The 72,089-nt window shown below is 39.2% G+C and overlaps 1 long non-coding RNA gene across 1 annotated transcript; it reads left to right on the forward strand.

Moving 5' to 3' along the window:
• The first annotated feature begins 28,907 nt into the window (after positions 1 to 28,907).
• LOC147529414 (uncharacterized) lies at positions 28,908 to 35,987 on the forward strand. Its single transcript, XR_015222116.1, has 3 exons — positions 28,908 to 29,051; positions 30,007 to 30,122; positions 35,553 to 35,987. It is a non-coding gene; the product is annotated as an uncharacterized LOC147529414 (long non-coding RNA).
• The last annotated feature ends 36,102 nt before the right edge of the window (positions 35,988 to 72,089 follow it).

Below are 72,089 nucleotides of genomic sequence, written 5' to 3' on the forward strand. Positions count from 1 at the left end.
CTGGCCTGCCTAAATCTAGCTGAATTGGGAGTCAACTAACAGGACGGACTGAGCCACAAGTTCTATTCCTGAGGAACTTGGGATGCATGATACTAGGAAATGGTTGAACCTCTGCCTTGATTTAACTGTTCCATTGCGCTGACTGAAAGGACACAGTAAGTGGAACACAGTTATGGCATGTTGGCTGTATTCTTTCTAGCATATGTCTTTATTGCTGTCATAGAATTAGCAGAGATACTATGGCAGGATAGTGTATAGACACTAAGCTAACTGTAAAGGAGGTTGCTTCAGACAGTAGATGAATGGGATCTGCAGTTGTACAGATCCCAGCAAAGGCTACATTAGCTTGTTTAATTACTCCTGTTACTGAGGTGTATATCCTAGTACAGTCTAAACTTAAATGGTTTCCAGAACATAAAACAAGCAAGCAGGATTAAAGATTTTTTTTTTTTTTTTGTAGCATTGACCCTTCCAGAAAGTAGATTTGTATTTTCTAATCCGTTTTTTCTAGTATGTTGGAAGGCCATTTATGCCAAAGAATTTTTGTTCTATCAAGTAACTGAGACATAAATCCAGTTAATATCAGATCAAATTGGTTCAGACACAACAGAAAGAAACTCAATAAAATAAGCTAAGTCTTTTTTTTTATCTGTCATCATAACCACTTCTCTAACAATAAAATTCATCACCCAAGTAAGACTCTAGCTTCTTGAATCAGAAGTCTCTGATTCCCTGCTAGCGTAGTGGACACTAACAGAATCATCCCATTTGGTGCTCTATTTGGGGTCCAATTAACCCAATCAGCAGGAAAAAGCAGTTACAGAAAACCCATGGCTTCCTGCCACTGTAACAGGCAAGCACTATACAGAGGCATCTCTAGTTTGTCTGAGATGAAGATGAGGCATAGCAGATATCCACATTGCTGCAGCCTGTCTCTTCCAACTATTCCTCTGGAACATGACTGACAAACACCCTTCTCCCTTTTTATTGCTGGTTGCAGTGGCTGTTACCTGACTTAAAAGATGGTAGAACTGTGTTCAAAAGGGGGATGGCAGTGGGCTCCACTAGCTTTTCCACTTTCAAGTCACTATGCTGTGGTCATGAATAAGAAAGTAGACTAAATAGAGAAAACAGTTTAAACCCCAGTAATTATTATTCTCTATGTGTTTTAAATACCTCCCTAGAGGTATATAAAATACATGTAGGTGTGGCAATTAGGGACATGGTTTAGTGGTGGACTTGGCAGTGTTAGGTTAGCGGTTGGACTCAATGATCTTCAGGGTCTTTTCCAACCTGAATGATTCTATGATTCTATGACTATGTAACTGATACTCTCTCCAGTACTCATGTTTTCAAAGTTTTACTGAAGTCTGGAATATACCAATACTTTAGTTATGTTTGAGATTGCTTATTTACCCAAAGGCTTATTCTGGGCAGACAAACAGCAGGAGGGACATTTATGATCTCTACAACATTATGTTACCAAAAAGTCAGAAATCACTGAATATGGCTTCCAAAGTTAAATATAAACATAGGTATTTCTTCAAGCTCAGGATTCATAAATATAAATGGTCTGTATCATGTGCAGTTTTTCCATGGGAGTATTATTTGGCACAGCTTCATGCTGTGCCAAATTTGTGGTTTCTTAGGTTATTGCTTTTTAGAAAAATCTGATTTTGGCACACATATACAAACACACAAATTGAAAAGGGAAATATTTGTATTGTGAAATTAAACTTGTTCCCATCTTCAATGATGATTTATTAAAGAAAAATATATGGCAAGCCACAGACTGGTGAAACGTACCCTGTCTTTTGCATTCCCTGTATAAAACAACCACAAAACTCATTTGAAAACAAATAGTACTATAAAGACTTAAAGAAAGAAAATGAAGCATTTGCATGTATAAAATACCTCATACAACACATCTTCATTCTGAAAGATTAAAGAGAACTAAATGTTTCTCTAAATAGCTTTTCAAGGGCATTATTTTTTATGGCCAGGATGTTTCTGTTTCTGTAGGCACCTAGAAGATGCTGTTGGATTACTTCATTGAACTGCTGTTAGGTGAAGCACAATACATTCAGTGTTGCGGTAATCAGTGGACAATGAAAGCTCAAAAGCAGAAAAACACTAAATAACAGTTAAGTTATAGGCATTTTGTGGTAGGGTGGAAAAAGCAAAGCAGTGTAAAGGAATACACACTAGAATTACTGCTTTTATTTGTAAGTTTTGTTATGGATTCACTTGCATACAAAATTTATTTTTAAAGATCACATGATTCATCCTATATAGTTTATGTTCATTTTATGGTCAGATTCCAGTATAGATATAAACATTTGGAGTGTAAAAAAATATTTATACATTTCTGTTAGTTAAAATGAGCTCTTTTATAGCCAATGGAGACCTATGTGTATTTTTAAGGTGCAATTCTTTCGACTTTCTTAGAGGACTACATGAAGCACAAGCTAAAATGGACATCTATTTTCTCTAAGAAGAGCCTACTTTGAATAGTTCACATGTAGAGGTCTACATCTAGATACCTAAACAAAGAAGGATCCTACTACTGCTGTCTGCTACAATACACAAAGCAGAGAAGCTGTGAAGATAGATATGGAGGGAATAAGGCATTAAAAATATATATTGGAGATTAGTAGGAAAAGCAGAAAAGATTTGAGTGTTAGGAAAGGTTCTGACTACTGAAAAAGTAAAGCAGGTGTAAGTCAAATATTCCAGGATGTCTGGTGTTCTGTAAATCCAGTGTCTCTCAGCATCTCTGAACTGCACTGTAAGATCCCACTGTGAAATAATTACCAGTCTGGCTATAACACTCTGTTTGCTAGCCAAAATCTAAAGGAGGAGGACAATTATGAGGGGCCAGCTCTGGTTGTTGCCAAAAGAGACACCAACAGTATGGGTAGAAAACACTCACGAAAAGGATTAGCATCCAGGATGACAGCAAATAATAGTATATAGTGTTACTACTAAAGGGGGAAGGGAAGAAAAGTATGAAAGCTTTCTTAAAAATTGCTGATTTACCTTGATAAAACTGTCTTAACGGTGTGTGACAGTTATTTGATTAGTTTAGAAAACTAAAACATGAGAAACTTGCTTTTATAAAAAAGCACTGATAGTCTTTCAAGGTCAATGTAATTCCTCTTTTCTAAACATCTTTGTTGCACAAAGTGGAATAGAAATATCAGAGGTTTGCATTTCCATCTGTTTGCTTAAAACCAGGTCTGTGCTCCAGCATGAACAGGCGAAGCTCTGATGAGCTAGAAGTACTTTGGTTCACGATGCACCCCATAACACTGCCATAGTATGCTGATTTCCTTATGATAATTGTTAAGGGTTTTATAAGTTTTAATAGTCATCACATGGTCACAAGCTGATTTTATGAAACTTTGTTCATTAGTCTCAGCAAAACACTGCAGTGCATAGTTGCCAAGTAAGAATTTCTAATTGAGTTTAGTAATACGCTGAAAAGGTAGTTATCACACGAAGCAAATACAAAAGCAATGTGAAGAATTTTATTTTGTTTAGAATTGAAATCTGGCAGCAGTTTTATCCTGAGTCTTAAAGAAACGTATAGTAAGCATTTAAATCAGTATTCTCATGAACCACTGAGATCAAAAGTTAGCATTGGCATTATTTGTGAAATAAGAATGACCTTTGTGAATCTGTTTTTAGGCTCAGCTAGTCTGAAATTGATTGAGCTTGCTCCAAGCACTTATGGACAAGGCTGAATAAGGGCAACCGATGTCTGAGAATAGGACTTATCAGTGCCTAACTTGAAAACTGATTCTGACAACACTGTCTCAGCCAGCTGGTAACTAACCCCTGAGTTTCACAGATAGGATTCACCTTCAGCCTCAAAAATCTAGGTTAATTTACCTAAATGTAAGTGTCTATGAGTATGCTAATGTCTAACACCCTTTTACAGTAGAAGCCCAGAGTTCAGCTTGGATGTTCAACTGTAGGCATCTAATGGTGTTTAGGCATCCTAGAGTACCTAAGATATCTGCACAGGCTTGGCAGATAGTACTTGTGATCTATTGGACTAATAGTAATTGTCCAGGGAGGCTATCAGGGCATCTCAAATGCATATGTCTAGGCAAATAAATTGAACTGGTATTCAGCAGAGTTCAGTGCACTCAGTGTAAAGGAAACATCTCATTTGGTCAATCAAAGAACTCTCTAGACTCATCTGACCATGTTGACTAGATCCTGAATGACTGTAGTGGGAATTCAGTCTCCTACCTCACATGCAGAAAGATACTTAAGAAGACACTTAAATGCAGGTCTCCAAATGTGAAACTGAACCAGAGCTTTAAGGTTGATAAGATCAGACTTCTTAGCCTTAATGTTTTCCAAACAATATTTTTTTTTCTTTTTAAGGTTCTTAGAATCAGTTCAGTAAATTAGTAAGGCAGAAAAACCCATCTGTGCCAAAACTTGATCAAGACGAGATATTACAGAATCACAGAATCACAGAATGTTAGGGACTGGGAGGGACCTCAAAGGATCATCTAGTCCAATCCCCCTGCCGGAGAAGGACCACCTGGATTAGATCACACAAGATTGCGTCCAGGTGGGTTTTGAACATCTCCAGAGAAGGAAATTCCACAACCTCTCTGGGCAGCCTGTTCCAGTGTTCTGTTACCCTTACTGGGAAGCAGTTCTTCCTCATGTTTAAGCGGAACCTCCTGTGTTCCAGCTTATATCCATTTCCCCTTGTCCTATCATTGGATGCCACTGTGAAGAGCCTGGTTCCATCCTCATGACAGTCACCCTTTACATATTTATAAACATTAATGAGGTCCCCCCTCAGTCTCCTCTTCTCCAAGCTAAAGAGACCCAGCTCCCTCAGCCTTTCCTCATAAGGGAGATGCTCCACTCCCTTAATCATCTTTGTGGCCCCGCGCTGGACTCTCTCAAGCAGTTCCTTGTCCTTCTTGAACTGAGGGGCCCAGAACTGGACACAATATTCCAGATGCGGCCTCACCAGGGCAGAGTAGAGGGGGAGGAGAACCTCTCTTGACCTACTAACCACACCCCTTCTCATACAGCCCAGGATGCCATTGGCCTTCTTGGCCACAAGGGCACATTGCTGGCTCATGGTCATCCTGCTGTCCACCAGGACCGCCAGGTCCCTTTCCTCTGTGCTGCTCCCCAACAGTTCAGTCCCCAACTTGTACTGGTACATGGGGTTGTTCTTACCCAAATGCAAGACTCTACACTTGCCCTTCTTGTATTTCATTAAATTTCTCCCTGCCCAACTCTCCAGCCTGTCCATGTCTCTGTGAATGGCAGCACAGCCTTATTAAGTTATAAGGCTTACCTTATAAGTTACCTTATATTCCTTCAGCCTCCTCTGATGAGCTAACTCTCACAGGTCCTCTCAGGATGCCTCTGGAGTGGGACCCAATATTCAGTGAAAGCTGGATATTAGTTCAAAGAACAGTTGAACAAAAATTTGTGCTACTACTAATACTACTACTCCATTCTGTATGATGTTCAAGCATGGTTACAACATTCATCCAGGACATGGAAGGACTGGGATCAGCCTTCTTGTTTGACTCTAGCAGCTTAGGTCCTTTGCTGAGGACAATGAATTTTCATGTACACCTGGGACCCTGCTGACTAAACATGTCTAACAAATGGCTTTAGTTTTTCCTACTGCAAATGTCAGATCTGAGGCTTCACTTTTGATGCATAGCAGGGCACGCTCTGGGATTCTGGTACCCAAATCTTTGAGGCTAGCACCCCTGCAAGAGCGGACACTCACATCTTCATGCAGAAAACAGGGTTTGCCAGGGCTTGCACAAGTGTCCTACCTTGATACAGATGTTGCTAAAGGCTTTGACCTGGCCTGAGGAGTTGACATGGTCCTATGGCATCAATGCAGGTCCAAAACTGGGAAAAGTTACATCTATTTTCACTAGTTTACAAAGTCACCAGATCCACTATTTTTTCAAGGACATCTTCAGGCTTGCTTTCTTTAGATCGTATGATTCAGTTACCTTCCAAAAGCAATCAGGATAATGTTAAGGTTCCAATGACTAGTGCTGAAAATGATATTAACAGTAACACCCATAACTATTACCAGAGCTTTATATTCTGACTATAAACTAATGAGAATATCTGGTGAACTCTTTGCAACATTACTTGTGTTACTGTATCTGTCTTTTTAATAACGTAATTCAGAAAATGAAAAACAATGCCAGATTTCCATAAAAAATATACATACACACATTGATAATCTACAAGGGACTAATTAATTCAATATCTCTAGGGTATGCCATAATTTACAGCTCTAAAATTATGAGGAATTACCTTGTTAAAGTCCTTTGAATCTGACTACAGGTGTTCTAGCAGTGTTCCAGTAAGAGAGTTATTCAAATCCCATTCCCATTTCTGGTGAAATTTTTATCATTTGTGTGGCTATGTTTTGCCAACAAAAAATGAGAAAAGAGAAGACTCTGTTCACATTCATCTGTGGGGATTCAGCAATTAAATCAATTTGATTAACCAAAGACCCATTCTGCTGTGTATTTACATACTGTAATTACAAATTGGCAAATAGCGGGAAAAGTGGGAGCGTGGGATAGTGTGTTTTTATATCAGTTGTTCCAATACAACGCCTGTAATACTTCTAAATAAGCAGTCAGATCTATTCACTGTCTCAGCACTCCAAATGGGTAGGATGAAGCAGTGTTTTTAATGGGATTCGGACTGTCTGAGATTTCACCCTAACATTCAGAAAATGTGAAAACATTCCTTTATATTTAGCAAACCTTTAAAAGCCAGTAGTCTAACTCTTAAGAATTGTTTTGTCCTATCTTTTGTAGTCCGTATTTTCTTCTACTCTGCCACCAATGTAACAGTCAGTTTACTTTAGACTTGCCAAACATCCAGGTTTGATCAGATCAATTTGGTTTCCAGAGTATTTGGTCAAACTCAGATTGCAGCTTGGGCTACTGAAAATTAAGTAATGCCTATGTTGAAGAAGGCTGTGAGGAGACAAGCTGACAGGCTAAGTCAACAAGAACTGCAGCATGGAAGCTCAGCCGTCGAGCTCTGCCTAAGTGGCCTCCCATGTGCTTCCAGACCAAGCAGAGGAAGAAACGTTTAAGGGCGCCAAGGGAACGTAACTGCTCGATAGACTTAACAATCCTGGGGCATTTTAGGGACCTGCAGGGGTCAGACACAGATATCGTCACATTTGGGTACAAATGTATTGACCAAAACTATCTAAATTTCATCCCAGCTACTTGGTTAGTGATCTAGCGTAACTGCTGAGAGAGAAAGATAATCTGGAACTGCTGAAGCATCGTAATACACATCCATGTAAATGATCAATAGTGGTAAACCATACCAGAACACAAAAGTCTTGATTAACACTTTGCCCCTTGTATTTGAAATATCTCTGTCTTTACCATAGAAGGCAGTGCCTGTTTTCAGCTCTGAATCGAAATAAAAATGAACTCTTCTGAACTGATAGTACTAGTACTGATATTAACATATACCTTTTATATCACTCAAATGAAAACATAACACTTCCCAGTAATTTTTACATGTAGTCCATAGCTTCCTTTTCAATGTTAACACCTCATTTAAAATATCCGATGTTTGTACCTAAATATATGTAATTTAAATGATTTTGCTATTTCTTTACACTGTGAATCAAGATATGTGTCTTAAGATAGAAATCACAGCATCTATTTTGATTTAGAGAGTTCACAGAGAAACCACCTCATCCATTTCAATAGTTAATTTCATTTGCTCTTAAAAATCAGAGATTATTTTCAGTTTGTGTTTGTGTAGCTTCAGCTCCTCCATGTTATGCCTTTATCTACTAGATTAAAGACCTCATTACGAGAAATAATGCAGGTAATTTTAGACTGTTGTCATGTCATTTCTTAACCTTTTTATGTAAAAGAAACAGATTTACCCATTTACTGTAAGGTAGGTTTTCCAGGCCTCAGATAATCTCTTTTCTCAATCCTTGTCACTTGACAACAGCCTTTTCTGAAATAGAGGTGGAAGGGCTGGGCCCAAATGCATCTCAGAATCTTCAGTTCCCACTAGATGACTAATCTGGAAGTCCTTGCTCCAAGTGTGGAGCAGGCACCTTATTTCTGAAAGACTGGGCTTGTGCCAAACTGTGTTAAGTTACGGTGTTGTGTCGTTCAGATGGACCCTTCGCCTACCATGCTAATGTAAGTAACCACTTACTTTACCATATGCTTACCATGCAACATATAAAATTTGTGTCTTCTGTTAATTTTACAAGCCACAATTCCGGAAATTAATAAAAATATTGAATATCACTGAGCACAGAACTGATGTTTCTAAAATCTCCAAACTGAAAATTTCCCATTTTCTGTTACTTTAATATTATTATCTGATAGTATGTCTTGTGCTGCATATTTACTTTTTGCCTTAGTTTCCAAAGCAATCTAATGCGCACCTATGAGAGATCTGGTAGCCTACTGTAGGCTTATCTTTTTTGCCTCTATTTTTCCTTCATTGACATTTTTTTCTTTGTGAGTTCACAGGGGTATGCTTGTGATTGTACACAGCTATTACTGTTCTTCTACAAAATAATAGGCATAATTTTATCCATAGAACTACACAAAACTCTTGACAGAAAAGCTGCTATTTTTCTACAACAGAGAAGAGGAAAGGAAAATCACTACAGAAAGATGTCTTTCTGAAGTCTGATCTTTCTGTAGAGTTGATAAAGAAGCTCAGCTTTCTGTTTCTGAGATGTTGCAAGGTGATTCATTTTAGGAGCTGAAAGGAAAAGACATCCGCCAAAGATTCGAAGAGAACAATATTTCTCCAGTTTAAGGCAGAAAGATTGCTAGAAAGTGTATCTATACCACTAGGCAGTCTTACCTAAAATAAATTATGATCTCAGGCTTGTAGATGACATGCTTACTAACTCATCAGATTTGTGTTTATGCTCGGTATGTTAGGAAATGCTAAATCTGTTTGCATTGTTGCAGTCAGGTGTTGTGTTTTGACTGAGAAGTGGTTGAAGAATTTGACACTTCCCTACCTTGTATCACCCCATATGGACATTTCTTTCCCATCTGAGTGCATACTGTAGCAGGTGAATTCCGCTGGGTCAGCTTTACCTTCGAGCAGATTGAAAACTCTCCCACTGCCATTTATAAAATACGAGAGAGCTAGGAGAACTATTCCTTAAGATCTCAGCCCTAATTACTATCTCACAGTAAATACTTGGTAATTAACTCCATTCGAACTAGTTCTCCATCTCCATCTCTCAGACCCACTTTTTAGGGAAGCCTGCTGCGTCCCTGGGCCTAGGTTAAAGATGTGAAGAGAAAGCTTCCTACCCTGGTACAGACCTAAAATTATTATCCATTAATGATTTTTCAGGTAGACAGCAATGAAGTTGCAACAAGAAATCTGAGGGCAATCAAAAGAGACTTCGGGGCTTTAAGAAGTTAAAGTTAAGGGTTAAGGGATCAGGTGCACAAGCAGTGCTGCAGGGAATAATGACAGAAGAAACAGGAAGAGCCAGCAGTTCAATACCTGGATCAGACCCTGATGTTACTGTCAGAATTTCAGGGTTTTTAGACCATTGGTTTGTCTACATGACACCAGGCCTACTGGTGACAGATGGGGTACACCTGTCTAAAAGGGGGAAAAGAATCTTTACACAGGAGTTAACAGGGCTCATTGAATTGAAAGAGCTTTAAACTAGATTCGAAAGGGGAAAGAGATAAAATCAGTCTCGATAGAGATAAGCCTGAGGGCAGCACATCAACCTTTGAAAGACAGTGTGCTAGCGAGGTCCTTTGGTCTGCCATCTCGGTGGAGGTAAGGGATGGAGATCCATAGAGTCGCAAAGATGCAAGGCTTGTTGATGTGTTAGAAACCATGGAAGTGCCTGAAAATGGTCATGCAGGAATTAGGGCTTCTTCCGCCCAAAAATGGTAGGATCAATAGCCCAATTGAAGTGCATCTGCACCTATGCATGCAGCATGGGCAACAAACAGGAGAAGCTGGAAGTCATTGTGCAGCAGGAAAACTATGATATAGTTGCCATCATGGAAACATGGTGGGATGACTCACACAACTGGAGTGATGCATCTGATGGCTATAAACTCTTTGGAAGGGACAGCCAGGGATCAAGTGAGGAAGGCTAAAGCCCTGAAGGAATTGAATTTGGCAAGGGATATAAAAAGCAATAAGAAATGCTTCTATAGGTATGTAGGGGACAAAAGGAAGTCCAAGGAGAATATAGGACCCCTCCGGAAGGATACTGGTGCTCTGGTCACCCGGGACATAGAGAAGGCTGAGGTACTCAATGAATTTTTTGCCTCAGTCTTCACTGATAAAGCCTCTTGTCTTACCACCCAAGCTGTGGAAAGAACTAGCAGGGACTGTGAGGATGAACCACCGCCCACTGTACTTGAAGAGCAGGTTCGGGAACATCTGAGGAACTTGAAGGTGCACAAGTCCATGGGACCTGATGAGATCCATCCGCGGGTCCTGAAGGAACTGGCAGATGAAGTTGCCAAGCCACTGGCCATTGTATTTGAGAAGTCGTGGCGGTCTGGCGAGGTCCCCGATGACTGGAAGAGAGGGAACATAACCCCCATTTTTAAAAAGGGGAACAAGGAGGACCCGGGCAACTACAGGCCGGTCAGCCTCACCTCTGTGCCTGGCAAGGTCATGGAGCAGATTCTCCTGGGAACCATGCTAAGGCACATGGAGAGCAAGGAGGTGGTGGGTGACAGCCAACATGGCTTCACCAAAGGCAGATCGTGCCTGACCAACTTGGTGGCCTTTTACGATGGGGTGACAGCATCGGTGGACAAGGGTCGACCAACGGATGTCATCTACCTGGACTTGTGCAAAGCTTTTGACACTGTCCCGCACGACATTCTTCTCTCTAAACTCGAGAGGCATGGGTTTGATGGATGGACCACTCGGTGGATAAGGAATTGGCTCAATGGCCGCACTCAGAGAGTAGTGGTCAACGGCTCGATGTCCATGTGGAGACCGGTCATGAGTGGCGTCCCTCAGGGGTCCGTGTTGGGCCTGGCCCTCTTCAACATCTTTGTCGGTGACGTGGACAGTGGCATGGAGTGCACCCTCAGCAAGTTCGCCGATGACACCAAGCTGTGTGGTGCCGTCGACACGCTGGAAGGGAGGGATGCCATCCAGAGGGACCTCGACAAGCTGGAGAGGTGGGCCCATGCCAACCTCATGAAGTTTAACCAGGCCAAGTGCAACGTCCTACATCTGGGTCGTGGCAATCCCAGGCACAAATACAGACTGGTCGGAGAATGGATTGTGAGCAGCCCTGAGGAGAAGGACTTGGGAGTACTGGTGGACGAGAAGCTCAATATGAGCCGGCAATGTGCTCTTGCGGCCCAGAGGGCCAACCGCGTCCTGGGCTGCATCAAGAGGAGCGTGGCCAGCAGGTCGAGGGAGGTGATTCTCCCCCTCTACTCTGCCCTCGTGAGACCTCACTTGGAGTATTGCGTCCAGTTCTGGAGTCCCCAACATAAGAAGGACATGGACCAGTTGGAGAGGGTCCAGAGGAGGGCCACGAAGATGATAAGAGGGCTGGAGCACCTTTCCTATGAGGACAGGCTGAAAGAGTTGGGGCTGTTCAGCCTGGAGAAGAGGAGGCTCCGGGGTGACCTTATAGCGGTCTTCCAGTACCTCAAGGGGGCCTACAAGAAAGATGGGGAGAGGCTGTTCAGGAGGGCCAGTTGTGATAGGACAAGGGGTAATGGTTTTAAAATAGAGGGAGGTAGATTCAGGTTGGATATTAGGAAAAAATTTTTTACCATGAGAGTTGTAGAACACTGGAACAGGTTGCCCAGAGAGGTGGTGGATGCTCCATCCCTGGAGACGTTCAAGGCCCGGTTGGATGAGGCCCTGAGCAACCTGATCTAGTTGGAGATATCCCTGTTCCTTGCAGGAGGGTTGGACTAGATGACCTTTGAAGGTCCCTTCCAGCCCTAACGATTCTATGATTCTATGATTCTATGATAGGCAAGGAAGGAGAGGCAGTGGGGTAGCCCTGTATGTTAGGGAGTATTTTGATTGTCTAGAGCTTAATGATGGTGACGATAGGGTTGAGTTTTTATGGGTAAGAATCAGGGGGAAGGCCAATAAGGTAGATATCATGGTAGGAACCTGTTATAAACCACCGAATCAGGATGAAGAGGCAGATGAAATATTCTATAAGCAGTCGGGAGAATTTTCACAATTGCTAGCTCTTGTTCTTGTGGGGGACTTCAACTTACCAGAAATGGATGCTGGAAATACTATACAGCAGAGAGTCTAGGAGGTCCCTGGAGTGTGTAGAAGATAACTTCCTGACACAGCTGGTGAATAAGCCAATTAGGGTAGGAGACCCACTGGACGTGTTATTTGTGAACAGAAAAGGACTTGTGGGTGATGTGACGATTAAAGGCCATCTTGGGCATAGCAATCACAAAATGTTTGATGAATCTTGATTCTTGGACAAGTAAGGAGGGATGTCAGCAGAATGGCTACTTTGGACTTCTGGAGGGCAGAGTTTGGCTTATTTAGCAGACTGCTTGACACAGTTCCTTGGGAGGAAGAAGCTGAACTGGCTACTTCCATAAAAGACTATTAAAAATGTAATGCTTCTATAAATATATTAGCAATAAAAGGAGGACTAAGGAGAATCTCCATCCTTTATTGGATGGGGGGGGAACCATAGTGCCAAAGGATGAGGAAAAGGCTGAGGTACTTAATGCCTTCTTTGCCACAGTCTTTAACAGTAAGACCGGTTGGCCTCTGAGTACGCAGTCCCCTGAGCTGGAAGACAGGGATGGGAGCAGAACGAAGCCCCCATAATCCAAAGGAAAAGGGCTAGCAACATACCACATCACTTAGACAAACACAAGTCTATGGGGCCAGATGGGATCCACCCAAGGATCTGAGGGAGCTGACGGAAGTGCCCACCAAGCCACTGTTCATCATTTATCAGCAGTCCTGGCTAAACAGGGAGGTCTCAGCTGACTGGAAGTTAGCAAATGTGATGCCCATCTACAAGAAGTAATGAAGGGAGGATCTGGGAAACTACAAACTTGTCAGTCTGACCTTAGTGCCAAGAAAGGTTATGGAGCAGATCATCTTAAATGCCATCGTGTGACACATCCAGGACACCCTGTGATCAGGCCCAGTCAGCATGGGTTTAGGAAAGGCAGGTCCTGCTTGATTAACCTGGTCTCCTACGACGAGGTGACTCACTTAGTAAATGAGGGAAAGGCTGTGTGTGTTGTCTACGTAAAATTTAGTAAAGCCTTTGACACTGTTTCCCCCAGCATTCTCTTGGAGAAACTGTCTGACAATGGCTTGGATGGGCATCCACTTTGCTGGGTAAAAAACTGGCTGGATGACTTTGCTCAAAGTGTTGTAGTGAATGGAGTTAAGTCCAGTTGGTAATTGGTGAAGTCATGTTCCCCAAGGCTCAGTATTGGGGCCAGTTCTGTTTAATATCTTTATCAATGATCTGGACATGGGGATCGAGTGCACCCTTAGTATATTTGCAGATGACACCAAGTTGAGAGGGAGGGTTGATCAGCTTGAGGGTAGGAAGGCTCTACAGAGGGATCTGGACAGGATGGATAAATGGGTCGAGGCCAATTGTATGAAATTCAACAAGACCAAGTTTTGGGTCCTGCTCTTGGGTCACAACAACCCCATGCAATACTATAGACTTAGGGAAGAGTTGCTGGAAAGTTGGCTGGTAGAAAAGGACCTGGCAGTATTGGTTAAAAGTTGGCTGAATATGAGCCAGCACAGTGCCCAAGGGCCAACTAGACCAACAGCATCCTGGCTTGTACCAGAAATAGTGCGACCAGCAGGACTAGGAAAGTGATTGTCCTCCTGTACTCAGCACTGGTGAGGCTGCACCTCCAATACTGTGTTCAGTTTTGGGCCTCTGACTACAAGAAAGACATTGAGGTGCTGGAGCATGTCCAAAGACGTGCTGCAATGCTGGTGAAGGGTCTGGAGAGCATATGAGGAGTGGCTGAGGGAGATGAGGTTGTTTAGCCTGGAGAAAGGAAGTCTGAGGGGTGATCTTATTGCTCTCCAGAACTACCAGAGAGGAGGTTGTAGTGAGATGGGTGTCAGTCTCTTCTTCCAAGTAACAAGCAATAGGACAAAAGCAAATGGTCTTGAGTTGTGCCAGGAGACGTTTAGACAGGATATTAGGAAAAATTTCTTCACCAAAAGTGTTGTCAAGCATTGGAACAGGCTGCCCAGGGGAGTGGTGGAGTCACCATTCCTCAAGGTATTTAGAAGATGTGTAGATGTGGTGCTTAGAGACATGGTTTAGTGGTGGACTTGGCAGTGTTAGGTTAACGGTTGGACTCAGTATTCTTCAAGGTTTCTTCCTATCTAAATGAATCTATGACTCTATGATTTTATGGCTTTAGTGAAATATGTCAGGGCCATAACTTAAAACTATGTAGATATTTAATTCACAACAAAGGGAATTTGGAAAGGAATAAACAACCTTAATCTACTTATTTTTGTTTACTGAGAAGAAAGACACACAAGGAGTGGTAAATTAAGAGAGTAAGAGATGTGACTAATGCACTTATGTGATTTTTATTTTGAACATTTTTTCCCTAAAAATATTTTTTTCTAAAGCATACGAGAGTGAAAATCCAATTCATGGAGCTAGAAATACTATTTTTTTCTTCCTGTAGACTGTAGCATAAATGGACTTCTAGAATGACCTCAACTACTAGAATGAAGTGAGTGCAAAGATGCAAAAATGCACCGTGTGTAATAGGAGTAAAAATGTACTGGAGTTATTGAAAAAAACAAACAGGCAGGAGTCATGCCTCTTCCTTAGTTTTTCTGTTATGTGCAGTAATTTAAACAAAGCATATCGATTTTGAATAAATGAGGTATGTGACTAAAATGCCTTTTTTATTAGAAGATTATCTAGGTCACTACAGTAAAAAAATGTATCATCAAGAAGGAGCATTTGCTGTGTTGATAGTCCTCTGAGCATCCTCAATGAGTGCCTGACTGGGGAATGAGAAACTGTTCTGTTGCCAGTTTTCAGTAACCATATGCTATGTGTCTCCTGAATACTGACTGTAGAGAGGTGTTTTGGATCTTCTAGACACCAGTGAAGGAAAATATTTCTAGTTTCAGAAGAAAAAAAAAAGAGTAGACCTTTATGATCATATTTAATTACTTTCTTACTAGCAAAACATGTTGGTTTATGAATCTACTATCTTGTGACCTTGGTCAAAACTAATCTTTTTTCATTAACATCTTTTTCTTCTATAATAATCAAATAAGAGTTTTATTGCTGCTAGTGGCACTTCCGTGTGTCTTGAATGTCTTAAATAGATAGTTTGTTCTATATCACAGTCATATTCACATGTTTTTTATGTGATCTGCGGTGGTCACCTGGTCCAGCCAGTCGTGACATTCAGTGAATAGTCAATAAAGACAATCCAAACAGTTTTTTGGTTCCTCTGATCAGAGAGGTTCCAAACATTAATATATTTTAACATCACATTTTGTTGTTTTACACTGAACAAAACAAAAAAGTTCAAGTCCCTCCTGTCATGGGAAATAAAAAAGGACTCAAAGGTTGCAACAGATACTCTTTTTATTGCTATTGTTGACACCTGAGGAGCTAGCCTGATAGAATTTGATTATGTCTTAGGACAAATCTCATGACAAAATGTAGAGGTTAGAATTTTCTGTGCATGAAGCTCATTTTGTCACATTGACAATATCCTCAAATGTCAGTAATCCAGTGATGTGACGTAACTAAAACCCTGGCTGTAGCCTGTGGATCAGGAGATACAAAGCTAACCTCAAAAGATTCAACGTCTTCTGATAAAAACAGGACAAGCTAGTGCCTGTTGGTATTCAGCCCTGAACGCTGCTACCTCTCACTGGAGAAAAATGACATAGGTTTGTGCTCAGGTACCATTAGCTTTCACTTTTAAGAAAATAATTCTTTGAAAGGAATAATGTTTTCTCAACACATTTGTGGTTGTGAGTGCCTTCTAGGAGAAGTGTGTGAATAGAGGAATACCTATATACACACATAAACATGTGTATATAAAAATATATATTTACATTCTCTTCCTTCTAATTATCTTGGTTTTGAAACAAAGCAGAATGTATTTTCACTCTGTCCTCCTAGGAGAACTAGGAAAACTTTAAGGAATCTATAACATAGCCCAGGAGCAAAACAGTAGAGAGGTCTCTTGTCTTTCTGTTAAATTGTCTAGATGTCTCCTCTAAGGACTTGGATCCGTATTTTGGATTTTTAATGTTAAAGTTTTCATACACTCATTCTAAATACATAGTTCTAGAATATACAGTTCCCCCAGCCTATTTTAGTCTTCAGCTATATTTTATCTTTCTGAGAGGTTCATTATTTGTTATTAATAATTTCTCCCTCTAAGAATACCCAAATTGATCATATCTTCAAATATTCTGTATTGGCTTAAATCTACAAAGGTAAGAAACTTAGTCTTAACTCGTATTTTTACAATGTTAGAGATCTCTCAACAGATACTGTCTAAGAAAGTTTAGCACAGTGAGAGCTACCTCTAAGGCTTCTAGGGGCTACGGCTCTGAAAAAAACCTGCAGAAAAGAGTGTCTTACTATTCGTCTCAGAGAAACACAGGGTAGAAACTAATTTGTGAATATAAATTTTTTTGTTAGGTTTACTATTATCAGAACAATCTATTTCGTGTTCACTGAAATATGTTTAGTGTTCATGAGCAAGGAGTGCACAATAATCTAGGCACTCCGAGTATGGTAGAACATCTTAGTTGTAATCATTTAAAGCAAATATTTGGCTCTATTTCTTCAGGTGATGAATCTCACAATCTCACTGCCAAACATTAGCATAGCAAAACCAGAAACCAAAAGGCAGAACAAGAGACTTCTGGAAAAGAAACTCCTGCTTTGGGTTTTGACAGTCCAACATCGTTGTTGTTAAAGCATCAAGTGTTGACACTGGCAATGGCACTGCATCCACATGGCCCAAGTGCACTGAAAGTGCCTACCACACAGGACGACAAATGTCAGCTTTGCTGCTGAGTTGGTTAAAAAACATGAAAATCCAAGACAAAACAGACCACTGAGGAATCAAAAGTCACAAAATCTGATTCTAGCCTTGTGAAACTGAGCTTCTTAAATTCTCTCTGCAGCCAGAAAAGACAGGGTCCTCTAAGGTGCAGTTCAGAGATTGGATTCTCAAACTGGAGTTTAGGAAAGGCAAAGATGGGGTTAACTTGCCAAAGGTGTAGGCTTTGTGAGCACTTTCTTTCAACGCGTCTCTTAGGTGTGGAATCCCAATCCTCTGTGCTGCATGACAGTTTTAATTTGGGCTCCAATATGGAGCAGACAAAACAATTTCCATCTAGGAACACATGGGACTGAACTACAGCATCAGCATTTCACCTCTATGTAGAATCCAGATTTGAGCTGTGACTAACCTAGCTTACTTCACCCCCCTCAACCCTAAAAGGTATACTTTTCTGGTGTGTCCCAACAGGCCTGCTAGATTCAGATATCCTCCATAACTTCATATGCTACTATGAATACCTCACTCGGCTCTAGAGTACAAAAAGCATTGTCAAAAGGCTGGAAACAGTCCACTCCTTAGTATGCATGCAGATTATACAAGCTATGGCTCAGGTACAGGAAACTACAGCCATGGCCTTGGAAGAAGGTAGGGCTCCAGGCAACATCTCTATACCTATGGCTTTATCCTTGGGAAGGTCTCTCAGGCTCATGCCAAAATGACCAAATACATGCATTCAAAGAAAAGTAGTTATCTGAATCTGTATCTGTGTTTGTATCTAAGGCAGCCAGCATCCCCAGCACGTATAAACTTTATTTGGAGCTGTGTGGGAACACCACCTGCTCACACTGCTCCAAGAAATTCCACTTAGAACATTCAGAAGCAGCTGGGATGTGAATATTTGATTCATCTCATCAGAAGCTGAAATTAGGATTGAAAACATAGATCATATATTCTACTGACATTCCAAGAAAATATTTATTTCTTAATATTATATTTGTTGTTCAGTGAGATATCACAAACTGCTTATCATTTCTAGCTTGTTTATGATATGGGTTGATGCAGTTTACATTAAACTTTGCAAATTACTTTGAGGTGGCAAATTTACCATGATTCAAGCCTGCTGACCTGCGGCTAATGCACAAGGTGCAGCTGGAAGTAATTGTTTCCATTTCGACCAACAGTCATACAGCATGTAGTGCTATATGGCACTGTGGGCATGGGAAGCAAATGTCTGAGTTTTATGATTGTATTAGTCTTCTACTGTAATTTTAGAGAGCATCACAATTCAAAGAAAATTCCACCTGCCCCAGGAGGGAGTGGAGTTAGGAGTCTGCAACAGATAGGAGTAAGTCTACTGAGTACACTATTCAGTGGCCCAAGTAGCAGCACATTTTTCTTTATACAGACATAACAGGAAGCAAGATTCAACACACAGCAACTTTTCCTCAACTACAAAGAGCTAGTATGCCTGAGGCTTCTTTTGATATCTCTCAGTTCTTGAAAAATTGGGTTCTTGTGCTGTCCTAAATCCTTTTACCTTTCTCTAGTTCTGCTATATACCATGCACTATTACTCATTCTCTATTCATAAATTAAAAGATTGACTGTAACAACGATCTTAGGAACCATTTACCAAATATCTGATCAGGGTGGATTATCTTTCCTCCACTGTTGTAATGAATAGCTACTTAGTGGAATTTACTTTGTTCTTACTTGGATGCTCTCCTAAAAAACTACTCACACCTCCTACAACTACTAGCTGTATTTGGATGTACAGCTAGTTTTGGATCAAAAAGGCTTGTTAGTTTTTCCTGAAGTGTCAGATCACAAAAGTACAAAAACCTTTTCTTTGATAGCTCATCCGGACAGGTCAAACTACTGGTATGCAACCAGAATCTCTCTAGAAATACTCACTTACTAATTCCTGTGTGGATAGATATCATTGATTTGAGTACCTCATTAGAGTAAGTGCCTCAAAACTGTTGTTTCTCCTCACTGGTTGAAAAATGGAGAACAAGAGATGTTAAATTCATTTAAGATTTCCCCCTCTTCCTTTTTTTTTCCTTGCATTTCTTGCTCTATGTGCTCATGTATAAAAATTTCCACTCAGAGCCCCAAGGCCGAAGCTAATATGGTAATGTTTGGAGAAGACTTTTAGCCAAAATCAATTTTTTTGAGTAATCTGTTTTACAAAACAGCCAATGTTGGCAATACCAGCTTGTTTCTTTACCTTGCCATTAATTGAAACATTGATTCTTAAATAAATGTTTTCTATTTTGCATACTCAGATCAATTTTATACTACACAATCAACCTGGTCTAGGTACCTTATGGAATCCCCTTGATTGAGTACTTGACTACCATTTACTCTACAATGTACTTATCTTCATGTTTCTTTTGAGGCAAAGAAGTGTCATTATTCGCGTTTCATTTGTGGGACATTGAGGTACAGGCAAACAACAATTCCTGAAAAAAGTCAACAGTGGAACAGGGATTGGTTCTTGCTCTATGTACCCTAATCTTTTTAGTGCTTATGGAAAGGTAAAGATATGGGTATAGAGAACCTAAAGACTGTCCAAGCTTTTGCATAGATCAGAAAGAGCCTTTTATAAATATATTCCTGCTCTTTGCAATTACATCACTCGTTATTTTCCCTTGGGCATTCCCAGAGGGAAGGTGATGGGGATGGACTGTAATTTAAACCATAATCTAGAGGCCTGAACCACTGGAGAAATTCGTTCCTACCTTCTGAAATTTCCCTTGTGTCAGTGCAGCTCCAGTAACTAATGCCACAGGTTGACCTTCAGTAGGTAAAATTAAAATCACTTGCAAAGGCTCTGAGTGCTTACAGTGTTTAAGAACTCTTTGGCGTTGGATACTTCTGAAAACACTTGAATATCTTAGAAACCCAACAACAACAATAAAAAAAAAACCAACACAGTAACTTTCCTCCTTGATAATTATCAGTAAATTGCAACTATTATTAGAACAGCATAAATCCATCAAGAGCTGGAAGTTGCCAGATCTCCTCCAGTCTGAATTTGAATGTGGATTCCAGGCCTCCTATATGGAAAGCCTGCATGTGTAGCGTGTGAGTGTGTACTTCTCGATCTCTTTTAATCAAGAGAAAAATGGATAATGTAATAGCAGAGTTTTGAGAAAGAATGCAAATTGCTATGCATTGCAATGAAATGTTTCCCCTTAGGATTAGAGTGCCTCGTGAGACTCCTCTGCATGAGCTGGAGCTGATATATGAAGCTTTTGCTTGCATAAAGGCAGATAGGAGAGAGCTCAGCTGGGCCAACCTTAGGGCCTGATTCTTCAGTACTTAATCAGGCAAAGCACCTGCAGAAGTCGGAGAGATTTGCCCCTTAATGAGAATTACCTGACTAAATCTCCCTCTGCAGGGCTGGCTGTGTAATCCTGCTGCAGTAAAATGATACATAAGGGTCCCTTAATAAAAGTCTTAATTTGCTTTGACCACTGCTAGCATTTTAGGTCCACAATGGCCTTGGAAGTTATCGGTTGTGCTTTGTTGGCCAGCACATTACGTTCAGAGATAATTCCTCTTCAGTGCTCTCAGTGCTCTCTGCTGAAATCCACTCACCACTTCCTGCTGCATTCGCGTTCAGCCTTTATTCCACCTCTGTCACTCCTGTGGGATAAGAGGGTCTGGGACTGCCTGCCTCTTCCTTCTGTCTTCCTATGGAAATGTCAGTAAACAAAAATATGTCATATTATAAATTTTCTAAGAAAGATTAAATCATACTACAAATTAAAGAGAAATATTTATTACAAAAATGTGATTAAGGGCTCAGACAGTCGATCTAGGTTACTACATGGCAAAAAGAGTTGCCATGTGTCAGCTCAACTATAGCAGCTTCATGAGCGCTCTCAGCCTTCAGCAAAGGAGAGGAAATGTATCCTAGATCAGCCCCAAGTGAAAAAAAGTGTTAAGTTTCATTATTTGGTATTCTTCTTAAGTTTCAAAGATGATGATGTTACCATGGCTCAGCTGATAGTTGGTTAAAAAACTGTAACCAGTGCTATTTACCATCTTTGTTGGAGACATGGACAGTGGGATTGAGTGCACCCTCAGCAAGTTTGCAGATGACACCAAGTTGTGTGGTGTTGTGGACACGCTGGAGGGAAGGGATGCCATCCAGAGGGACCTTGACAGGCTGGAGAGGTGGGCCTGTGAGACCCTCATGAAGTTCAACAAGGCCAAGTGCAAGGCCCTGCACATGGGTCGGGGCAATCCCAAGCACAAGTACAGGCTGGGCGGAGAATGGATTGAGAGCAGCCCTGAGGAAAAGGACTTGGGAGTGCTGGTGGATGAGAAGCTCAACATGAGCTGGCAATGTGCACTAGCAGCCCAGAAAGCCAACCGTATCCTGGGCTGTATCAAAAGGAGCGTGGCCAGCAGGTCGAGGGAAGTGATTCTGCCCCTCTACTCAACTCTCGTGAGACCCCACCTGGAATACTGTGTTCAGCTCTGGAGTCCCCAACACAAGAAGGACGTGGAGCTACTGGAACGAGTCCAGAGGAGGGCCACGAAGATGATCAGAGGGCTGGAGCACCTCTGCTATGAAGATAGGCTGAGAGAGTTGGGGCTGTTCAGCCTGGAGAAGAGAAGGCTCCGGGGTGATCTTATAGCAGCTTTCCAGTACCTAAAGGGGGCCTACAGGAAAGCTGGAGAGGGACTTTTTACAAGAGTGTGTAGTGACAGGACAAGGGGCAACGGATTTAAACAGAAAGAGGGTAGATTTAGGTTAGATATAAGAAAGAAATTCTTTACATTGAGGGTGGTGAGGTACTGGAACAGGTTGCCCAGAGAAGTTGTGGATGCCCCATCCCTGGAGGTGTTCAAGGCCAGGTTGGATGAGGCTTTGGGCAACCTGGTGTAGTGGAGTTTTTCCCTGCCCATGGTAGGGGAGTTGGAACTAGATGATCTTTGAGGTCCCTTCCAACCCTAACCATTCTGTGATTCTATGATTCTAACTTGACCACAAGTCTGAATCTTGTGTTTGGGTAACGCGACATATAGATCGGGACAGTGTGAGGAACACCGCTGAGAGCACTTCGTATGATTTGAAAGTGGGAATACATTAGCACAGATCTCCCAAATTTATTTCTTCTGCTTTCATTTCTGTTTTGTTAAGCCTTTTTTGATCAGCGAGATATCTTACTGGTTCAGAAAAAAAGCAGTAAGATAGACAGTGTGTTAAAGCAAAGACTGCATTTTTAATAGCTATAACAACAGAACTAGGGGAAGCAATAACTAAGTAGTTTATCTCTTCACAAATCTGTCAGGACACACTCTTTACAGCTGCCAAAACAATAGCCATAAAGCAGAGCAATGCTTAATATTATGAAGTCTGAAATACACATACAACAAACAATTAATTATCAATATTACTACATAATCATACCTATCCAAGCTTCCTGGAAAATCTGCTTAAAGCAAATTTTCACCACTGACACCACTAATACCAGCCGATATTGTGGAGAAACTCTTTTCCAGCCCACTAAGAGTGAACTAGCCAAAATGCAACGCAAGCCGAGGACTCCAGCAGGAAGAAACAAACTCGATGCCAATGAGCAAACTGAGGTGAAGACTGAGTGGAGCAAAGAAAACAGCACTGACTGATCTGTGAAAACTAGTAAGACCTCCAAGAACAGCCTGAGCTCCACCCAAATGTGAGGTTGCTCATGATAAGGAAGAAATGTTTCTCCATTCCTTGCCTTGCCCACCATATGCCAGGTCGTCCAGCCCGCATGCTGTCTGGCGTAGGATACCATCTCATCTCAAGTAAGTGACAACAGTCTTCACAGTAACATTAGCACTTCTTTGGACAATTATTTTATACAAGAGTTATTTAAATGTGGCAAATAGACCTAACCACAAATGTCGATTAAGTAGCTGATGCACTTGGCATACTCTAATACCTTTGCTATGAAGTGGGTGACATAGCAGTCTTTCACCTAGTTTCCAAAGTGGAAGCAAAGTTGGAATTGTAATTCATGAGTGTAATGATTCAGAAAGAAGTGCAATTACCTGCATATACTTTAAAATAATTATTCAGAAGAGCAAGACTTCTTTTGTTTGTGGGGAAGAGCTGTTGTGAGGGCTGTGAGCTTAGGGATCATTCCTCGCATCTATTGCTCTACTGCAAAAACTGGGATGTATTTTGTAAGTACAGACTATATCAGCAAATAAAGATGCTAAGCTCAGATCTGATTAATTTCTGCCCCTCTGTTTCCTTCTACCCTCTTCCATCAAAATTAATACCCTGACTTGCTAAAGTTCATCTGCAGGTTCCTAAACATTGGAAATGCAAAGGAAGCTGCAAAAAAGATGGAAAAGAAAAAAGGAGTTATTTTATATAAAAATATATTTTTTGTCTATATATAATTATAATTTCCCGAGTTTTTTCTGGAAGGTACTGTATTGCCTGCAGGGGTCACTGTGACTTCCTCAAGTCTCTTCAATACTTCTGTATCCCGAACAACCAACACTTAAAATCATCTAAATATAAGCTATCCCACCCTTAATGCTTCTTATCAAGACTTTGACAAATGGAAATATTTTTTTTTTCTCTTATGTTTTGGGATATGGGGAAACTACATGATTTACCAGTATAACTAAAATTTGGCCCTCTCCACTTGTCCCCCCTTTGCCTGCGGTTCAGTGGAAAAGTCTTAAGCGTATTTCAGGGTAAATATAGAGAGAAGATAGCTGAGTAATCTAGATGATACCCAAAACTTCTGCCTCCCTCCCCCCCACTCTGGAGTTTCTGCCTGTCAGTCTCTTGCAGATTGATTGCTTGTGCTACTATCCCATATTCTGTCCCTTCTTTCACTACTTTTGTGCAGTAATAGTACAATAACTTTCCTGTATAGTGACTCTCTGTATCCATAAAAGAAGGGGCTGGGTTTTCCTTGGAAAATCACATCCCAAAGTCTTTGCTCAGTCTTTACCCTTGCAAAATCTCATTCAAATCAATGGATATTTGCATGAGAAAGGACTCACTTAAAATTAGACCTGAGTGAAATAAGGTTTGGTGAGGAAAAGGGGGAGGTAGCGGTGGTGGGTAATAGATACTTTCGTAGATTAGCAGTGCAACATTTGATGTGGTTTGCTATGATTCATTGAATCATGTTGTTTAGGATTTTAGATTCTTTAGGCGTTGAAGTAAATTGAACTCTTAAGAATTTTGCTATACATGCTTCCTAGTGCCTCAAGACTCTGCAAGTTCATTATTTCTTTTAACAAAATAGAAATAAAATTGAGATAAATGTAATCAGACATGATAGATCATTCAGTCAGGAAACAAACAAATGCAACTCAACTGCCCACTCCCAGGCCAATATGGTTCTCTGTTATCAAAGGTGCTGGACACATGTTTTGACGATGACCTAGTTGATGACAACATAGCAGCGAGGACAATCAAAAATGGTGAAGGGGAAAAAGGGAGAAAAAGAAAAAAAAAAAGCCTAAAAAAGTTTAGGTCAAGACCCCCCCTACTACCACATAAATATCTATTTGTTGTTCAAAAGAGCAAGTACTCAATATTTACAACTGACACTTAACAGGAGGTAAAAACTTGATGCTGTCCCCCCCACACTCTGCAAGTGACAAGGGATGATAGTGGAGACAATGTACATAGGGACCAAAGAAGTCTGTGCTGTAGCCCTTTTTCTGGTTGAAGATCATGGGTTTTACTCCTTATCCACATAAAGCTCTCCTGTTTATGTTTTATGCTGATGGAGTGAATTTTACCCTACATAATTTCACCTACCCTAGCTCAAGTCACTTAGGAAGCTTTTATGTAGATTTTACACTTAATTAACATAACCTCATCAGACTTGGTATTTTCTGGAATTTACACGAACTGGGTGTCTTAAGAAACCCCGATGAAGACGAAGACGAAGGATTGCTTTATTGAGAGTGGGGAAGAAAAATACTGTATACAGCAGTAAGGCGAATAAAAACTTGGATTAGAAGATGGATTTAGTGGGTTAAGAAGTCACAGAACTTTGACAAAGCACAACTTTACTAATACAAATAAGAACCCTGAGCTGCATTTGAATTCACATCACACCACACCTGGTAAGAATTAGTCTAGCACAGCATCATCAATCATAGTGTGGTTGTCAGTTTTGACATCCTTTAAGTCTACGTTGTGTGCTTAATGACTACATTACAGAAAATGTAAACAGACACCAAACATACAGGTATGCCCTATATTTTTTCAAAAGATGCCGTATATTTAAAAATAATAATAAAGGAGCACCAACAGTGTTTTGTATAGAGAGTGAATAAGTGAACTGTAAAACAAGCTGTTATAAAATAATCAGAAAAAAAGTTTCTAAAAACAGGAAATAAAAAAAAGAAAAAAGCTTGTAATATTTAGGAACTTTGATTGACCCAAACTGGGAAAACGTCAATTAATATTTAGAGGAAACAGAGAATCCCTTATATTTTGCTATCATATATTTTCTCTCTGAAAAAAAACATCCTGCAGAGATTAAATATTATCTTTACTATACATCCTGTGAATTTTTCAGTTTGATATTGTGACCGTGATTTACTAATAAGGACTCTGGAGTCACTTGTGAGCCCATTACAAGCCCTATATTAATAATTCATAAGGGAAAAACATGCTGAAGAAGTGCTTGGGATCATGACCTAAGTGAAATGCCTGAGTTCAAACTAAAAATCTCCCAAATTCCATTTTTATTATTAGCAGATTTCTAGAATTACAACACTTACAAGAAAGCCCTCAGTTCAGCAGCTCTGAAGGTTGCCCAGGTATTACGAATATAAGGCCCCTTGTCTCATTCGCTTGTGTGATCTGTGATTAAAACTTCTGCAGACTTCAGCGAGTGCAGGATCAGGTCCCTCAGCAATTCATTCAGGGAGGAATCTTAATTTGAGATTTTAGTGAGTGTTTATTTTCTGGCTCAACAGCAGCATATTTTGGAGGTGGGAAAAATGTATGCAAAGAAGGGTCAAAATCCAGATGTAAGAATGAATAGCAAGAATACATTCAAAGGGTGCAGGAGGAGTGAGAACGGTAAATACATGTCTGATTTGGTCTGTGAAAGGTAATGTTATCTCTTTTCTGAAACTGCATTGTGCTTTCTCGTGGCATATATGTAACTGTGTCTGCAGAGATATGAGAAAGGTTTTAGAATAAAAAGATCTCACTTTGTCTCTGTAAATTAGTTCAGTTAAGTTTCCAAAGTAAAAAGAAGAACCAGAAAACAATGTTTTATTTTAGCTCATTTGAATAATCTTCCTCATTTCTGCGATCTATCACTCACAGATAAGAAGCACCTTACGAATTTTATTATTTCTACAAAATATATCTTATTCAATTAGCAACTGTCAAGGAAAAAAATAGACAATAAACCTCCAAGTCTGATTAAAATGGAAAGAAATGTTGAGTGAAATGCATGATATTGAAAGCTGTTATATTTCTTTGAAAATGAGCATTCTTACAGAAATTACTTTCGAAGTTTTTTACTGAACGTAAATCAAAGTCCCAAACTTGGTTTGATTTTAGTCATTGGGAACAAGATTTGAATTGGGAACTGCCTCAGATATCTGTGGTTTTAATTTAGCTATTTGTTTTCAGCAATAAAAATATTTCAGTGCTTTGAGGGAGGTCATACGTCTTTTTGGAATTCTGATTTATTCCTTTAGGATCTCCTGTTCCACATCTCCAGAACAAGGAAAAATAAGAAAAAGAGAAGCACTTATTATCCCAACTTTATTAAAACACAACAGACCAAAGAAAGAAACTTCACAATTCCATTTATCCCAATTTGTAAATGAGAATTTTATTACAACATGTATTAGACAAAGTAATACAATTAAAAAGCTTTTACGTATTTGCTTATCATAGGTCTGGATTATTGTTTGAAAGCTGAGATGCTTTCACGAATATATGTGGGTAGCACACTAACAAAGTATTGAATATTAATTACAATTTTTATAAAGCAATTCTCATAAGTCTTTGGTCTAAGCCAACAGTCCTTACTCAAGCAAAACAACTTGAATGCTGTGGGAGTTTTACCTAGCTCAGTACTTTAATCTCCTTAGAGATCAATAAATAATTAAAAATTTTATCATATGAGCTACTGTGTTTTAAAATTGACTTCTTTTAAATTAATCTTTGCTTAACTTGTTGGACAAATAGTGAAGAATGTCTCCCCTGCCTTTGTGCCTGCACCTCTTAGAAAAAACGGTGCAGGCAGCATTCTGCAATGTTACACACAGCCCTAGTTTGGTTCTGAAATATTCCCATTTTTGGATTGTTTTTCCTTTAACAGCCTGATAACATCGCACGATTTCCTTCCACAGTTCCAGTACTCCTCATTACTAATTCCAATAGCAAAAACTTGCCAGAACCCCTGAGAAGCAAACCTTCAAATCTAGAATTAAATAACAGAATATATTACGCATTGGACATTTGCAGGGAAACTTTACTTGAGGGAAAATAAATACAAACATCTTGTTCTGTGATCTGTAAGTAAACTACTTTAACCACTGTTCTGCTCCTAGAAAGGCTTCTGACAATTATGTCTGTCGAGCCAAAGTTTTAACAGTGTGTATCTGAGGCTGGCATATATACTTCATACAGTATTAATAAAGGGCTTCCCGAATTGATGAAAATGTACCGTCTTCACGTATAATGAATAAGCACCTAATTAAAAGCACAGTAAAGCCAGGAGCACAGATATTGTTTTTTTATATATTAATATCCATTGTATTGCTTCAGTCTTTAATGTGAGCCTCTTCAGCTGACTGATGCCCAAAGGGGAGCTAACAAATCGCTCAGCTGGTGGCTGACACTGGTCCTGAAGAAAGCTAGTAAGGAACACTTTGCAGTCTTTCAGAGGCTCTACACCAGCTGTCACCCAGCTATGGGTGCTGAAAAGCTCCTGTCACTTCATCCAAAGGGATTTACTTGGTCAGAAGGAAAATTTAAATACAAAGCATGCAGCTAAGAAGCTAGTGAAAAGGATTATGAGTGCACAAGAGCACATGTGTATAAGACACTAATACATCTTTAGGAAATTTCAGATCCCCAAAGCCAGGATTACTGCCAGAGGCAGGGTGGTATACGTATGCTGGGACCTTTACCGTTAGTTATTATCTCCCAACTATTCAACTTTATAGGTCTTTCATCATGTGAGGGGGGTGGGTTGGTGGTGATGGTGGTGGGGAGGAGGAGGAGGTTGTTTTAAAAACTGCTCCCCTTATCTTCAATAAGGGAGTAAGAAAAGACATTCCTGATCTATTAGTCCGCAGAATTCACCTGCACGCGAAACGCTCTATAGCTTTAGTTATCGTCTGACGTTTAATTTGTGTGTGTGTATGTGCGCACGCAGCGTTGTCCAAACGGACCCGAATGTCCAGCTTAATTGTTTAATCACGACTAAAGCAAACAAAGCACGGCGTCTCGCGCTCGCCATCAGAGCTGCCGAGCGGAGGAGAGACGAGCAGACAGAAGAGGTGCGTGACAGGAGCAACCTGCCCAGCCAGGGGAAGGTTTCTGACTCTGATCTGGCCATCTTTGCAAATTGGCACTCAAGAAAATGACACACGAGACCCGCTAGCTGAGCTTGGAGGGGAACGACACTGGGAAAAACGCTGTGCTACAGAGAGTTGGAAACGCTGTGCCGGGAAGAGTTGAGGGAGGGCAGTTGAATCTCGACTCTAGCCTTTTTTTTTCTCTTGTTCTTTTTTTTTTCTTTCTTTCTTTTCTTTCATAAGCGTCATTTTAGAATCACCGAAGGGAGAAAGAAAGGAAAAGAAAACGTGAAACAGAAGAGTAACGTCTATAAAAACTTACATTTTCAGCCAGCTTAACCCTGCAGTCAAACTCGACTCGGAGCAGCACCCGTGCTGGCTGGCCTGTGGCGAGGTACTCTTATTCTATGTCAGTAAAGCCCCTGGCCTGGCCTGCTGGGTGCAGGAAAGTTGATGATAACGCCAAGTTGTTTAGAGGAGGAACGAGAAGCGGGACCACGGCACGAGACACTGGCTACCACCGCCCAGCCCCACGGGAGGGTCATGCGAGTTGTGACTACTCTTAGCCTGGGTGCCCAGCCCTGCCTTGGCCCCCTGCGCAGGCAGGCGGCGGGACAAATCCCGGGAGGCGGTGGGGGAGAGGAAGGCAGAGGGGTGAGGGGGAGGAGGGAGTGCAGGCAGGAGGGCTGAGAGCAGAAGCTCACCTACAGCAGCTCGGGATAATGGGGAGAAGGTGGGAATGTGGCAATGAAATGTGGAAGGTTCAGTGGAAAAATCGTATTTTGGGGAAAATTCCCCATGTAAAGCCTGTAGGAGCGTTAGCATTATGTGTCGTACAAAGCGGGAGGTTTAACAAAAAGTGCTACACAGCGCGAACCAGCTGCCTTTAGAGGTCACTAGAACATCGCTGCAGTATTTACAAATTTTCCATGAAGGATTAGAAGTTAGTCTAAAGCCCTATATACACTATATACAGTTCCAGTGGATGCTGTATACTATTATCTAAATTTCTTCACATAGACTATCATGTATCTGCCCCAGCAAAGCTGATTAGTGAAGCAGCTTGACTCTGACATATCCTTTATGCCAGCCACAAGCTGCCTTGCACAGCCACCTTATTCACTGTGGAGACAGGCCTGAAGCAAGATTGTAACACAACAAATGCAAATGAGATGAGCCTTACACCACTTAAACCGAGATGGCTATAATATGTAACAGCTTAATGTGCCCACAGAAGTGATTGATGCCCCTTCCATATCTCTAAAGAGCTTCAGTTTTGATGCACTCTGTTTTTAACTAATATTTCTTTTTACTCCTCTTCCTGGCGGTGTCTTTCTCTTTATCCTCAGCGTGGGGAAGGGAGGAAGAAAACAAAATGCCAAGCAACCTATCAAAGCTGGTTGTCTCTCCCAAGATCCCGACTCGATGAAAACAAAAAATTGGAGGACCTCGTAATCAGCTCCAGGTAGTTTATTTAGATTATTCCAGCAGAAATTCGGCCTCTTGTAAATTAGTTATTGCTGATAATAAGCAACATTACTTCCTATGGAAAGAAGCAACGTTTGTAATCTGACAAACTACTTGTCATAGGGCAACACAGTCTAAGGGCCTCAAGGAACCACCACTATTAATCCCAACAGACCACAGCCCCACTGTCACTCTGCCTGAGTAGCAGATAGCCAGGAATTTGGGGAAAATTTTAGACAAACCTAACATCCTTTACTAACCTAACCAAATGCTGCACTAACCTAACTGGCTATACATTTCTAATCAGTATTCGTTCCCTGTCCTTAAAATAAACAGAAAACAGATTTCTCTGTTTCCCCTAAAATCAATCTTTCCCTGTATCTGTCAGTTGCTTTCTCCCAATTAGTATTCTAAATTCATTTATTTTTGTCATAAATTAATTTTTTTTGCGTACCTTGGCACGAGTTTTTCATTCAATACTTGTGAGTAATGTGACAGACTTAACGTTGTGTTGCTTAGCAGTAATGAAAAAAAAGTAACTTTGTTAATGAATTGAGATGAATCAAAAATGCCTTATTAATTATTGCTTGCCTAGTAGGCTAAGCTTTGGCTCTTCACCTCACTGGCCCAGAGAACATTTCTTGCCTTTGGCCATGTCGGAGGGGCTCATTAAAACATCTCTTGGGAGCAGACAGGAATTGTTAGTGAAAAGCAATGGTCAGTGCCTCAGCTAGAACCCAGCAGGGGAGGGAATCCCTCGTCACTGAGAGCTAACAAGGCTGTATGTATTACACCTGTAATCAAACTGCTCCGAAAATGCCAGGAGACCACTGGGCTCTCTTTGTGATTGGTGAAGTTATCTGAAAATGCTGAATCCAATCCATAATTGATGTGCACACATACAATTACAAGCCTCCAGATATCAGTTAAAATGTTGCAGTTGCAAGCCTTAAGGAGTGGTAAACCTTAACATGCATGGCATAAAATCAGGTGTTTGACATAATAAAAGTGAACCTGTTTTGCTTCCATGCACTGTCAGTTAAATTTTAATTGAATTTGCTACATTTGTTAACAGATGTAATTATAGAGAACCTCACTGAAAAACAATGATGTATGGATGGGCTTGGGTATCTTAGACATTTTGTGAATTAATTTGTATGTTTAAATAAAGATCTACATCACTGTTTTGCCTAAGGTAAGTAAAATTTGCTATGACATGTAACGTGACCTTGGGATATTGAGGTCTGAGAATTTTACATGTCCTAATCTGCAAGTTAGGATAAGGTGAAAAACTAATGCCTCTTGAAGACTTAGGTTTGTGTCTGACCTCCTCATGGTCTCCTAGAAAAGTCAGAATGGCAAACTGCTTTCAAGACTTGGCTTCCAAGTAACTCACCCTCTAGTAGACGAAAAGCTGAACTGCGAGATGAAAGATGGCCTCAATGAGCTGAGCAGAGAAATTTAGAAGTCAGTGGCATAATGCTCTCCAGAAGAATATATATATTTACTATAGTTCATCCAGTCATCCTCCGGATTAGTGTTTTCCTTTAATTTTTGTATTTGCTTGCTTCTTGGTTATAGTATGAGAAAGAAACCCTCTTCTGGTGTGATGCATAAACAGATAAACTTCTAGAGATGATGAAGATTGCAATCACTCCTTTCTTGCTCCAAGGAGCGGACAGCAGGCCAATGGGGAGGCTGTGTAACAGCAGAACATGAAAAAAGAGCACGTGGAGAAAGAGAGCTTGCAGAATCAGCAAACTACCCACTATAAATATTTTTGGGGTGCACCCATGAGTTTAAGATGGAACAATTATTATTGCTGTTCAAGAAGGCTTCCCTATTTTCTGAACTACTTTGATTTAAAAACATGATTGATAGATCTGAGGGCAGATATGAACCTGTATCAATAGCATTGAAAACTGATTCATGAGACTACAACATGAAGAACATGCTCTACTGCACTCTATCTGGTAAAATTGTTTATGCTATATCTGACTCTAGGGCATTCTGAACAATTACAAGAATGAGCTAAAATTTATATCAGCCACTAATGAAATGGAATTGCAGAATGCCCCTTTGCAGTGCATCTGGCAGTTTTGGGACTCCTCTCTCTTAACCTTGCTAGGAGAAGTGTTCCTCTCTTCATCCTTAACTGCTCCAAAATGTGCTGCCCTAGTTAGGAGGTCAGACTCCCTCTGTAGACACTGGAAAGGGACAGCCATGCCCCAAAGGACAAGTTATTACATCTGTCTTAGAGTGGCGGATTTGTGCTTCAGGGGCGGAGGGAGACTCCAGTAGAGGCTGTAGAAGGAAAAGAGCTTAGATAAGATGAATCCTGTCTAAAGTGGCTTAACTTTTTTTTTAAAAAAAGTTTTCATTTGTAATCTCACTAAAGCTCTCACTACTAAAATGTTTTTCTACACGGATTATTGTTTTCGTAAGGCTTTATTTCATATTATCTTTTTAGTTGTATCTTTTTAAGAAATAAACTGGAAAGGGGGAGGACAAAAATTGCTGATCAAATACAATCTCAAAGGGTCAGACTGGGAGGTGTAGGAAGAGTTCAAATAGCTATTGACATGTATTTGAAGGCATACTTTGTTGTCACTTTTATTTTTATGCATGAGATTGAAGAGGGGAAAATATACAAAACCACATACCCTGACAATTCCTGAAACAGAAAAAACACCTTCTTTCTTCTCATTCCTAAACTGTAAGGCAGGTAGCTGAGATCTAAACGATTTTCAGACTGTTGTCACTCTGAAATGTCATCCTGCCACCCAAATTAGCAGCATAACAACCTGTTTGTTGTAAGGATTGCATGTTTGACTAGAAGCACCATTTACAGAGGTAGAAGTCCTTTCTATTGGGTGCTGTAGAAACAGAGAACAAAGAAGATAGTCATCATTCTCTAAGAGCAAATGGTTTAAAAGCACATCATCAAGTTTGTGACAAGACATCATTGGTTTAATTTGTAGTGCTCTCTTGGCACTAAGAGGGTATAGGTACCAAACCAAATTCATCTGGAAATCACTGGCTACGTTGGAAATCACTGGCTACATTCACATGAGATGTGAATTTGACTCATTGACTTTGGTGGTGTAAATGGCAGATGCCGAGGAAGTGCGCAAAAGCGGATTTCCCCCACCTTTGACCTCCTCAAGTTTCAGGGCTGACAGTGGCTCACCTGTATAATTCAGAACACCTCAAGGCTGCTCTAAGCTCCACTGGCTTGTAACAGCCTCCAAGGTGCTTTTGTGCCGCCGAGAGATTTCTAGCACACATGCTGCGGCCGTGAGCCCTGCAGTGGGGTGTGGAGCAGAACCAGGTCCCTTGCTTTGTAGGGCATGGAGATCCCCCAGCTCCTGGTAATCTCCCAGCCTCCATTAGGGCAGTTTTCCAGGATCTTTGTGCTGCTGGGCTCAGAGTTGTGCTCTGTTTGTAAAGCTGCATCCTTGCCATTAAGTGTTAAAAAGATGAAGGGATGTTAATTTGTCACACAGGTTGCGTTGTCAGCAAAGGTTTCTGCCATGCCTGGTTATGGCCTAGGCATTTGCAAAGAACTTGTGACCATTTCCTCTAGGTGAAATTTTGCCTGAAGATGCCCTTAGCTTTTGAGTTATTGCCAAATATATATATGTATATAATATTTGGAATCATTTAGAAAAACCTGCGTCTAATAAGCCTTTAATCAAATGTGAGATCGATAATATCAGTAAGCAGTGAATACTAGTATATCAGTGCACAAGTAATTAACAAAGTAGCAACAATTGGTATGTAGTAGGAAGAAAAATGACAGATGTCAATTATTATATTGAACTCGGTGATTGTGTGTACCTGTACATGTAATGCATGTGCATGTGCCTAGGTATACGCAGCTTTCGTATGTTCAGGTGTAACAACCCTTATAGACATACTGACATACACGGTACAGTTTCCAATCAGAACAAATAGAGCCACAAACTGATCATTTAAACTGCAAGCAAATGATGCTTCCAGCCTGTGGTCCCTGCTGTGAATGCAAGCAGGTGAGGAATGGTGCTAAATGCTTTTGATGTTGCCAGCTCCCATTTGCCACCCAACTTTTTTCTCCTCCAAAACCTCTTAACAAACTTCAAAGGCCTCCTTGCTTCTTGCCTTAATCCAGTGCACTGAGACCTCTAGTTCAAAGAACTTTCCTTAAACCCTCTTCTTAAACTGCAACCAAAACTTTTTCTTTCCTTTCCACAAAGTAGCAATTACAGCTCTGTTGCGTGGCAATTGGGCTTGGGCCGATCAGCTCCTGCTATTAATTAATCTCACAAAGGGGGCTCATTTCCTGGCATTCAAATTGACAAGAGAGCAGAGAACAGAAAGCCCTTTCAAAGCAGTTCCAGTTAACTGAGAGAAGAGGTATCAGAAAAAAGAGCCCCACAGTATTTGAGGTGGAGGGCACATTTGATACTGCCTGTGCTTGCTACTGATTGAATGATTTTGTTAAGGAGAGCTCTTTGCTAATCTTTTACCTGCAAAAAGCTCACGAGCAAGTAAATGCAGCACAAATATTGCTATATTGTGGCAGAGAGGCTTCACAGGCCAGGCTTTCGATTTCACTCTCCCAGTGCATCTTCTCAAGCATTATACTTACTTTAAACAGAAAGTGTTCACTTTACTAGCATAGAAAAGCTCTTGGAAGAAGGAGGGGGAGATGAAGAGGCAAGAAAGAAGAATAGCAGACAAGAGATTAAAGCTTTTTATTCAGTATCTCTTTCGTATTCAAATTGTGCTAAGGGCTCTGTGAAAGTTAGAAGCAAGCTTGTTCAGGAGGGCTTCTAAAGTGTGTACATGGATTTCATGGGAATAGAAAAGAAGCCACGGACTGGGTAATGAAAGAAAGATAAGATGTCCTATATAAAACAACTCAAGAGTGGTTCAATTACTTCAGCAAACCATCAAGTAAGCTTTGAAGATTTGAGGAAACACTGTTAAAATGTAACAAAAAACTCATGTTGCAGGTTTTGTACCACTATATGTTTGTATACTACTCTGTGAATTACTTAAGCTGTATTCCCTCTGTGAATGTTGTTTACTTCTTTGGGGTTTTTATTATTTTTCTGGAAGAGTTATGGAAAATGAAACGTTCACATTTGATCTTTGTATCTCCATGAAAGGGAGTGTGCCATAAAAAAAAATGGCATCATTGTTTACAAAAATAAGCCTGGGAATTAAAGGTCTGTGGCTGACAGTTTCACATATTTCTCTTTGCAGTTCAAATAGCCCTCCTGACAAAGGCTAAATGGTATAAGAAATAATCAACCACTTTCACCCAGGGAAAGGTCTGAACTGAGGAATATACCAGCTATAAAAAGAAAAGTCTGCGGTTTAGAAAATACCTATTTTTAATTGCACCTATCTCTTTGTCTCTCTGTCTCCTTCCCCTCCCCAGTTCTTTATGTCTGCGACTTGACAAGTAACATCAAACATGGCCCAAGAACAAAGCTAACCAGCCATGGCCCGCAGCATCCTTCAACCAGAAGTCACCTTTAGTCAAGCTTTGCCACCTAATTTGCAGTGTTTCTGTTTATACTCTTCAAACACAAGTCCTAAAACTCTTGTTGTATAAAGCTTTCCTGGTTTCTGTTCGGTAAGATTACAATGGGAATGTTGGAATGATTTAACACTTTTAGCGATCGTCAGCTGCAGCAGCCCTGGTGCTCCGAGTTCAGAAACACAGAGCTGAGACCACAACTTTATTCCTCCTAAGTTTATTTTGTGGTTTTTTTTAATGCATGCTGAATAATACATCTGTAAGGCTGCCAATTTAAAGTGTAACGCAATCCTCTTCTGTGCCAACTGTGCTGAAACAGTGATAAATTATCTTCATAGATTATTGGGTTTTTAATTTAGTTGGATCGAATAGGTGGCAATCATGGAACACAGAATTGTTTAAGTTGGAAGAGACCCTGAAGATCATCAAGTCCAACCATTAACCTAGCACTGCCAAGTTCACCACTAAATCATTTCTCTAAGCACTGCATCTATACATCTTTTAAATACCTCCAGGAATGGTGACTCCACCACTCCCCTGGGCAGCCTGTTCCAATGCTTGACAACACTTTTGGTGAAGAAATTTTTTCCTGATATCCTATCTAAACCTCTCCTGGCACAACTCAAGGCCATTTCCTCTTGTCCCATTGCTTGTTATTCACCTTGATACAACCTCCTTTCATGTAGTTGTAGAAAGCAATAAGGTGTCCCCTCAGACTCCCTTTCTCCAAACTAAATAACCCTGGTTCCCTCAGCCACTCCTCATAAGACTTGTTCTCCAGACCTTTCACCAGCATTGTAGCATGTCTTTGGACATGCTCCAGCACCTCAATGTCTTTCTTGTAGTCAGAGGCCCAAAACTGAACACAGTATTGGAGGTGCAGCCTCACCAGTGCTAAGTACAGGAGGACAATCACTTCCCTGGTCCTGCTGGCCACACTATTTGTGATACAAGCCAGGATGCCTTTGGCCTTCTTGATACCTGGGCACTGTGCTGGCTAATATTCAACCAACTTTTGAGCAATACCGCCAAGTCCTTTTCTGCCAGCCAGCTTTCCAGCAACTCTTCCCTAAGCCTTACCTAAGCATTGGGTTGTTGTGACGCAAGTGCAAGACCCAACACTTGGTCTTGTTGAATTTCGTACAATTGGCCTTGATCCATTGATCCATCCTGTCCAGATCCCTCTGTAGAGCCTTCCTACCCTCAAGCTGATCAGCCCTCCCTCTCAACTTGATGTCATCTGCAAATTTACTAAGGGTGCACTCGATCCCCTCGTCCAGATCATTGATAAAGATATTAAACAGAACTGGCCCCAATACTGAGCCCTGGGGAACATGACTTGAACAATCACCAACTGGACTTAACTCCATTCACCACAACACTTTGAGCAAAGTCATCCAGCCAGTTTTTTACCCAGCAAAGCGGATGCCCATCCAAGCCATTGTCAGACAGTTTCTCCAAGAGAATGCTGGGGGAAACAGTGTCAAAGGCTTTACTAAATTTTACGTAGACAACACACACAGCCTTTCCCTCATCTACTAAATGGGTCACCTTGCCGTAGAAGGAGACCAGGTTAATCAAGCAGGACCTGCCTGGCTGGGTCTGATCACCGAGTTGTCCACACGACATGTGCCACACGATGGCATTTAAGATGATCTGCTCCATAACCTTTCTTGGCACTAAGGTCAGACTGACAAATTTGTAGTTTCCCAGATCCTCCCTCCATTGCTTCTTGTAGATGGGCATCACATTTGCTAACTTCCAGTCAGCTGAGACCTCCCTGTTTAGCCCAGACTGCTGGTAAATGATGAACAGTGGCTTGGTGAGCACTTCTGTCAGCTCCCTCAGATCCTTGGGTGGATTCCATCTGGCCCCATAGACTTGTGTTTGTCTAAGTGATGTGGTATGTTGCTAGCCCTTTTCCTTTGGATTATGGGGGCTTCGTTCTGCTCCCATCCCTGTCTTCCAGCTCAGGGGACTGCGTACCCAGAGGCCAACCGGTCTTACTGTTAAAGATTGTGGCAAAGAAGGCATTAAGTACCTCAGCCTTTTCCTCATCCTTTGGCACTATGGTTCCCCCCACATCCAATAAAGGATGGAGATTCTCCTTAGTCCTCCTTTTATTGCTAATATATTTATAGAAGCATTACATTTTTAATAGTCTTTTATGGAAGTAGCCAGTTCAGCTTCTAGTTGGGCTTTGGACCTTCTAATTTTCTCTGCATAACCTTACGACATCCTTGTAGTCCTCCTGAGTGGCCTGCCCCTTCTTCCAAAGATCGTAAACTCTCTTTGTTTTCCTGAGTTCCAGCCAAAGCTCCCTGTTCAGCCAGCCCGGTCTTCTTCCCCACCAGCTCATCTTTTGGCACATGGGGACGGTCTGCTTCTGCACCTTTAGAATTTTCTTCTTGAAGAATGTTGAGCCTTCCTGGACTCCTTTGCCCTTCAGGACTGCCTCCCAAGGAACTGTGTCAAGCAGTCTGCTAAATAGGCCAAAGTCTGCCCTCCAGAAGTCCAAAGTAGCCATTCTGCTGACCTGCCTCTTACTTCTCCAAGAATAAAATGCTATTTGCGATCAAGTGAAACACAGCAATTACTAGTTTCCTTGAATAAAAGTAAAAAAATTCAGTTTACAGGTCATTTTCTCACAGGAGAAAAAAAGAATGTCACCAGAAAAATTCATCAACTCATGCAGACAATGAAAAACAAGGAAAAAAATGAAACTTAAACCCAAACTAAATCTCCATTTTTCTGCCCCGTGATTAAGGATAGTCATATAACCTCATTAAGTATAGCATCAACATTCAAGGGGTTAGCAACCAAGATTTTTCAGTGCACTTTCAAAGATCTCATAGTTCTCTAAAAACTCAGAGCATTAACCTGAGACCTCAGATGGTCATTATCATACGGTACTGCTGACTTTACTCAGTATTTAACAGCCCTTTTGGCTTCACAGACACCCAAAGAAAGGTTGTATAAATTGTGTTTTTCCCAGTAGTGATTTAAACTTTTAATGCCACATGAACCAATCACCTATAGTAAGCAATGCTATTCTGCCTCTGGTTCTCTCAGTGTCTGCTATGCCTGGGATGCAATGGTGTCAGTGTTCCAATGGTTGGATCCTGGGTTTTCCCTCTAAAAAATGGCTGCTGAAAGGGACTGTGATGAGAACTGACATATTGGGTAATCCAGTAAACCAATGTGGATACCACAAAGGCAAGTACCAGTCATGGTTGGAATATACTTTTAAAGCAGCTTTAAAAAAAAAAGTATTAATACAGAGATAAAAATCATATCCAAACTTTTCCAAAATTTTTGAATGAACCATATGATTTTTTTGAAATTGTTTTCAATTAAAAAAACCCACCAAAGAGCACAAAAGCCTATATAATATAAACATCTTGGATTCTCTCACTGTAGATGTGCCAGAAAGGAACACATATTTTGAATGAACCATAGTTCAAGTGTTCGGACTCACAAATTCAGGGCCAACTACTCTTCTCTATCCCTACAGGGATTCTTGTCAGCCACAGCAGGACAATGAAGAAACTAAAGGAAAGGACAATTTTGATGTTGTAAATGAGCTTTCTTTATGCCTTAATTTTTATGATGGCTATTACAATATACTGGGAAAATGCAGTTGCAATTAGGACTGTTCCTCCAAGTCCTTCACTCAGGTGAGTCATTCTTCACTCAGGTGCTCCCAGTCCCAAAGAATTCTGTTTTTTTTCTCCTTCTTTTGTGTACCACTATTTTTGCCTCTGCAATTTATTCTCCAGTAATTTAGGTCCTGGTGGAATTATATCAGCTCATCCTCTCTATTATATCCTATGTATTATATCAGCTCATCCTCTCAGAGGATCTGTATATGTCTTTCAAATAGTGACATTAAAATCCACCAAATTCTTGGATTTCATATAAATACGTGAGTCTGCCAATTTCTTCCTGGTGTGTTTGGAGTTCTGCCCCATATATTACCTTTTTCTACTAAGCAACATCTTGAGTGTACTTTGAACCTTGCAGCAAATAAGATACCTACAAGAAACTTGCCAAACTAAGACTTCACATACAGTTACATACCATTTGTTTTGAATATCTTAGTAATATCTGTCAGTATCTCTATCACGTTCACTGAAACAGTGAGAGATAATCTTTAATTACATTTATAAGAGAATATAACGTTCCCCTGGTTTCTATTGTCTTTCTCTGTGCTCTCTTCTTCACATCTTACTCCTTCTCTCTTTGTTCTGTTCCTTTACCTGACTAATTTTGATTGCATGCTTTTTGAAGCATCATTCTTGTCATTTTATGGATTCTGCTTAGCACACAGAGATGAAGTCCCATCAACTTGGGTTTCTATGTATATACATACAGATGGCATGTAATTCCAGAATTTACCCAGTCTATTTGTAAAGACTGTGACTATGGAAGTCTTCAGAAATCAAAGTTATTTGAAAGCCCTTACCAGGAATGTCGCTTTCCTTGTGTTTCATTGAAGTTAATAGCAAGTTTTCCATTGTCATTGATGGGAATCATTAAGTACTAAACATAATAGGAAAACATTTTTTTTTTTTACATAAAATACAAAAGCCTATACGGAAGAAACTCCTTAGATTCTCTCATTTTAGACACGCCAGAAAAAAAAACAGCTCTAAGACTGTCTGAAATTCTTTCCGATTTCTGAAGACAATTTCACAAGAAATACATAAAAGGCCTCTGATTAACTGACCAACAAAGCCAAGGTCCCTCTCTCTTCCTCAAATGAGCAGTTCCCTTCTCTATCAGCTTAATAAAATTGTCCGGGGCAATTTTGCTAGTTCTGAACTTGATATAAAGACAAATACTATTCTTAGGAGACTACAAAGCATACCTTTAGATCAATAGAGCATAGGAAATCCTACAGAGATACAGTCTTGTTTATGGTCAGGGAAGCCTTTTTGGGGGTGGAAAAGGAGCGTTTCACAGTATTCAGGTTCATTAGAGTAAGTATCAGCCTAGAGGAGCCCTAATTTCTTTGAGACTGCAAAAGAGATTCAATTGAAACTTAAGCCCTTTTTCAATTGTGGTACTGGAATAATAGATTCTATGGCAAGTATCTTGGAGACGGTGGAAACGGCTGCTCGCTTTTTTATGCATAGTTCACTGATTAACATCTGCCTGATTGAACCCTTATAAACTTGGAACGGACTGAAATTTTATTGAGTGGGCTTGCTGAAAGGTCTCTGAAATACATGTAGACAATGCCTGTGGGCATATAGATGGGTAAATAGATGGGGCTTTAACAGGCACTATTCCTGTTACCTGAGGACTATACACAGGATTGACCATAAAAGCTGCTCAGAGTCATGGTAGCAGGTGGTAGGTATCTCTCAGTTCTCTTTCACTCTGCTAAATGTTTATGACTGGGCTTGGACAGCAAAACAGACTTCAGTGGCTTGTCCTGTTTTCAGCTGGGACAGAGTTAGCTCTTCTTTTTAGCAGCCAGAAAAGCTCTGTGTTTTGGTCTTAGTCTGGGACTTGCTTTGAGAAGAACGCTGACAGCGCACTGGTGTTTATAGTTGGCACTGAGGTCTCAAGGACTTTTCAGCTTGCCATGTTCTTGCCAGTGTGCAGGAGCACAACAGGATAGGGGGGAGCATAGCCAGGATGGGGGGTTGACGACTGTCCTTACGATTTGTACTTAGATTTAGGATTGAGGGACAAACTGGCCAGTTAGTATTCCACATCATGCAGCATCATGCCCAGTATAAAAGTGAGGGTCAGCCGGAAAGAAGGGTATTTGCTCTTCTGGGACTCTCACTTTTGGACTCTCAGAGTGCTCTCTCTGTCTTGCTCTCTATTTTCGGGCCTTTCACTCGTCCGGGATTGCGATATCGGGATTTACCTGTTTCAGGATTGTTAGTTCGGAATGAGACGGGCCTCGGTCAAAGGGTGGTGAGAAATTACACTGTACATCACTTGTTTTTATATATTTATCATTGTACATATCTGTATATATTTATATATTAGTAGCCGTAGTAGTAAATTGTTCTTATCTCAACCCACAGGTCTCTTTTCCTTTTCTCCTTGAATTCTCTTCCTCATCCCTGGGAGGTGATAGAGGGTGAGTGAGCGGCTGTGAGGAGTTTAGTTGCTGGAGCGGCATAAACCATGACAGGTCACAGGAACAATACACATGTGATAGTTATCGCTGAAGCTTTTCTGAGCTTTTACATAGGACAAATAGAGTTTTTAACTTGGAAGGTCTCTGTAAGTTCTTGCTGTGATAAGAAAGAGGGAGGAAATGGATATATGAGTGAAAGTTTTTACAACAATACATTAAAAAATGTTCCAGCAATTCCATTGTAGTTAAAGGTGAGTTGCTCTGTTAAATGGTGTAACTAGTTGTCATGTTTTGTGTGAGCCTTGAAAGCAGGCTCACTAGTAGCACAATATTGGATTCCAATGGCCTACTTCAAACTGAGTGGTGTCTTACCGATTTCCAGAGGATGAACATAAACGAAGGGAGCAACCATTTAGCATGGACGAAGAGTTAGACTCTGCCCCTCTCTGCTGCCAAGGTTGCTGTGGTTCATCATGTGAACCACTCAAGAAAGCCAGGAGCAGGGAGCACCAGGACTTTACTCAGCAGGATACTGAGTACTCAGTGGGATGTTCAGCAAGGTAATAAGTGGGTGCATTTTAATGCTTGGCTGATTCAAATTCCTCAGTTTTGACTAAATAAAATACTTCAGGTTTGGATCAAATTAACCTCAGATGATATATTTAATGAAGATAGAATATGCCCACAGAGGTCATCTGGCTCAGGAGGGATATCCAGATCATGGGAGAGAATACAAAGATGATGCATTCTGAGAGAAGACAATGTAGCTCAGTGAATGGGATGGAAAATGGAAGGTAACTATGAGTGTCTCAGAACAGAAGTTCTGTCCTGGCTTGGCTTCCTGTTGTCACCCATGTATAAACACTATAAATACTTCTCATCACAACTGAAGAGGAATATTGACTATGATCACTGAGTACTGAGAATTTTATCAGTGTGTGATAATTAGAAAAACACCTGTGCAGGATATAAATATGCTGGCATATGGAGAAAATTTTTGATGTTTGATAGCCCTTAAAATTTCTTATTTTTCATGGTGATGGAGAGAACTAGGTTATTGTTGTACAGTGAAGTATACTGCAGAAACAGAGGTACAAAATCTATGCTTTTGTTTACTCATGTAACAACATCTAACACATTGTTTAACGGCACACAATGGCTTTTGTCTCTGTACTACTATTTCAATAGTTTGTATACTTATTTTTATAAACTAAAAAACTTACTTTTATAATTATAATTTCACATGAATAGATGTTGAACATGGCAAAAAAAAAAAAAAGTAGGAAGGTGGTAGTGGCTTTCTCTCAAGGTATAGTCAATATACCCTTCTGAGAAGTATTTGTACTGTGACTGTAGAGTTAGAGCTATAGTACTTTTTGGGTAATATACCTAATTGATTCTGAAAAAGGAAGTTCATAATTTACAGCTGAAACACTACTCACATCTGATATCTGGGGGGGATTCTTCAAAGATCTGGACTATACTGATTTTCTAGGGAAAAAAGATAAAACAGGTAGAAGAGATATATCTATGTTACAATTATTTACCAAATCAAGGAGAAAAATGTACTGAAACCCATAAAACTTCTAAGTTACCTAGGCAAAAATGTTTTATTGTGCCTAGTGTAGGCAACTTCTGCAGACAGCTAAGACTGCAGAGAGTGAAAACACTCAATGTTTATAAGGGCACATTTATTGACTAAATACTAGAAGGGTAGTAAATAAATCAAAGGAGGAACTTAAAAGACCCTGAAAATAGGGAAAGGCAAATGCTCTAACCCAAAGATTAAAGACCTTGCATTACATAATTATTGTTCTGATGTTGTGGGGTTTTTTTGGTTGTGGGTTTGTTTGGTAGTGGTTGGTTTTTTTGGTGTTTTTGTTTGTTTGTTTATTTGTTTTTCCACAGTGCTTATGTATTTCTGGGATTTGCTGCTAGGATTTTGTCCAGCTCTAAGGTGTCAGCTACAGACTGTGGTCATGGGTCCTTGCCTTGCACACCTTGGCTTTTCTGGTCTCCCTGACCTGAAATAAGAAAATAAGCTGAGTGGAAGTGATGACACCACTTATCTATCTAACTCAATTAAGGAAGGAGCATAAGGAATATGGGAGAACTTGGTAAGAAGGTCTGTGACGTTTAATTCAACAGCAACACTGTTTAAATACGTACAATATTAAGAGCTCACCCTGGAAAAGCAAATTGCCCACATAGCTGTTTATCTCTAGCCTACTCTGTGGAGAATCTTTATGAGTTCAGGGACGCAGTGATAGAGTGGATTTACTTGGTTTAGACCAGTGAAGATGGTAAAGCTGCAGCACACAACAAATATTCAGATTGTAGATGCAATAGTTCTCTTAGCTGGGAAAAATCTGTACTGGAAATATCTGCATAAGCTTCATGAGTTATTTTTCCAGTCTCATAAGTATTGTTGTCACACAGTGCTCAAGAGATTGAAGAGGAAAATATGCACTTTGCACCGAACTGAGTATGTTTCTAGTGATGCTGAGGAGCCTTCAACAATGTCGAGGGCCAGGCTTTATGAGGTTTTATCAGTCTGTCATCTCCAGAACAGTGTTTTTCTCCCCTGAAATGAGTGGCTGTTGGCTTGTGGATGTCCCAGGAATGTGGCAATCTTTGTTATTCTAGGAGATGGGACCTTTTGTCAAACAGCATCAAAGTATGCAACCTTGCAAACTTAGAATTATCAGTGAAGAGACACGGGCTTCTCCAAAAGCCCATTCAGAGAATGTAGGTAAGGATCCTGCTCTTAATCTTCTACTGGAGAAGACAGCCTCGCTTCTATGGCTATGTATATGGAAACTAAGGACACATAAGTCTCCTGAACCCTGCCTTTAGCCTTCTGAACATCAGTTGCATCCTCAGAGTTAATCACCTGGGGCCTGTCTGCACATGAACACAGACAAAGGGAGACAGGAGTCCTCCAAATGCAGTTTATCCTGCCCATCTCAAGTTATCTTGTGATGGGCTAAATTCTCCTGTGATCCTATGTCTCTCTCTCTTTCAGAAATCTTGACACCTAGTTAAGATTATATGCTTAAGTACTAGATGCAAAGTAGCAGTGAGATGAATACTTTATTATTTTTTTAACATTAGTTACGCACTATTGTCAAGACAAGTCGGGGGGTGAATGCTATCTCGCAGAAGTTGTGGCTTGGCAGGCTCTTACGTCCATTTCCTTCAGAAAGAGGTTTCCCTACACATATCCTGTCTCCTACAAGGACCTCAAGTTATATGACTTCCATGGTGTTCCTCCCCAGCTTCTCCCATATCATCTCGTGGAGGATATAGTCTTCTAGAAAGCGGTAGGAAAGGATTGAAGCCTTATTGAAAAGTGCTGTGAGGCAGTGGATTTCATTTTAAACTTATTCACAAAGTAAAATTATGATGTAGAACAGTTTAGATTCAGATTTTAAATAGTTGTGGGTTTTTTTGAGAACTGGTTTCTCAGATTTTGATAGCCTGTTGAGGATCTGAAAATATTTGAAATACATAGTGGTTAAGAAATTAAAAGTAAGCAACTATTCTGTTAAAATTATGTAACACAGGACACTCAAAGGTAAATACATCTAACACTTGGTATGCTGTTCTACCTCAATGCTAGTTTTTCTAAAAATTCTACATAACCACTCAACTGTTTATTATATTTACAATGGTGAAAAGAAATATAGTTGTCTTCAATATACACATTTCTAAGGTACAGGAAGACATCCTCCACAGCAAGGGGTTACAACATAATATAAATCAACTTCAAACTCATAAAAGCAATAACTTACATGTATTTTATTACCATAGGCACATTTATTAGGATTAAAATTTTACAATATCATAATACCCCTACTGGCTCACCTTAAAGTATTAATGTAATAGAAACACTATTAATAAATATATATCATGCAGTAGATATTTTCTGGAAAAGTGTGGCTTTGAACCCCAAGTATTGTACTACTCATCAAGAATTTTTAGCTGCTGTTCAATATTCATTCTCAAGTCATAAAAAAAAATAAAGAAAATAGGTAATGCTTACACACATAACTTAAGTGTGGCCCAAGCTGACTAAATATTTCTACAAGTTTTCTCCCAGAAACACATCCTTCAACAAACCAGAAAATCTGTATGCCTTTAGTGTTATCTTTGCAAATGGTTATTCCAAAGCATATTCTTGCACGTCCTGAAAAAATAGTTTTGGTCATGTATTCTTTTCAGTATGTTATTTTAAGTGTATATTCAAACTAAAACTTTTATCAGAATCATTTCAAGGAATTGGATCTTCAATATTGCTAATCATTAAGCCTATTGTCACAGAAATGTCAGATGATGTTGCAGCTTTAACAAAAGGTAACGAAGTTTTCAAAGTTTCTTAATTACTGAATAAATAGAGAGTCTGGAATTTGGTAGCTTTCTTTTACTTTCTCTTTTTTTCCTCTCTCTTTTTTATTTTGCTGTTAGCAATTCTAGCTGGCTGAATTACATTCAACTCTATCAAACCTCTATTGAAACCTCTGTAGAACACTCCAGATGTTCTTCACCTTTATGTAACGTGCATTTTTCCAGCTGTTCATTATTGGTCTTCATGACTTCATTTTGACAATAACACATAAAGTAAAGGGCACTTCAGGGGGATGTTTGATATAAAACTAAAGCAGTCATCAACCTGATGTGTTTTGGGACATTTTGAGAGCATTTGTTTATCTAATACATCACTGTGGGTGGGCTTCATCTCACCTAACTTCAGACATCTACAATCTCAACTAGTCGTGCCATGGTCTTCTGAAGACTGATAGGCACATTTAGGGCATCAATCATTTGACAAAATTCTGCTTTGGGAGGAGATGAACCATGCCCAAAAAATTCCTATCCTACCCACTCGCTGATTATAAAGGCTAAGGTGATTAACTCAAATACAGATGTCAGATTTGAAAACATCTACATTTCATCTTTGTGTCTTGTGGAGATATAAGAAATTCTTAAGCTCCTGTGTAGATATTTTAGGATTAGTGTGTCTGGAGTGTGAAGTAATGCTGTCACAGGGAAGAAAAAGAGCTGAACAATCTGAGCAGCGATACTGCTCAAAAGTTTTGGGGGCACATATTTGGCTAAAGTAATTCCCAAGGGTTTCTGAAAAGCTGATATTTGTCCTTAGGGATGTGAAGACCGTCTGTTACATTTGCATGACGCAGTTAAAATGCACTGATGATTTACTGGAATATGCCATTCTGAGTGTAAGAGAGGAGCAAGCAGGCAGAGATACAGGAACCTACCTCTTCCTGACAAGGTAAGAGCCACTTTTGTGAACATAGGCACAGAGGCTTAAAGAGTGGGGAAGTCCATTCTTCACTGGTCTCTTGAACAGCCTTAAGTCATAGGAGATCAGACTTCAAGGTCTTCTTGCAAACCTGTTTACTCTGCAAATCTGTCTTTCCAGAGGACCTGCTGGAATAGCGTCATTTCATACTACCGGTCACATCTTAGCACCTCTTAAGTTCTTTTGCCACCATCTCTCTCTTTGCTGTAGAAGACACCTGCCTATTGGAATGAAAATGACCGCGAGGCAACTTCTGAGTGAAAATAAAATGCAAATATATGATACTGTGAGCATTATCTAGTGAGTATACAAATAAGCATTGCCATCTGTGACAGTTTTTTCAAATGTGATTTTCAAGATCTGTTTTATTTTCTGTTTTCAGTGAAGCATAAAAACTAGAAAGTTGTAGGGAAATCTGGCCTGAAGTATTTGCCATTGGAATATGCATTTCTTCTTTGCAAACAGCATTCACTTATATATCATTTGAGCACTTTCCTCTTCCTATTCCCTTTGTCAAAGAAAATCAGTTGATTGGAGAGAAAGGATGCTTACTGTGAGAACAAATTGGCATGATAGTTTGCAGATCAATATTGATTTTTCCTATTCAATGCATATTTTATTGTTAATTGGATGTTGTGCTATTCCTGTTTGGATATATGCAAATATTTCTGAACTTTTTCCTTAGAAAAAATAATAAAACATAATTTTAAAAAATGCATTTTGATATATGTAGAAAAACAAACCTAGTTTAGACTTTGGACAGATGGTCCAATTTGGTGCAGCTGAAAAATAGCACAATTAAAACCTAAATATTATATGTTTCCACACTGCATGAGTCAGAGGTCAAATGTAGGCATTTATTTTTAATTTTGTGAGAAGATTTTGTCTAGTGTACCATATAGAGCAAAACTAAGCAAGATTAATTCATATTCCTGACTAAGTATGATTGGAACTTTCTGCTGGCATTTATACATAAGTTTAAATTCATTAAAATATAACTATCTAATATTTGGTTTATATGACTGAATTAATTACATTTGTAAATGTTAACACTCAATGACAGGTCTACACAAATCACCTCATTAAAATACAAGTACAGTGTGTGCCTGAACTCTTAATTTTAACTCATTTTTAGCTAATATCAACATGACTGTTGACGTTAAAAATGTTAACCTATTGAGAAATTTGCGTACAATTTCTTATATATTTTTTGTCACCAATAAAGGAATTGTTAAAGAAACAAAGAAACTGAGACAACAAACTGGCTGGACTTTGAATGGCAGCTATCATCAACAGAAGAATGCAAAGATGTAGTTTGGTAGATGATTTCCCTTGTCTAGTTGAGAAAAGAGTGAATGCACTGTGCAGAAATATAAATGCTTTCAAGCTTATAAAAGTTATAATGGAAAAAATGATGTCTTTCTCTCTGTTCACTGTTTTATGATCTCTTTTAAACCAAAGAAAGATAAATTCAAGAGGGATTTAGTTACTACAACGTTCTGGTGCTAGCACTTGATATGAGAAAGAGATGCCCTCTCATGCTTGCATGTGATTCCCATTTTTCCTCTTAAATGCCTTCCTAAACTGTGCTTCTGTTACACAGTCTGGCATGGATAAACTACTCTCAATTTGTTTGTTTGTTTGCTTTTCCCCTCCTTTTTCCATAAAAGTAATTTGAAAGTCCCACCTCCCCTTAAGTCTCACTGACGTTTCTCTCTTTATCTGTTTCTGATTATCCTAGAAGATTTTCAGATGAGAAACTGTGTGTTTTCTCCAAGTCTATTAGTCTTTTGTCTAGAAAAAATATACAGTCAATTCTAACAATATCTTCTGTGTCTCCTGAGGCAGTTTAGGTAAAAGCATGAACAAGCCCTCTTCTCCATGTGAGTAGTATCAGTTAGGCAGATGATCACAAGCCAGTGCATATCACGTGCTCTGACTAAATACATATGCCGCAGAAGAAAAGGTGAGTATTCAGGTTAGCAAAGGGAGAATGGTAAGACTCAGCTTCAAAATTATTAGCCAAGCCCACCTTCTTAAAGAAAATGCCTCAGGAATTGTAATGCCCATGAGGTACATGCAAACAGATTTTCAATTGCTAATGCCTGCTCCAAAGACAACCACTTTTTGATGGCTTGACACTCAAAATATCTAGCTTGAAACTTTGAAAATGCTGAGAGTCTTTGAGGCTTCAGACTTTATGGTATTGTTATTTCAAACCCTATACTTAGATTTTTACAAGGCAGATACTTCGCATCATGTCTTCTGTCAATGCTAAACATTGTAAATGTTATGTGTGAAGTGTGATGTGGAGAAAGCAGTTATAGTTCATTATTACTCTTTCAGCTCTGCTTTAAAGCTAATTAGGTCAATGTAGACTACCCTAGACAATGTGCTAATTCAGATTCTACCTACATATGTACCAAACTACTTAAAATTTGCGGTATGCTTGCTTGTTTTATTTATAAAATTTTCCTGTCTAAGGAAATCTCTTTGATCAGCTGAAAAATGGAATAAAAGATTCAAAAAAATGATTTGTGGACACAAAATTTTCAAAGAATCACTGTCATTAATTTACATAAAATTTCAGATTCATTTAGAAAAAAATGACAAATCATTGCTGAAAGCACGTTTGGTTAAACTATACAGAAATCTACTGAGATAGATGCAAAGATCAAAACTGATGTGCTGCAATTAAAAAAATTCCAGACATGCTCTTAATAGGGTAAAAATGCTAAGTTGCGTTGATATACCATTTACTTGAAACTGTAATGCTTGGCATTATTATTTATATAATTCTTCAACACTCAAAGAAATACTTGTTTAGATGGAGTTCTCTTTTGTTTCTGAAGCCAAAAAGGAGAACTGGCATTTTGCAATGGTTCATGGAAAACAGACAAACACCTTTGATGCATATGATTCTGCAAAACTTCAAACTGTATGGTACACATCCTTTTAATGAAAGAGTGTGAGTGATCAGTTTTGAAGTCCTATTGTTCCACACCAATATTGGAAACTACAGAAACACTAAATAAGTTGCTATTGCTTAGGATCTCCTCTGAATGTTTACAAAGATTATGTAGAATCCTGAACGATAAGTCTGATCAGAAACATTTGAGGAGGCAGATAAAAAAACCCCTAACAAACAAGTCCAGAGATAAAAGTTGTCAAATGTATATTTACAGTGAAAAAAATCCATGCCCTTTGCCTATTGTATTGTAAGCAGCATATACCTACTTCCTGATGACCTCAACAGAAAAATAATTTGCTTAGTTTTCCTTTGCTGGCATGTGTTAGTTAATGCACACTGTTGCTTTCAGACCAAACTCTTTATATTAGATTATTGGTTTTCCCAGATTACAGCCAAGAGGATATACATGATTATAAAAACCTTTCATGCAGTATTGTGGCATTTTCAGTTAATATTAAATCAAGAAATTTTAAAAAGTATACGAATTTAAAGATATTTTTCTATTTATGCAGTATTATTTTGATCCAGTTTGAAGCAGAAATACTTTCTAGTTTATCTCAGTCAGTTAATTCATGCCTATTATGCTAATTTCCCCTTCTGAGTACTTATTTGCATGTGGACTGTTAGGGCACATAAACCAGATTTGTGATTGTTTTCCTTTTAGATATTGTTTCTTACAGCTTTACTGCACATGGTTTCATACTGAAGCGGCTGGAAGAAATCACAGAAATCTGAGGAGTCTGGCTTGTTCATAAGAAGTAAAGAGTTGTTGACTGCTGTCCTAATAAAATCTTCATTTTTGGGGGGCTTTTTTGTAATCAACTGTGTAATAGAGCAGTGGCTTAAAACGATGACATTAGATATTTCTCTAGGTTCATGCAATTATCTAATATCAAGGATACCTCAGTTTACGTTCTAAAACACTGTAGAAATATTAAGGAATTAATTAATATCCTCATTGCCTTGTAAGAATACTCTGTATTTTGTTCCCTGTTTTCCTGGAATGAAAACTGAGGCATCAATGTTGACAAGACTGATTTTCAAAGTTCCAGAGTTATCACAGAGGAAATGTTCACCCATTCTCAGCTATTTACAAAACATATAACAAAAACCTCACACCATTGACTGTTAACAGTAGAAGAAGGTGATCACTGTTATGACACAGGCATGTAGGTATCTGATTGCTGAGACTCAGAGCTAAAACCTGAATATACAATTCAAAACAAGTTTTTTACTTATTCTCTCTGTTCTTTAAATGGGTTACCTGCATGCTGGTCATAATGTAGATGGTCCTCTGGGCATACTTTCTGACTGACAGCAGACCTAACGTGTTTCCAGAATGTCAATAGGGCCATACTGGGTGAATTATAAGAACAGAGAAAGCATATATTGTGTCTTCCCAAGAATGTTTACCATTGAAACGGAAGACCTCATATTTTTTTGAGGTCTTTTTTCTTTCCGTTTGAGGGTTTTGAGCTTCCAGTTGTGCTTACGACTTTCAAGCTCAAGATACAAGATCAAGAACTCTAAAGCCGTGCTGAAATGTCATCTTTTATATAGATCTCATAAAAATGTTCAGAAATCTTGTGATCTCTAATGGTAGCATTTGGCTTATGTGGCCTGGTTTTGGTAGCAGGAGGGCTGCAGGGATGGCTTCTGTGAGAAGACAGCAGGAGCTGCCCCGTGTCAGACAAAGCCAGTTCCAGCCAGCTTCAAGATGGACCCACCACTAGCTAAAGCTGAACCAACCAGTGACCTTGATAACACCTCTTAAGAAAGAGTAAGAAATGCTACCCAACACCAGCTGAGAGAGAGGAGTGTGAGTATGTGAAAGAAAAAACTATGACACCAAGGTCAGTGAAGGAGTGGGAGGAGGCTCTCCATGCACAGGAAGAGAGATTCCCCTGCAGCACATGGTGAAGACCATGGTGATGCAGGCTGTCTTCCTGCAGCCCATGGAGCAGATACCCTGCAGCCTGTGAATGACCCCATGCCAGAGCAGATGGATGTGCCCTGAAGGAAGCTACAGCCCATGGAGAGCCCATACATGAGCAGGCTTCTAGTAGGAACTGCAGCCTGTGGAGAGGAGCTCACACAGGAGCAGTTTTTCTTGCAGGACCTGTGACCCTGTGAGTGACCCGTGCCCCTATGAGTGACCCGTGCTGGAGCAGTCTATTCCTGAAGGACTGCACCCTGCGGAATGGACCTATGCTGGTGCAGTTCTTGAAGAACTGTAGCCCATGAGAAGAACCCATGTTGGAGAAGTTCATGAAGGACTGTCTCCTGTGGGAGGGACCGCATGCTGGAGCAGGTGAAAAGTGTGAGGAAGAAGGGGCAGCAGAGACAAGGCATTATGAATTGATCAAACTCCCCACTCCCCATCACTCTGGCGCTCAGGGGTAGGAGATAGAAGAGTTGAGAGTGAAGTTGAGCTTGGGAACAAGGGAGGAATGGGCAAAGATGGTCTTTTTAGATTTGTTCTTATTTCTCATTATCCTATTCTGTTTAATTGACCATAAATTAAATTAATTTCCCCAGGTTGAACCTGCTTCACCCGTGACAGTAATTGGTAAGTGATCTCCCTGTCCTTTTTTTGAACCATGTGCATTTTGTAGTATTTTCTCCCCTTGTCCTGTTGAAGAAAAGGAGTGATAGAGTGACCTGGTGGGTCTCCATGGTAAATAGCAGACATTTCCTTGATGGTGCTATAAAAGTGGAAAATAAAAGGATCTCAGAATAAATTAGGTGTTTGTAAAAACTGCTGGAGATAGTTTCCAAATTGCTTATGTGATTCTTGGGCTTCATGGGCTTGAACAGAAATAAGAATGTAGTGGTATGTGGAAAGAATATTGTTTCCAAACTCTCTGAGCCTGAAGATCCTTGTGTCTGGAGCAGGATGACAGAAACTACTATTTACAATTCAATTTATCATATATGAGAAACAAAATATCAGTGGGTGTTGTCTCCTTGATATCCACTTGAAATAAAAAATGATAGGATGGAGTTTCTGCTTGGAACTTGACTCCTGATTTCTTATTTTGTCTATCCAGAATGATGTGTAGCACAAGAGCTCTTATGTGACCGTTGGCCTCCTGTACCTAGACATCCATAAATCAAATTTTGGATTCATGTTTTAAAGGAATTAGAGATAAAAGGCACCGCATGAGACTGGTTGTGGGATCTAGGAGAAGACTAAACTGCTGTGCAGACCTAGCTCTTGCTCCCTGGGAGAAAGCCCAACTAATCAAGATGCAGGAGATTTGTAATCTGTGTGTCTCTGCATTACCCTAAATGTAAAATATTGTAGGGCCAGTGAATGAGCAAATAAGAAGAAACTTGCTTTTCTAGCTTAATAGTGAGCATCCACAGCTGGGATACTGTTCTCTGAGATTCTGGTCTTTGTCTTAGAAGCATTAATACATTCTATAGACTAATATAGACAGTTACTAGATGAAAGTAGAAGCAATCTAGTGACAAGAATCATCTCTGTGTTTGAGCTGAAGGGCAACTAAGGCTCCTTTTTATTTGCGCTCCGGCTGAGGCCAACAGCCTGTGCTTCAAGGTTTACAACATCTACCTGGGGTTGCCCAATATGTTTCCTGTATCCGACTCTGATTTGCAGACTGTCATAAATAAGAGTTCACTAACTGAGTGAATTCAGCTAAGTCCTATAAACATCCATAACATCACTGGACCCTCTGTGCAAGAGGTGCAGGTAGAGGATGAGGTAAACCCTTGGCAAACCATTTAAAGATGCTGTACGGAACATTATCATGCTGTGGAAGTGATCCGGCACCGATAGTAGAAATTATTACATGTCCTAATTGTTTTACTCCTTTGTTGTTGATTCTTTTGGGGAGATATTATGAAGATTCTCATGTAGGATTGGTCCAGCCTGAAATCTTATTGCAACCATAAATTAACTTCCTATATGGCTGCAATCTTTATTGAGGAAAGGATCTTAAATCAGTATCTCTTCTTCTAAGTCATGATCAAGCCATACCCTTATTTTGTGAAGAGGCAATCTGTCAGAAAAAAAATATGTGAACAACGCATCTGAACTTCATTTTCCCAACATTCCTCATATTTTTTTAAATGTTCATACCTAAAATAAACACTGTGGCACCACTTTTCAGTTTGCTACTTCAAGGAACAGCCCTAATTGCAATGACAAAACACCAGCTCAGAAAGCATAAGATTTGTGAAGGAAAAAACATAAATTCCCCTTTTATTGCTTCTTCTGATAGCAAATCTAACAGAAGTCCTGGAGAAATTCTTAAAGCACCTAAATTTTATGTGTGCTCCAATAGCTTTTCTCTTCCCCCAGGGAGAAAAAAATACCTCTGTAAGAGATAGTTTTGGGTCTCTAGACTTATTGTTTCCTCGAATATAAATCACCTTTTTTTATATGAGACCAGAAATCAAGTTCTAGTCATTTTTATATGTGAAGTTTTGAATTCGATAAATGCACAAAACAGAGTCCAAGAGTATTTTATAAACTCTTACTTTAATAAGTTGAATGAACTGCTTTAAACTTTTAAACCAGTGTAGAATGGCTATGTATCAAAGTGTGTGCTCTGTCCTATTTTTCACTTCATCGTTGCTTTCTCTCTTCAGTAGTATGATTGCTATTGTCTTCAGAACTACAAAAGCTATTCACAGGTGTACTCAGAATTAGTACTGTATTGATAAGTGTATATTTATCAATAAGCAAGCTTAATCACCTCACATGTTCATTTTTACCTGCAGCTTAAAAAATGTCTGTGACTGTTTTATCCGTACGTAATAGTTTTGCTGTGAACTTATACTCAGTTAAAGGTGAGGGGACACTTCTTCATTTAGTAATACAGATAGTGCTAAAACAGACTAGAATCTATGTCATCTGTTTTTTATATTTCCATCCCATTTCAAGAACAAAGGAAAATATTTTGCACTTCTCCTTTTCTGGGTCCTAGATCCTGGACCTCGATAAATTTGATTTCAGTCATGATCATGGCTGACTTGAGGTACTGGATATTATTACAGCCGTCACCAGACGGTAGAAGATGGCCACTGTTGCTTTGGAGGGAAGGCTGTGTCTGACCAAAGGGAGAAGCAGCAGCAGACTCGATTTTCCAGGGCTCACCAGTCCTTCACTCCACCCTTCTCTGCACTTCACACTTTTTCCTCTTCCTTTGTCCTTCTCATGTCAGAGGCAATTTGACTCTGGCTCCAGACCAACTCCTTACCCATGAGTTATCACTATCACCAACGCTGACAAGAAGCTCAGAAGCAACTCTGGCAAACACAACAATAGACACTATTTATCCTGAAACAGACAAGGAGCGGAGATCAAGAGAGTGCCTTCTTAATGCTGTAGACACAGTGCTGTACCCGCAACATAACGCACCCATGCAGCACAGCTCTGTGCTCAATTTGTGTACAGCCCTACAAGGTCTGACTGCAGTAGAGGTGTGCTTGCATCTGCCGAGGTAATGAACCTTTCCTGTCAGACAGTACTATTTTGACTCAGATATACAGCTCTGAGTATGAAATATTTGTGGCTGATGACCCTCTCCTTCCTGCAGTTGCATGGTGCAGGGGTGGCTTATCAGAGTATTTGTAGATGGCCCATGTCAGGACAGAGATCTGACATTGAGACCCTCAGGCTTCCACAGACTACCTGGCCCACTAACCATGATCCTCTCTCTACACTATGTTCATGGCTTTTTGCTCATGCTTCTCCAGAAGGAGGCAGGTAGAGGAAAGGCAGTTAGCAGACGGATGACCAAAGGAAAAAGCTCTGGGAAGTTCTCCTTCTCAGAGTTTTGCGCATTTTATTCCTGGAAGAGGCTTGACAGGCTTGACAGTCAGCCACAGCCACGGTCAATGCTTGACCAACCCTCTGTGTTTGGGTGTGTTTCCATAGTGCAATCTGACATTTCTGTGTTGGCATGTGCACACATAGATGGGATAAAGACATTGAGAAATGTGCACTTCTAGGTCTCTTTTCTACCCATCTTCTTCTATTTCTCTTGAAGGATGAAAACTAAGTGAAAATAAAATAAAAGAAATTATTTTTGTCCCAGATAACTAAGCTTTCTAACATTCTCAAGTCAAGGTAGAGTGAATACTTAAGTGTGAATAACTTTCTCAACACAGCCAAGGACCTCAGCCCTGACCTGCAAAGACCACCCTCCACAACAGCAAAAGTATAATTATACTTCCATGCTATTTTGGTCATGAACTCTTCCTGAGGCTGCCACTTGTGTAGACAAGTGTTTATTTTAACACGATATTTTTGTGATCATGGCTGCTGTGCAGTTGGAAAGAAGAAACAAATAAAAAAAAAAAAGAAAACATTTCATTTTAATTTACTCAGCTGCCACAACGAAGTGTCTTGAAAAGCGTATCATGGCTCTAAGGTTCCCAGTGAATCATGTGTTGTCAGTAATTTTGCTTCTACACTTTGAGATATTCAATATATACAAGAATTGTGAACTTAAGGTGGTGTAAGCAAGTGATAAATATTTCAAATGAAGGGAGTAAAGATGGTACACAGATTCTGCTCTGTTCAGATGTGGAAAATATTGCTGCCTAAGCTAGAACTGCCAGTCACTGGCTCTAAGTCACTTGGTAAATTTGCAGCCTCAACATGCCTGCAGCTGGGCCACCTTTGCTGTGACCCTGTCAAATCTTATTATTTATTAATTTGAATGTCGAAAATGTAGCTATAGGTCCACATCTTGGGCTTTGGATCTCTCTTCTGTAATTAAAGGCACAAAATAAATAAAGGACTTACAGAAGTTCTTTATAGATTAATAAATGAAGCTACTACATTTCTATGTATTTTTCATTTTCAAATCATTGCAAGATATAATGAACACCTACTAACTTTGGAGTGCTGGAGCAAACAGGAGGAAGGGCTATCTGACATCAGCTGCAATAATATACTATTGGAGACAGATGATACCAAACTCTCTCCAAATAATGAAAACAACTAATAGCAAGACATGCTTTAAATTTTACTGACTTATTTATTTTCTTTAGAAAGAGGACTGTTACAGAAAAGTTTTTTGCAAACTTTTTTCAACCCTTGCTGCAAAAGATATCACTCAGTTCTTCATGCAAAGCCAAATGCTTACCTAATCACAAACTAAATGATATTGAATAGATTCACTGGTAGGCTGAACTTGTTTTTTGCTGCTTTGATAGCAAATCTCTTTGGTGGAAGCAAATCTCTTCCAATAGGATTTTTGTCAATATCTTCTAGAACTGGAGAGCACAGCTCACTGTGAAAACAGGTATGATCTGTAAATACTACCTATGCCAAACTGAGCAGGAGATGCGTCTGTGATAGGAGCCCATAGTGGGTAGGAGTAGTTTCCTGGGTGAGGGAACAGCTGCCAAGCAGAGTACAACCTAACTGACAGAAAATTTTAGAAGGTGACTGGATTTAAAGACTTTAATCTGCACACAAAGAGCTCAAATGCAACACAGGTGAGTTATTACTTGGTCATACTACAGCTGTTATGGTATGTAAAACAATTTTGGCAGCTCTAGGTTAGTTCCTAATGAAAAATGTTACATTACAGGAACTATTAGTAATGTTCTGTTGACACCATGCTACTTGTTGGCAGTCACTTGAGAGAGGTGAAAGATGGAACAGGGAAGGCGAATTCAATATGTTGGGTTTATTTTTATTTATTTATTTTTAATCAAAAAGTGCTTTATCCTCCTGGTCAATACTGCTGAAAGCTGAAATGGACATCTGGGAAATTCTGATGACCTGACATCATTCATAAGCTCACCTCTGATCTGACCATTGACTGCAGTTTTTATACTGTCCTCATAACATCCTTCGATATATATTCCATACCTGCTAAACTAATGACCAGTCTTATTTTTATTCCTATCTAATCACTGCTGTAACCTCTCGTTGTTAACATGCAAAATGATTAGTTTTCAGTGATACCTCAGTATGCAAAGATTGTAATGACATATATTTTAACTCATAACTTTATGCTGTGACTTCAAAATCATTGTTTTGCTTGCTGTTCTTTCATAGCTCTTGCATTGTTTGTCCTATTATTGTGAAAGAGTGACAAGTCTCTGCTGAACATAATTATTACTTAATGTTCATACACTATATGAGTGCAAACATTTAGTCCTACAGCTTCTTATAGAAATAATGTGTTTTCGTTGCTGCAGTACCAAATTTTTAAGCTTTAAAATGGGACCTTTATTATATATGTGGGATTCCATTAGAGCCTCCTTCTGATAAGAAAGAGGTTGATGACAGCAAAGGGTAAATAGATAAAGTAGTGCCAGAAAGCAAAGAAAGAAAATCCCAAACTTTTTCACTTTGAAGCAAATTGAAGAACATAGCACACAGTACCTCATGACGCTCAAGTCGATTGGATGCACCTGAGAGTGATAACAAGAAAAATGTGTTTCCTTATTGGCTAATGTTCTGCACCATCCCTCTTCAGCATTATAGCTGGAAAACCACACTATCCCCCTTAATCCTGAGGCATCAAAATCATCTGATATAGAGAGATTAATTCCAGTTTTATATCAGTTACATAAATTTTGGAACGAATGCAGAGTTACAAACATCTTGCTTTACATGCTAAGAAGCCTGCTGATATGAGTAGGAGATTTGTATTGATGTTTAAGTTAGGGTGAAATATTTAATCTTGACTACATTTAAGTTATTGTCAATATGTATTTGCTTACTACATTGTTGTTACTCTTAGTAAAAAGCAATGAGCAAAAAAGTTCCTTCTTAGGACATCTATGTTTCTGGCCTTTTCTTCCCCCATTTTTCTTTTTTTAGCTTCTCTACTTCTTTAGACTTCTGAATTTCCTTTTCATTCCTTCAACATTTCCTGAAAAACTTTCATCTTTGCTTACTTCCTAATCACTTATCGCACCATGAAGGCCTTCCTTATATTGTCAATGTAAATATAGTAGGCAGGATTCATCTTGTCTAACTTTGTATAAGTTGGTGTAAACAAGTCCATAAGAGTAAGATTTCCCTTTCTCACTCTCCAGACTCCCGTTATAGTCAACTGACAGAGTCAGGCACTTCTAGGAAATGGCAGGATCAATTCAGTTGCCTGAAGATAGATGCCAGACTGACAGAAATGCAGAAACCTGCAACCTTCCAGAGACATAACATAGAGGATGACAAACAATGCTTGGGCAGCTGAATTAGCCCAATTCAATTCGTCATACAGTAAACATCCAAAATAAGGTAGGTACGTTGTGCACCAAGTATCCCACAGAAGACATCTGTGCATGAGCTAGCTATCTGTACTACTTTTACAATCCATTGAAATCTAAGTCACTCCACTCGCAACAACGTGGGGAGCTACCCAGCTCACCTCAAGTAGGCACACATGCTTGGTCAGCCAAATCACTCCAGAAACTCTTCTGGATGAATTAACTAGACTGCATCTAGTTATAACAGGACTGTAGACAGCTATATTTGGACATCTGAAATTATTCATCTGCAAATCACAGCTGTTGTCCAGCATCACATTTGACTGAATCTCACCCATGGCTTTAGGTGATTTCAGCAAGGTGAGATAAATCACCCTACTCCATCATCAGGTTGGGCAACCTGGTGTAGTGGAGGATTTCTCTGCCCATGGCAGGGGGACTGGAACTTGATGGTCTTTAAGGTCCCTTCCAAACCTAACCATTCTATGATTCTATGATTCTATGATCATCAACAGCACTGGAGTTCAGGGAGATGCATAAAAGACAGGGAAATCCTCATCCTTGAGAACAATTGATTCAAGCTGTTCAGATCAGGAAGACAACACTGTGTCAATAACATTTGATTCAGTAAATGAATTTGTCTTTACAGCCTTCAGGGTTTAAAATGTGCTGCTTCTTTTGAAACAACAACAGATTTGACAGTATTGTAAACCAGCCTGTACGTTATATGCAAGGACCACAGAGGTCTAGGTGTGACTAATAGGAGGAATCCTTGTCTCCAACTAGCACAGTCCCCCTGTGATTCTTTAGGTAAGATTGAACAAGACATAGAATCACTGAAATTTAGAGCTGTATAGAAGTTCAAGAGGTTTTCTGGTTCTCCTTAAAGCAGGATGAAGTTTTCTTTTCACATTCCTAACTTGTATTTGTCAACCTTGTATTAAAAACCTCTAAAAGGAGGGATTACTGGCACTTCATGGGCAGCCTTCTTTGGTATTTTGTCACAACAATAGGCTTTTTTCTAATATCTAGACTGATTATTAAGCCTTTTTTCTCTACTCTTTGTCTTATTAAGCCAAATTAAGCCTTTTTTTTTCTCTACTCTTTCCACTACTGACAATGAGGAAGAAATTATTACCATCTTTATAACCATCTTTTACATGGTAGAGAATGGCTGTCGTGTTCTGTCTCAGTCTCTTTTTTTTTTTCTTTTTTTTTTTTGTTTTTTCTAGACTAAATTAATTCTCTCAACCTTTACTCCCAGGTCATGGCTTCTAAACCTTATCTCATTTTTCATGCTCTCCTCTGGGCCTCTCCCATTTATCTTTCTTAAAGTATGACGTTCAAAAGCAGACACAGAACTTCAGCCTCACCAGGGTAGGCTGCATAGAATTGTGTTCTGTATCTTATGTGTGGCACCTCTGCTAATGCCCCACAAAATGTGAATATTTTGGGTAAGCAAATCATGTTATCAATTCACATTTAGTTTTCAACTCACTATGAACCCTACATTTCTCTTCTACTTCTGCCTGGGGAGCCATTCCCCACTTTATAAATGCAAGTAAAATTTCAGATAGGAAAAAAAACCAAAGTGCTTCCAAATCTTAAGACTTCAACTGATTTCAGAAATGAGTGGGCAGACAATCCCGAGGGGTGCAAGATTTGCAATTTTCCATAAGAAAAAATGTTTTCCACTCTTCAATAAGAAGAGAAAGGGACCAAAGATCAAAAGACAAATTCCACTTACTACAGCCCACTTTTCATGATGTAAATTTTTCCATCATGCTAAACTACTTTCAGACTTATAATTAGCTCTGAAAAGGAGGGATGGGACAGAATGAGATCATTTGACCACCTTAGGGATAACGTGTTTAAAGAATTACTGTAAAGCATCTACTAAGAGACTAAAAATGATGTCTTTCATTTCATACTCTTTCTCATTTTTTGGATAGGGATCAAAATAGCAGCTTACTATTCCAGAGCTTGTCTGGACAGGTGACTGGAGGATAAGGAGATTGGCTGATGACAGATACAATGAGCCTAACAACAAAAAGTAGGGGAAAAAAACACAATAATAGGAGATAGGAATGGGTAAGACAATACTCTAGATCATCCCATTCCATTAAAAAAATCCAGTGAGGTCTGAACATGGAGTGAAAATCCATTTTTTTATTTTTTAGAATTGCACATTTTAACTATTAAAAAAGCCTCTTAAGTTTCAGTAGACATCCTGTCTTCCCCAAAGTCAATGTCGTTTTTTTCAATTGACTCAAGTAGAGGTAAGATTTCACTTTCTGATCCACAGTCTTGAGCCAGCAAGACTTTTTTTCCATTACAGGGTACAGACTTTATTAGAATTACAATGGTCGGTGCTTTCCAGTCATGCTGACAGTTTTCTAAATCCTGTGATACCCTCTCCCTTCCTGGTCTTTCTCTCTCTCTTCTTCCTCCCAGCATCCTTCCTCCTTCTAACAGTCAGCTTCTCAGAATGAAATGGTAAGTTCAGATAGCTTTTGAAAACAAAAGAAAAATTGGGGAAAGAGGGCAGAGGTTGCTTTTCCTGCATAATACTGTACCCTTGAAGTGCAGCATGTAATCAATAAGTGGGTGTTTGGGGCTTTGATTTTGAAACTCTGAGACACTAGAGTTTTCTAGATTTTGAAACTCTGAGACTCTAGACACTGCCCTCTGAGACATCTAGATCAACTTAAATCAACAAAAGATTGCTTTGAAACAGCAGAATTCTCATGTCCCAGGATGAGGGAATGGAAAGTCAGGCAGGGACTTCTAAGAAAAAGTGATTTTGTACTGGCACTTTACAGTTGTATTGAAGCCCATTTTTCCAACAGTTGAACACTATGGACTTCTCTCAACTTGTGGATTTAGCTTGCTTACATGAAATGAAGAGGACAAAGCTGCAATGTAGGAGGAAGGATCTTTCCAGACTTGACTGGGGCAAATTTGGTATGGGAAAAGTGCTGGGAAGAGCAACACAGATCTCTTGTTTCAGAGTTAGTCCTCTGTGTTTTTAACCGGAAAGCCCATTCTCATGCCAGTACTTCAAAGCTACTGCTACTGCCAGAATTGACAGGTATGCTGACCCTTTTCCTGAGTAGTCTGTAACACAACATCCATTAAAAGAAACATGGAAATTAGTAGCTAAAGTCAACAAAGTTGTTAGCTCCTGCTTTCCAAGTTGGTGCCTCAGTGATCAGCTGTAACGAGGAAAAGCTGTACTCAACTCCTTATTAACAGCCTCAGAGTTGGATTTTCAAATGAAACCAAAAATCATGAGACATAGTTTGGTATGACTTGATTTGTCAATCTTTAACCTGAATAGGGGCTGAATTGAAGTTGATAATTCAGTCATACTGTGGTCTTGTTGCTTCTTTGCAAAAGTTGCGTTTTCAGTATAAAACATTTGCAGCCTAGAGCCTAATATTGAGCTGCATTAAAGTATTTTTTGCTGGTAAGTGTGTTTGTGCATGAGGATTCACATGAATTTATTGTCATTCCATCAGTCACAGTGACAGGCATTGTAGCTTACTGTCATGCCATGGCACCTTACAATGATGTGAACTTTAAATTTTTATGAAGATGCTAAGTTACCATCAGTTAAAAATAAATGTCTTGGCTTAGTTTGAAATGGAATAAAGGCTGAGATGCCTGCAGAACTAACAGGTTAGCATGATTGACAAGAGCCTTTTGAGTTAAGTCTCCATTGTCATTGATACAGTCCCACTGGTGGAAGTCCTTCTGTCTCTCCTTTAACTTACTCTAAAGGTAAGTGATATTAAGGCAAGAATTAAGAAAAAAGTGTTCGATAAGTAGGAATTCATCCCAGGTTAGTGTAGATGCTTCAAATTTAGATATCTAACTCTGCTCTAGTCATACTTATCTGCCTTTTATAGTGTGTTTCTGGGTTATTATCGAAGACTAATGCATTATAATTATAATAATGCATGACAATTCCAGTGTATTGAATGCATTGGACACTGGAAGTGCTTATTTTTCTCTGTTTAGTACAGAAGGGATCCTACGGTGACCCAGTTTAGTCTTAAATGTCTGACTTTTGGAAAGCTAAGTAGGTGAGTGCATTTTCACATGTCTTAATAGAAGATTGCTCAATTTTTTCCAAAGTTTTTCTCAATGCCTCGAGCCCTTGGACCAGATTCATAGTCCTTTACACTTACAGGCTACTAAGCTGATGATCCAGGGTGGAAAATAGATCTGTGGACCCCAGAAATACTCTACAGAAAAAAATTTTTGTAAACAAGAATTTATTCACTCCTTTTTACTGCTACTTAACTTCTCTTTTGTCTGTTTAAAAACATCTGGGTTTCTCTATGCCTATTGTTCTTAAACTTACATTAGAAATCTTAGGGTCTTTAGCTATTTCTTTACAAATGGTCCTCATCCAAAATGCTAAAAAGGGGGTTCCTAACAGAAATGAGAACTCAACATTACTTAGGGCAACAGCACCAGCAGTAAATGCAAGAATGTGGAGTAGCAGAAAAAATAAAAAAAAAAAAAACCACCAAGAAAAAATAATTCCCTTTGCTGATAAATCAACCTCAGATTCAATATGAATCATCAAATTTAATATTGCCATGATCAGTATTCATGGAAAATAAATGATGCCAAATATGCTTTAAGAAAAAAGAAATCTGTTTAAATGGTATTAATGGTAAGGCATACTACAGCAAGGTGAACAACACTGATAATATTAAATTAACCCAAGAGGCTCCCTAATCAGGATCCCTATGCAGAAATCTGCTTGCCAACTGTCGTTCTTTTTCCCATTGGTTTAGTTAAGGGTTGAAGTTCTTCTTGAAGTTTCTTTTTTAATCATTAGATCCCGACCTTACAGTTTTCTCTGACTACTTTCCTTCAGGCTGTCTTTGCTCCTGTCAATTTAGGATTTCCAGGGAATTATTCTTCTTTGAAATGCATATTCCAGGCTTGAAATACTGGCATATGTACACTGTAGAGTAATTGTGGAGGCCAAATGTTTAATTACACATGACAGCTGGAGCTGTAGGAGTCCGAGGCATGCTTGAAAACAACTTATGCCCTATGCAGTCTTAACGAAAAGGAACAAAATAATATATATTTAGGTTTTGTGCCACATGGTAGCCGCTGTTCTCTCTCTTTTCACAACTGAGGGTGGTTTTCAAGAAGTTCAGCTGCTTTCACTTCTGTGTACTGTCTCTCTGAATATATACTTTGCTTTTCCTTCATACGGTCTAGGCACAAACTTTTAGACCATGCAATCCTGCAAGTAATGCTCAGAATTATTTTTTTTTAAATTTTTTTCCTGGGTGACAGAGAAAAGGATTTCAGTAGTTTCTCTAATACAGCGTTATTGATACAATTTTATAAAGCCACATTACTAGAAATGCCAGAGTCAAGTTATTTTGTATGATTTTATAATTTTTAATTATAGAAGATGTAAGCAACATTTGTATTTTACCCTAATACATGTGATTTGCTCAGAAATGAAGCAAATGGAATAACCTAACTTACAAGGCTTCAGAAAATATTTTTTTCAATCAGCACAAATTTGTCTACATTTATAGACAGATAGATTTGCAGACATATGAAAACACATATTTATTTCTGCTGACAGAAACATTTTGTTATTAATAAAACAGAGGTAAAAAGTTATTTCCTATTATCAATATATCTGTTATAAATTTTCAACTCTTCATTTGACATAAATTCATACAGTTTCACTGATGAAGTCCCCGTGTTGATTTAAAGCAGTTGAGGGATTGACTCAATATTTGGCACAGCATTTCTATATATACACGTATATATGTACATGCACACATTTTAAATTATTATTATATTGAATTATTATTATATTTACTGTGCAAAGGAGGCTAAAATTTGATACTGAAATTTTGGCAAATCAGATTTTCTTTGTGCATTGTGTTATCTAAGCACATCTTCATTAAATCATACTATAATATGAAAGGGATTTCCTTTTATTTCTTTTCTTACTATATCCCTACTTTATACAGGGTTGAGGTAAGATTTACTGTAGTCGTGGCGCTGTTAGTGTTTGACAGGAAAATAGCAAGCATTGTTTTAGCCTCTGAATGTTCAGTTCCACAGTGAGAAAAATATATCTCTGGTGCCCAAGTAAGAAAGATATTTCATTCCTTGCAAGGAGGAGTTAATGAATATCTATAGCACTTCGATGTACAAACAAGCAAACAAAGAACATTATGATATTTTCCTGGTGTATTTTCTTATATGTAAAGAGAGCAAAGATGAGATTGATTTGGTAAATGGACTTTAAATGAATATTGTTAAGTGATATTTGGAATGAACTGCTTTGTACGGTAGGTTAAGAATGAACAATGATGTAACTGAGGAAGTGAAAATGAAACTCCCACCAGCAAATAATCTGAGCATTTGACATCATTGCCATGAATCAGCAAGGTAATCAAACCACTCTTAAAAATATGAAGAAAAATTTCAATTTTAAACCACTTTCTATTTCTTGAACAAAGAAAGCTTTCTTTGAGATAAGTCTGCTTGCTAAAGATGTGAACCATTAAGCTTCACCTGTTTTGTTTTTTTTTTTCCTGCGGTTCCTTTGCCCTTATTCTGATAATCTGAAGTTAAGCAATTCTGTTAATTTGTGTCAAAATGGTTTCAGGTTTTTCTGGGCTCTGATTAACTCTATGTCTAGAAAATAAGATGGGAGAGATGACTGTGAAATCCCCAGCTTGATAAGGAGCAAATTAGAAATATAGCCAACATACACTGTCATCTACCACTTCAAAGCCCCAAAACAAGATGTATAAAAGTTAGACTCTAAATTCTAAAAGTCAGTTGTGAGAGAGAAACAGGTGAGTGCACTGTGATGAGCCAAAAAAAAACATATTGTAAAAACAGCTGCTTCCAAGACTCTTCTAATAGAGGCACAGGGACTTCCACCAGTCAGGCATTTCCATTTGTAGGGAAAGCCTTGCTCAGGCTCACTTCCACCTGCACAGCAGGGAATGTCCATAGGTGAACATATGTACATACTTACACTCATAAATACCACGGCTTGCACAGTTTCCTGATTCAATCAGGGAACTGAGGTGTACCAAAGTGTGTCTCAGGAAGTAACTGTGATGACTGATCTCTTAATGCTCTATACCAGAAACCGTGAAGGCAAATCCTTATTTCTTGCTCCCCTCTGAAACATTTCTGCATGCAAACCTTCCACTTCTTGTGGTGCAGAAATGCCCTTTCTGCTAACACTGTCCTCGTCCTACTTACTACAGTATAGCTGTTTTATTTTCCTTGTCTAGGAGGTTGAGCTGCATGTTGGAGCTGCGTGTCGTATAGCTGAAGGTGTTTGATTTCAATCAAGATCAAACAAATGTCTTTGACATTTTCAGCCTGATGTATTAATACAGTAAGCTCACATAATACAGAATGTATGGTGTCAGACCAGAGTTTTTTCTCTCTTAAGTAGACTTGAATTTGAAGTTAAGTTATTATAATAAAAACTAATATCTTTTAGCAAGTTTTTTGTGCTTTTTAAGTTTTTTGTTCATATAAAATAACATCAGGACAGAAGTTGTACAGTACAGAGAAAAATATCCACGGCTGAAAACAAGAGGGTTGGGAAATATCACTTTAAAAGATTTGACAGAAGGAAAAATGCTTACACTGTTAGTGTTGTGGGGGGTTATATGTGATAGATGAACAGATTTATATCAATTGGGCTGATTTTCAACAGATATTTTATTTCACCTCAGTCTTCCCTTTATATAGCCTTCATGGATAGCACTTATCCCTTTGTAATATCATTTTCCCAGCTTTGTAGATTATTTGAATGTTATTTTAAGTCTCCTATTTTAGGAATCAAGAGCCACTTACTGATGTAAACAAAGCTTCTTGGGAAATACACGACAACATAAAAGACATTGTGAAACGTTTTAATAGGTAACATTATCTGGAGTTTGGGAGTGAGCAGCTCTAGACTGGCTTTTAACTCAAACCAGGCACAAGAGTGCACGTGTTGACCTATGGGCTTTGCTGGAGTCAAATAGGAGCAGAGGAAGCGATGCCCGAAAGCGAGCCTGAACACCTGTACAGGTCACTGTTGGTCCATCATGCTTAACTAATTTTCCCCTGCCCTCTGACCTAGTTTTCCACAGTGCCATCGAGATTTATATCTTTCATCCTGCAAACCCTACAGCTGCCTTCAATTAATGAAACCAGCCTTAACTTCGTTATCTGATAAACTGAACTCGCAGTGCTACCGAAACAATTGTGTTATTATTGTATTGACAAATTATCCTATTAACGACTGGCTACTATGAAAATCAATTAAAATCTTGGCTGAAATACTTGAATATCACTGGAGAAGATACAAAGGGGAATTAACTACTGAGTCAATTATTTGTTATTCTATACAGTTCATATATAAAGTATGACCAGCACAAAATCTGTGATTTGTATTGATAATTAGAACACAAAATTATTTGGAAAAATGCAGAGAGTGGCATGATATGGGATTTCATTTCTTATGTTATATGGACTATGCCTATGTGAGTTACTTCCAATGTGTTTGAAATATATTTCACAAGTTTCTCCTTCTCTCTATTTCTTGCAGATACGTTCGTGCACGTTGGATGGAAGTGTCAGCCTCCCACCCTTCGGACTCTGTGGCAGGAGCGGTATCTTGCATGGCCAGAATGGTCTACCTGAGTGTATACTAAACTGAGATCAACTCTTTACAGACTTCCTGCATGAAATGGATGTGTTGCTTAAATCAACCTATTTTTACGCAGAGATGCTAATTTTGTTTCAAAGGGGGAGGGCCTGGAAGATCAGACTGATTTCTGAAATAAGGCGATGTGGCTATAGACGAACACAGTGTTATTTGTCTTACAGAGCAGAAAATCAGACCTGCATTCCGGTTGAGTTGTTAATAGTAGATACTACCATTGCACTAGAAAGAGTTAGTTAATATATTTTGCAGAGAGCAACGTAGACTTCTTTTGATGCAAGCAAAGACTTGCTGTGATACCCAGGGAAAAAGATCCAACACCTTTTATTATAGAAAGAAGTAATACCCTACTGAAGCACTTTCAGTTAATAATCGCTTGTACATCGTCTTGGGATTTAGTTCTGCCCTCTTGACACCCCTCATAAATTATGGTTTAAGAAAAAGTAAGTAAAATTATATGTACTGTATCAAGTATACTTTATACTTCAAATGATCTTAAACTATACCTTAAACTGTGCTTTAGGGAAACATAATCAGAAAAAGCAGCACCGTAGAATGAGAGACAATGAAACTTCTAGGGTAAAACTATACTTTCCCTCAAGTCTATTATACTTAATGGAGTTAGAGACTTCTAAAACCTTTAAGTGGAATATTTGGAAAAAAGAGGGTTTACCTTGTCATTGAGCTACTGCACTTGGAGGTAGTGTAAGAAGGCATATATTTGGTTTGTTTAGGGGGAAGGAAGAATGGGAGAGAGGGAAGAAAATCTCCTCAGGTAAATTTGGTTAGCTGATTTGTGTTTAGAGCTCATCTCTTTTGGAGGTTAGTGGGGATGGTAGAAGCCATGATTTGCTACTCCGTCACTGTACATGTACGTATATGGAGGAAGAGAGAGTTAGATACACACATCCATATTTATATGCATGTGTACGTGTACACATTCATATATTTATATATACATATCAATACACATACAGTGGTCTAAGGAAACGTATACTGAATAAATTTTGTCCTGTTCTCATATCTCAATTAATCAACAAAGACCGTTTCCTTAGGAAAAAAGGAACAAAGCAGTCCTGGCACTGGAATGCCAGAAAATGAAAATGTTGAGAGACTGAAAACAGAGACAGAAAATTAGAACTATCATACACCAGTGAATTGTTATAAGTCTCTCAGCTGCTCTTTGGCAATGGTTGCTGCGGGGAACTCTACATGAACATGTCTCATTCACCACCAACAGCTTATGGGGACTAATACTACAAAGCCAGTGCATAAAAGCAAGGGAGATGGGTGAGTGGAAAAATCTGCTTACCTACAATGCTCACTGTACGAACGACAAACTTCTCCACCTGGAGATGACAGTAGTCCTTAGTGTTGCCAGGCCACAGAGTCTGGATAACTGTAAAGTATGTTACACTCAGATGTCCACCAAAATATTATTCACAAGATGTAACACTGTGAACTGTTTTTAGACCTTTTTTTTTTACTACAGCTATTATTATCATCACTTTATAAGTGTGGTAACATCCAGAAGCTCCAATTAGGACCAAGTACCACTGTTCTACGTAGTTTCAAAATGAACAGTCCTTTCTTTGAAGGCCTTGGAAAATCCTGTAGAGTGGATAGTATTTCTTTGAAGTTAGAGAGCATACATGTAATTCATACAAAAGTCAAAGTCTTTCCTTTTTTTTACCAAATGCTTCTGCTAAGAAAACTATTATTTGACAACTGATATATAAAATCTGTACTAGATTGTAGTGAGCTTTTCAGGTAAAGGTAATCTGCGATGGCATGGAAAATTGACAGAGTAATATGTACCAAAAATGAGGGAATGAAAGAAACTTCCTGAGCTAATACAGGGTAAGAAACGTTTGAGCCTAGAGAACAACACGAACAGAAAGCCAGCTGCCATAAATCATGGTAGTTGCAGTCAAATCTCTACAGTTGCAATAATCCTCTGCATAAGGTCCTTCAGTTTGATCTCAGGAGCTTAGTAAAATCTCCTGACCAAACTTGTGCAGTGCAGCAGCTACTAAATATACATATTTCACTGTGGTGATGAGCCATACAGATTTATAAAGAGCTGGTGTTCTTTATGTCCCAGACATAAAGGATAGAGTAATATCGTCTTGTTGCAGAGGATTTTGCATGTTTGCAGATTGCTGGTATGAACTCTTGGACATTGTTTCTGGAGTTGATTAAGTGCTTACCTGCCTGACTGCACTATTTCTTTTTTTGTTTTTTTTTTTTTTTTTCTGGTATGTGCTTGTTAAAAATTTGTGAGAAGACAGTGGTTATGTTTCACAGAGTGGAATGGAAGCTGTATACACTTTTTCCTGCAAAGTTATTGTTACCATTGACTGGTAATAGTCATAATAAACAGTTCAAATCATAGAGAACAGTGTTGTTTACTATCAACCCATCTGAAGTCATCGGGAATACACACAAGCCTCCCATGTTTAGTTCTCTGGTTGGAACTGACTGGCTAAGAATATTGTGATAACATCTTTGGAAGAAGCTGAACAGTTTACTGTACTTGTCCCTATGCTTATTGTAAATGCATTCCTCCACAGCTCTCCTTGTGCAGTCAGGGTGTACTTTATCATGTGGATGCTAGAGACTGTTTTATCCTTCCTTACTATGCATTCAGGTTTTCACTGTTGTGCCTGATCTAACCTTTAGCTTTTGAGCCTTAATGAAAAAATCTGCTTTCATCTCCTTAATCTAGCAGTAGTGCGTTGTTGTCATTGTTTAATACACACAAAATAGCAAGGGATCTGCAACAGAGCAGAACAGCAATAATAATTAAAAATAACTTACAAACACACTTGCAAATGCATGAAATGATTCTGCTTTATTTACTGTTTTATACTAGACATTTTACATTAGTATCCAGGCAACAGAAAGTTAATTTAAAAAAAAAACTTTACAAATCTCAAGGTTCCTCCACCACACTCCCAAGCAGATGGATCAGAAGTATATTATTCTTTGCTTGCCACAGGCTATTCAATGTTTATCATTCAGCTTTCTCTGTTTTTAAAAGATCTGTTTCCAAATCCGACATCAGAAACATTGATTTCTGCATTTCCCAATCAGACACACGCTTGAGTGAAGGGAATGACTTGTGAAGCCCTGGTAGATGTTGGTGGAGGATGCAATCCACCCTGTGGCAGTAGCTACAACAAGGCTTGTATTCTACCTTTAAGCTGTAAAATACAGGTATTGGGGGTACTGGATTTAACTGGGGAAGACTTAGGGTAAGTTTTGTCCTCATACCTTATGTAAGCATATGCAGAGGTATCAAGAGAAATCCAAAGCAGTTGTCAAAAAAACAAGACCGATAAAAAGACTAAGTGTACTGGAAAATGAATTTATAGCTTTAATTAAAAGTTCTCCTGGGCTTCCTCAATTTAGGAGCATTATTTATTATTTTTTTTTTGTGCCTGGTGTACATATGAGGAATCACTCTATGTTTATGACTATATTGGTCTGTAGCTGTCAGATGACTTTCTCAAATGCACAGATCCTACTGCAATTTGCTGTTGAGATAGCTGGGGAGAAACCTCACAGTCTTGTGATGGCATAAGCAAATATAATTTCATTTTCGCCATGAGACAGTAACAAGGAGCAATGCAAATGCTTGTCTGCTTCCATTGTGTCCCTTCGCCATGTGGAAATGATCAAACTGTTGGCTAAGGCTATTTGAGTATTGTCTCCAGAGATATTCATGCATGCTACAAAATCTTTAGGCCTTGTATTTTAATTTTGTCTTCATACATAAGCCTACTTTTTCTGGATATTTTTTTTTTTAATTCCTCTGAATCTCTATTTAATCTCTTTGATAGTCTTTTTTTGTATCATGTGATGTTTCTGTGTTCACTGGCCTTTTACTGCATCAATCATTATATATACACAATTGTGAATTATATATGACAATATACAATGCATATTTAATTATCCTATAGGCACCATCAGCATCATAAGTGAAATTTACATTTCACAGCTGAAATCACCATTCCCTTCATACACTCAGTATGATAAAACATCAAAAGAACAATGATATACTCTGTCCACAGAATAAGAAATAC

This window comes from Tauraco erythrolophus, chromosome 1 (assembly GCF_009769465.1).
Source record: "Tauraco erythrolophus isolate bTauEry1 chromosome 1, bTauEry1.pri, whole genome shotgun sequence".
Lineage (NCBI taxonomy): Eukaryota > Metazoa > Chordata > Aves > Musophagiformes > Musophagidae > Tauraco > Tauraco erythrolophus.